Here is a 72,089-nt window from a genome sequence, read left to right on the forward strand (position 1 = left end):
TTCCATCAGCTGTAGATCGGGCTGCTTAGTAGCTTCTTTAAGGGTCACTAAAGGCTCAAAAATAATCTCTTCTTCAGTGGAGATTTCCATGAAGTGTCGTTGTGGTTTCAAATTGATATTTTTAGGAATTAATCGCTCATTGACAAGTTTGTTTAATTGTTCAACTTGAGTTTTGATATTTGCAATGAAGGCTTGTTGGTTTCTCAATGTGGCATCGGTATCATCATGCCTCTTCCCATTAGCTTCCTTGAACCTATTCAACATGGACTCAAAATTGAGCTTTTTTCTTGGGTGGTGGTTGCTCTTTTTTGTAATAGCCTCGACCGGTTTGCCTATACTTCTCTTCTTTTTCCTTCTTGTACTCATCATATGGAAACCATTCATTCTTAGGCTTCCTCCAATATTCATCAGACTTATCACCACTCGAGTAAAAAAACTTTGATTCCCTTTTTCTTTAAGTCACAGTCCTTTGTCAAGTGCGGTCCACAACAATTGTCACAACCCACTTGTATGGCATGTATACCCATTTTAGTAATCCTCCTATCCGTATTATCAGGTTTCTCCATCACCACTGCTAAATTCTAGTTTCCTCCATCTACACCTACCTTGCCTCTTGTAATATCTTCACGAGGTTTGTGGTATTCTTGCGAATTCGTGGCAAATTCTTCTATTAACGCCCTGATTGTAGTTGGATCCTTCTTCATCATGGGCCCTTGAGAATCAAGGAGCTGTCTAGTGGTCATGTTTATCCCATCATATAAAATCGACACTTCTTGTTTCAAATTAAGGTTGTGTTATGGGAAATTCCTTAGCATTCCTTTGTATCTCTCCTAATGTTGGAAGTTCACTATTTTTTTCTTGAGTTTGGCTATCTTCGAAGGAGGGTTGAATTGTTCAATGAATGCATTACAAAGATTGGTCCAGGATGTGATCGTTCCAGGTGCAAGTAACTTTAACCAAATTTTAGCATCCCTTGTAAGCGTCACTGGAAGCATCCGTAGTAGCACCGCATCTCTTGTAACATTTGGAACTTTGAAGTAGTTTGTAATGTCCAACATCTTATCAATGTGTCTAAAGGCATCTTCATGGTCCTTCCCGAAAATGGAATATCCTTGAGCATCAAGAGGATATGTCCTTTGAGCTCAAAACTTGTCACAACGGGAATTGTTGGTGGAGCAAAACCGGTACTGTTGTCATTACACATCCTCCTTTTATACTCCTCCATAGTCATTGTTGTAATGTCTGCCATCTCATCTATCTCGGTTTTGATTTTGTCTTCTAAATCACTCTCTGTTTCTAGTTCGTACCTGATTCCTTTCTTGTCATGAGTCTTCTCAAAGCTTTCAAATTTTTCCGATTGAAAGGTGCTACTCGACTCGTCTATCTTTTTATCTTTCTTTTTGTGGAATGCAGATTCGGGATCTTCAAGTGGCGGTATGATCGGAAAATTGGATCCTCTGGTCATATATAATTGAAACAAAACAAAACAAAACCGTAAAAACAAACTAAAAACTAATTACATGAAAATCTAAAAAATTGACGTTCTCACGTCGTGACAGAGAGTTTGTCTCGCCGTGAAAACTTCGAAAGCAAAAAACTAAATTAATGCAGAAAATTAAATGTTTGTGGTTTTTACCCTACAAAAAGGATCGATTAGCTTAAAGCAATTAGTTTAAAAACTGAAATAATCTGCTCCCCAGCAACAACACCAAAAACTTGATGTGTACAGATATACCTACCAATTTTAAATGTATAACCTAACAAAACTTAACTACTAATGCACTTATAGGCAGTCTACCTAGTCAGATTATAATATAGAAAAGTAAGTTGGGTGTCGAACATAGGGAATGGTATTTAGTTAATAAAATAACTATTAAAAATTAATTTGAGTAAAACAACTGAAGGGGGAGTTTTTATCTGACTTTGCAAGTTTAAATTAACTTAATTTCATCAAACAACTAAAAGCTAAAGCAACCAAATAACTAAGATGATTGTATTCAAGATAATAAAGACACTTTCATTTAGCTTTAAATCCCTTTTTTCCTATGGTTAGTTTCAAGACAAGAATTAATTTTAGTTGGTTACCAATATAAATTATTAGAAGTCTTGGTCCGATCTCCTAACGTTTTCACCAATTTTAAGAACTACTATGCAATGGTCTTACACAAGTGGACACTAAACTGATTATTAAGATTATTGGGTTATGTAAGATATATCTAAGATTAATTATCTATAATCTAGACAAATAACCACGCACAATTATGATCCAAGTATGTTCTCTAGAACAGTTAAAGTTACTACCTTTATTACCTATTTTAGGATTTGGTCAATCACTAGCTTTAGCAATTTAACATTCATAAACAACTAGGTAAACAAGTTCATGCAATTAAAGTGATCATTCAACTACACAAAACTTGAAGATGCAAGCAACAAAGATTAAAACTATTAACATGCTAGGCTTTGATATATCAAACACAAGCTAAACCAACTTCATTGATCCATGAAAAGTAGAAACAAACACATAGTATTAGGGTTCATCATTACTAAACGAAATTCTAATGATTTAACTCATAATTGCTGTGACATCCCCAATTTCACGGCCAGAAAAGACCGATTTGTTTATGCTTTGTTTTTAAAATCAGAGTAATCGTTTAAAGAAAACTGTTACGGAATTTGTTCCCAAAAACAAAAATATGATAACCATTTATCCAAACATTTCTCAAAGAGAATGTATTTTCATTAAATAATAAAACCTTGGGATGTCATGTTCGATACAGACCAAAAGCATAAACAATATAAAATAGACCTTACAATAGTTATTTAACTACTGATCTATAATCCAAAATCTCTCGTCAACTCCACCAACTTATACCCTTGTGCCATTACCTGTAATGAAAAGAAAACTGAGTGGGTCAGGCTTGGGAGCCTGGTGAGCATATAGGGTTTTCAACCCACGATAATATAATTATTATATTTAATCAGCAAACAATCAACCCAATTACCCATCCCCATTATCTTCTTAAGGTTTTACCCTAAGAACCAACTATCCTTCATTCATTTATTCCTAAGGAATTGGCACGAAATCCATTGCTGCCAAAGTTTATTTATCAAGTACTAAATCCATAGTTATCAGGCACTAACTCCATAGTCACCAAGGTTCACTTAGCAAGCGCTAACTCCATAGTCGCCAAGGTTCACTTAACAAGCGCTAACTCCATAGTCACCAAGGTTCATCAAATAGGCACGAAGTCACATCGTCGCCAAGGTTTATACAATAGGTGCTAACTCCATAGTCACCAACTATCCCATCTACCCAAGTTCTACTCAACATTTTCATAGATATAAATACTTACACAGTTTAAATCATTTAACACTTGTATAAAACATCAATTCCACGTCCATCTCAGATAGACAAATACTATATAAACACGTAGCACATATTTCATAGCAAATACTTCATATTTATGTGTTAGAAGAAAGTAACTACACACTCACACATATAAACAACAATATACTGAATACACTCAAACCATACTTGTATTATTATCGTGTTTATGAAAGGTATTATACACTCACTTGATCAGAAGATGATCGGACAGCACTAGGACTTGCAAAAGTAGTAATCCTGAGCAGATCTGGAAGATCTCTACAAAAATCGAACTTCTCGCGGGCAGAGCTTCGGCTCGGGAATCGCACTTCTTGGGATCTCGGGACTTGCTTCGGGGCTCGAGAATATTACCGGGGCTTCAGGGTACTTTTGGCATGCAAAACGATGCAAAACGGGAAAGAGAAGAGAGAAAAAGAGCAATTGAGTCGGCTGCCCTCGCATTCTATTTATAGGAGGCGGGAGCCTCGGAGTACGCGGGGCGTACGGGTCCGAAATCGTCATTGTGTTCATCATCCGAAGAACTCGAGTGCGAAGGTCGTCATGCTTCGCTGTACGCGGGGCGTACAGCAGTACGCTGGGCGTACTTCGGATATGCCCGGTGACTCCCCCTTCGGATAATACCGGGTTTTATAATTAAATTTAAATATTAATTATTTAGTAAACTTCGAAAATTCATATCTTGTTCATACGAACTCCGTTTTCGACGTTCATTATATCCACGCGTAGGTGAGACTATGCTCTACAACTTTCGTTTAGACTTCGTCGGCTAATTTTGACTTTATTTTTATTATTTATTTTTAGTAGGCCCGGACAGGAAAACTTCGTTATAAAATCATAACTTCTTCGTTTGACATCCGTTCTCGCCTAACTTTTCATCGCTTCGATACCAACAACGAGATCTTCAATTCTCGTTTAGATTGTTTTGGCTAAAAACCGCTCAATCTCAAATCGAGTATTTCAGGCTGCATACCGCTAAGCCAAAAATTCGATAAATCATAACTTCCTCATACGAAGTCAGATTTGGGCGTTCTTTATATGTACGGAATCCTTGTAACATATACTACAACTTAGTTAAGATTATTCATTCTAAATAATATTCTATCAAAAAGTCATTTTTGACACTTATCGTCTCTAAATTGACTAGCCCTGATCTACGGGCATTACAATTGCAGAAAAGAAACACATAATCACAAGAAAAACTAAGTTATCCATGATTAGATCTATGCAAATCAAATGATTGATGTGAATTCATTGCTCCAATATTTTAATCTCTTGATCTCCAGTCATCTCCTTCCTTCCAAGAGGTCTTAGAAGGTTAATTTTCGCATGTTTTTTTGTCCGTAATTCTTCTTTTATTTCCTAATTCTCCTCCAAGTCGATATAATGATCGATATTTAAAGTTTCCATAAAATCGGCCTTCACGTCGTGACCATAAGAGTGTCGCAACATGAACTTAGTGTATATCCATATGCACCAAGGAAACCATACTTCCCCGAATAGGAATCATCTAGGACACGTTGTCACGACGTGAAAGACATTACGTCATGTCATGAGCTTCATCTTCATGTACGAAATCGGGAACCTTCTGAATGACAAGTTGTGAGCTTCATAAGTCCACATCGTATGAAATGTGTTGAACTCGATTTCCTCTTCCTTAATCTCCTAGTTTCAACTCCAGTGCTCCAAGTATCCAGCTTTTGTCGATTTCAGTCATTTTTCTTCAAGAGTGTCCTTTTTATTGTAAAACAAAATTCAATTTAATAAGTACCGAATATCTTTGCATTTTACCAAAATATAGCTTAAATATATTAAAATAATGCCTAAATAAATGTATAAATATGGCAATATTAATAAGTCCATAACTTACCACTCTGGTACTCATCAACAGAAGCAAACTGACCACCTAAACCGAGAAGCAATATATAATGGAAAGAAAATCACCCTTACAAATCCTTATGCAGCATCCCAAGAAACACAGAAAAAGGAAATACTATTATATTGAATGGTACAATCCTTAAATCTTATGGATAAAAGCACCACCTGGATAAAGAAGCAAGAACATTGGCCATCCTACCTATGTATACGAACTTCGATACACACTGGTAAAGACAGAATTCTCTCATCTGTAAAAAATTTACTACACTTCTACCTGACATCTAACATAGGCATTAGAGAGCAATACTAGGGTCCATGGCTTGGTATCGCTTTCTAACCTAGTGTGTGTCTATCTTTTCAACATGTCATCCAGATTATTCATTAGTCGAGGGTCTACCCGATTTGCTAACAAGCATCCGGAAGGCTACATAACAACATTATACAAAAATTTAGTAATGGGATTAAACTATTTAAACTAAGAAATGAAGAGATAACCAATATTCGTAAACCTCTAAATTGATTGAAAAAAAACCTTTATTAATTTTGATTTAACTGTTAAATCGCAATATTTTGAGTCTATGCATAATAGTGACCAATACACACTCAATTCATAAATTTTTTGAAAAAAATTGATTTTTTTAACAGTGAAAACACATTGTGTTCTACGAATAAGTTTATAGGTTTTCGACAATAGATGTATCGTGTACAAAGAGGTGACATACCTTAAGAGATGTAGGAGTTTTCCACTTAACTTTAGGAGTTGTTGGACAAGGAGTTTATTCGGACAAACTGTTCTCCTTGGGGAGTATCAATTTTGTTCATCAAGAAGAAGTATACGTCTCATAGGAATCTTACGATGTAGAATCGTTATCCATTGCTGACGATCGACAACTATTTTGACCATTACAGGGAGAATCGTGGTTCTACAAGATTGATGTTCATTCGATTTATCATCAGATGATGGCGAGAGAAGAGGATATATCGAAGACAACCTTCAAGGTGGGGATATGACAATTATAAGTTCATAATGATGTCGTTTGGGGTCACTAATGCACCGATCATGTTCATAGATCTAATTAACCATGTTTCTAGGCCCATTCTTGATCGGTTGGTTATTGTGTTTATTTATGATATTTGGTATTCTTGAAGACTAAGTATGTAACACTCTAAATTTTCAAATAAAATTTTCATTTTTAAAACCACATAAAACCCAATATCATATTTCTCAAAAACCCAAATGTACAAATTGTTCAAAACACAATACCAAAAAATGTTTGATAATATCCCAGAATCCTGGAAAACATAATCTCAAACTGGTGTATACAATCAAGTCGGCGCCTTCCCGTGATCCTGAGAGGTACCTGAAACACATTTCACACAACACTGTAAGCATGAAGTTAGTGAGTTCCCCAAAATACCACATACACAAATAATAAGCCTCACATGGCTATAGCTCGGAATGGACCCTCCGGTCATGCGTCTCGGTGAGGACCCTTCGGTCTCACGACTCGGTATGGAGCTTCTGGTCATGTGTCTCACTGAAGACCCTCTGGTCTCACAGCTCGGGTTGGACCCTCCAGTCATGTATCTCAGTGAAGACCCTCCGGTCTCACAACTCAGTTTGGACCCTCCGGTCCTAACTCAGTAAGGCACAGAATAATATATAACATAAATTATAAAGACAAAATGCATAATATCACATTACTCAGTATAAGCACATAAGACCCTCCGGTCACATAGTATTACCACTCAGGTAAGTACAGTGAGAAGACTCGCCTTGTAAGTAAGCAAATAGATCTCGTACTCAACGATCAGTCTAATCTCCGCGTACATGCCATAATCATCTCTAATTAACACTTTATAACAACAACTCTAAAGATGTTAAAATAACCCCTTTTCGAACTCTCGGAAAGGGTGAAAGACCATTTTACCCCTCCATGGTCTCCATAATCCATAACCTGACCAAATCCTAAAAGGCAACGAAAGTCAACAGTCCATGTTGACCCAACTCGTCGAGTGCATCTATGTGACTCGTCGAGTTCCTTCATTTCTCTGAAAAGTCAGGGAAGATCCAACTCAACTCGCCGAGTTGTCTCATCAACTCGCCGAGTTCGTAACGCGTCCCGGCTATTGGGGAAGACCCTAACCAAATCGCCGAGTTTGCTCATCAACTCGTCGAGTCCCTTTAGTCCATTCTCTCATTTAGATGTTTTTAAGCAAAACTAAGGCCTCATACTCTAGATCTACCCTTCCAAGTCTGAAGTATCACGTAAAGATGCAAGCTTTACATCCATGCATGGCATTTAGGGCTCAAAATGCCAAAACAAGCTCTATAGAGGGTTTACCGCATGGAAGTTGTCCAATAACTTGATAAAGCTCGAATCTTTAGTCCCAAGGGACTTCATACTATCCAGATCTGAAGTCTCAACTCTGTGGCAAGCTCAAACAACTTAAGGACCCAAAGAAAAGATGTAAATGACCATAAACTCCCTATTGAAGTGATCTAACCAAACAATGATCAAGGTGATATCTTTTTACCTCCAAATAGCAGCTAGCACTAAAAGAACATTGGATCCAAGGGATGTTTTCTTGTTTCAAGGCTTTAGCTCCTCAACCTTCCAAAAATGCACTAGAACATACAATATTAGCCCCTCTCTCTCACACACACAGATGAATGTTGCTCGATTAGGGTTTCTCTCAGTGTCAAGGTGATAAGGGAGGCGGAAATGAAAGCTTAAGGTCCTTTAAATAGGGTACAAACCCTGAAAATTAGGGTTTTCATACTCAGCTCCTACTCGTCGAGTTGGGGTCCTCCAACTTGTAGAGTATGACTCTAAAAATCACACTGACACGGCCATTTAAACTCTCTACTCGATGAGTTGAGGCCTGCAACTCATCGAGTTGCTCTGACAACATGAATATAAATTAATTAAATATTATACCTGGGAGTCAGGATGTTACAAAGTAGTAGCATGAAGATCATTTTAGGGAGGTGCTAAAAGTTTTGAGGATGGAGAGGATTTATTTCAAGTTCTGTAAGTATGATTTTGGTTGAGAGAGGTTTAGTTCTTGAGACATCTAGTTAATACTAATGGTATTATGGTGATCCGGCCAAGGTCAAGGCGATGATGTAGTTAGGGGTTCTAAAGACTCCCTATGAGATTCAGAGTTTTCATGGTTTAGTTAGGTATTATCGAAGATTCATCCAAGATTTCTCTAATAGTGTAGTACCTTTGACTCGGTTGACCAAGAAGAATGCTACTTTCAGATAGGGCGATGACCAGCAGTTGATGTTTGAGACTTTGAGAAAATCTTTATCTGAGGCTCTATTTTTGATATTGCCAAAGGGGATTGAGGATATGGTTTGTTTAATATGATTCATCTATTTTGGGCTTATTTGTAGTGTTGATGCAGCAAGGTCAGGTGATTATGTATGCCTCAAGACAATTGAAGCCTCATGAGGCTAATTACCCAACATATGATTTCATGGGGATTCGGTCACTTATTTACATTTTAGCATGATGTATCATCCTTAAATCGATGGCCATAACGAGAGGACAATTCAGACTTTGGTGGAGCTTCAAATTCATAACTTCCTTTGGCCAAGTTCTCCTAGAACAATAGTTATAACTCAAGTATTGGTTTGCCTCCTTTTGAGATGTTATATGGGAGAAATTATAGGAATTTGATTTATTGAGGATAGGTGGGTCAACATGCTTTAGGGAACATTGATATTATGCTCAAGACTACCAAGCTTATTAAGAGGGCCAGAGAGAGATTGTTGACTCCTCAAAGCCGGTAGAAGATTTATACATATCTGGGGGAAGTATGATTTGGAGTTCTAGGTTAGGTATTATGTTCTTCTGAATGTGTCTCCTTGGAAAGGGGTCATCGATTCCAAAAGAGGGGCAAGTTAAGCCCAAGGTATATTGGACCCTATCGGTTATTCGTGTGTTTTTGGAGAGTCACTTATCATCTTGAGTTGATAGAGGAGATCAATCAGATCCATAACACTTTCCATGTTTCTCAGTTACAAAAGTGTTTAGAAGATGACATGGAAATAGTACCATCAAAGGATATTTAGGTGGATGAGCATTTGAACTATTTTAACTGGCTAGTTCCAATTTTTGATAGGAACACGAAGACCTTACGCAACAAGTAATTAGGTTAGTGAAGGTGCAATGGCAGCAATGAATGGATTCTGAGTGGACTTAGGAGCCCAAACAGGAGATACGCAAGTACTATATGGAGTTATTTGCGAATGTGAATTTTAGGGAGTACATCTTTATAAATAGGGGATATTTATAATGCTTATTCTTGGGTATGTCTTTAATTTCATTTTATTAAGTTTTAAGGAAAATATAATTTAGTTTTACGCGACACATGAAGTCTTTATAGACGGAACTTTGGTACCATGTGGACGGCTAGACGTGACGCATGCCTAGATGACATACATTACGCATGGCACTGAAAACACCTCAAAATCCAAGGTCTGGGGGCTTGAGCACTATTTAAGGGCTTTAACATCTAGGGTTTACATCTCACCAGCCTTCATCCTTTCCAAAAACCCTAGAGTGGCCTCGTTCCTCCTTTGTTGAGCTTTTGGTGTTTTTGAATGGGTTTTGAAGATGAAGAAAAATTAGTTTTGAGTGCAAGGAAGCCAGATCCGTTGAAGTTTCATCTTTCTCATCGTTCTCTAGACCTTTTTAAGTGATCATGTTCTAAGCTTTATCGTTATATATTCCAAGATCTAAGTTTTTAGCATTATTTGGTCCCTTTTGGTCTTGTTTCTTTGAAGTTTGGAAAACTCTGGCTAAATGTTGATTAGTCTTGTTTTTTGGACCTTTGGTGGTAATATAAATGTCTGTTTGTGTCCCTTTATACCATGGAAGAAGTTTTTACTTTTTTGAACTCATTTTGGATCTAGGTTTGGAATGATAAAGGCTTGTTAGCTGATAAAGTTGGAAACTTTATCTATTAAGATCATATTTAGAAGGGTTCTGGAAAGAATAAGCCTCTGTCTTAAAGGATTAAGCACTTAATAAAAGGTTGAGATGAAAAGTGATACATGGTGTATGCAACCTCCTTGCACACGATGTGTAGAATGATAAAATCACGACTATTTTTCCGGCTAGTGTATGCGGCACGTCCAGGAGATGGCATACAATGCATAGGGTCGTTGACCGTTAACTTTGAATTTAACCATTGACCATTAACTTTTTGACTAGTTTGACTTTTGTTCAATCTTTGTTGGATTAGCTTTTTGTTCTAAGGATTGACCTCTAATTAGGTTTGGTCACTAAGTTTCACTTAATGATGATTTAGGTGGTTCGTGTAGCTGATTCCTTCGAGGACTCGATGATATTTAGCTCTTTGTATCAAGTGAGTGCTCTTACTATATTATGTGTGACATTGCTTGTCCAGAGTGGATGGTTATATGCATACTATTTGATGTGTTTTGAGAATAACAAAAAATCATATGTGTGCATGTAACCCTAAATAAGATCTATGTTTTCTCTAATTGAACAACTAAGTATAAACCCTAGATCTCTAGTACATAATAAAAATACACACTTAGGGTTATGAAACATACCTTTGATTGTTATGTAGGAATAAAAATATTAATCCAAGCTTGAAAACCTTTGGTAGTCAAGCGCCACAAGTGTCGCGCCTCTAATGGCTCACACCCAAACCCTAGAAACCAAGGAAAAACTATAGAGAGTGAGAGAGAGAAAGAGAGATGAGAGGAGAATTTCGTCCCTATGCCTCTTGGAAGAGTAATTCACGAAATTCTAAACCCTAATGGGTTTATATAGGAGTCTAGGAAGGTGTTCGATAAGGCAGGTATCTCCAAGATAACCCTAATCCCTTAGCTTCCTCCCTAAGGCATCCAAGGCACCCTTAGAGCCCAAGGAAACCCTAGAAAGCATCTAGAATTCGTCCACCCCTTATGGGAGGTTCTAGAATTGCTCAATTCTCAATTATTAAACATTGTCACCTTTGGTCCTCCTACTTTTAATTAATCAAATTAATCCCAAAATAAATCCAACTAATTTCTGATTATTTATTAATTAAATATTATATTATTAACAAATCAGATATTTTGATTTCTAATTAATTTATTAACCAAATAATAAATTAATAAATCAATCTTCTCTCTCTAAAAGTCATCCTATTCAATTGATAGGCTTGAGGGCAACCCCAAAGGACTGTGTTACCATCAATTCAAGTTCATACCAATTATAGTTAATGGCTTAAGCACCTAATTCAACAGTCTCCCACTTGAATAAGTCTAATAACTATAACCGCCAGTATAACTAGCGAATTGACTAGAAAATTGTAGCTACCAAAAGTCGATGTCGAACTCTAACCCAGTCAGTTACGTGTCCTAAGATAAGTGATCAAATATTCCTCCGTTCTACAAGATATCATATGGACATGAGACATGGATTATAATCAAAATCTCTGTCCAAAATTTGTTTCCTGACTTCTGATTTATGACGACTGAAATCAGAATACTAACTGAAAGCATCAATTCATTCCAGGCTTGGCCAAGCACTTCATATGTCAACATCAAATCATCGAGCAGCGTACGGATATCGCTTTTCCCGTTAGGGAAAAAGGAACGGATAAACTTCGACTTATATGCTTGTACTATTCACTCATCAAATCACACACAACAACACGTTTTATAACATCAAGTTACTAATGCGTTTACGTATTATCAATGCACACCTGACTCGTAAATAACAACTCATATATTTGCGTTTCAAGAATATAAGATATTATCGTCTCAAAATTACTCGTGATAAAATCCATGAAGTAATTCTCTGAGCGTGGGTTTATCCAATACTCAAAATCCCCATTTTCCAAGTACTCATGAAAATTGCAACAAAACTATTGTTATGTCTAAACCCTTAGACAATCCACAAATTAATTCATGACGGTCTTAATTCACCACTTACTTCCAAAAGTATGAGTGGATGTGTATGTTTTGAATAGTCCAAATATTCAGGAAGTAAAACATGCATAGTGAAACACAATAATAACCTAATTAACTATGGTCTCAAAACTATTGAATATAAATAAAACTCTTATTATTAATCGCCATATTAATTATACTTTATTCATTGTATAATGTTTCGATTAATCAACTAAACACTTGAATTAAACATCAATCATGCCATGTTATAAACATGCATAATATGTCTCTCCATGGTCCTTTCTTTGTGAATAGATCGATTGGACATCATTCCAATGATGCTCATTTTACAATTCCAAATTTTTGTCACTACTAGAATGTGTCATACTTAAACCTTACATGCAATGATCTTTAGTAATGTTGAGGATCCAAAGTCACAAAGACTTATCCAACGATATTACAAAATGTTCCATTGAAACTTTGTTACTTAAAACAATTTCATGGTAATGAAGTCTCAAATTCAAGATACATTCCTTAAACATCATCCTTGCATTAAAGTTCCTAGCTCACATGTAGATTCTAATCATCAAATCCTATTATGGAAACATTTCCACATTCCACATGACTATCAATTATGAACAAGAGTCATCTCCACTCAAAATTATATCAATATGGTCCGTCCAAATACAAAACTATACTTCCAACTGTCCTCAAGCAACTAATCTTCAGTAAACCTCAGAGTGTCCTTGACAGTTGTTTAACAACTTTAGTCACACCATGTGCTAGTCCTTTTTCCCTCTCAATATGCAAGGCATTTGGAAAAATCAGAACATGTGAATATTATAACATATGTAAACGATCCTATATCCGAAGCATATAGGACACGACTATAACACCCATAAAATACAGTCCAAAAATTTCATTTTTAATTATTAAATAAAACCATAGTTATCAAAATCATCTCATCAAAACATAAGTCATAGTATCTCCAAATTCCTATGCTAAAACTGTTGGATTAGTGTCTAAGTCCATAACTATAATTGGTATGTACTTGACCCGATTGGCATGGTCCATTTGGGTTGCATGGCATCGGAACAATTTGGATAGAATTTTGTGAGAAAAGGATAATTATGATTTGTTAATATATTATAAGTTCTAATATATTAATATGAAATCATATTATTTAATTAGTATTGATCAAGAATTAATTTGGAATTAATTATGTGATCAAAAGGAGACTAATTAAATATATGGGGATTGATTGTGTAAATCATTCATTCTTATATATGTGGGCTTATGATCCATAGTTCTTCATGTTAGGCTAAACCCATGGAGTAACCCATGGATACTCCATGGAGGTTTTAACCTATGGAGCATGAAGAATATGGAAAGACATGAGTTACATGGTGTAACCCTAATAGCCACCATATATAAGGACCCCATGGCTCAAAAAATTAGCACTAGTGTGTGTACACATGAGGGCTAGCCAATTTTAGCATAGGAACCTTTTCTCTCAAGTTATTCCAAGATGTTGGTGATGTTGTGTGAACCATTTGAGGTGTCACACTTGAGGCACTAGGCTCTTAAGCTCCATGGAATCAAGCTACAACAAAGAGGTATGTAATTCTACTAGAATTTATATTATATGCTCTTCATCTTATGCTAGTTAGAACAATACCTTGGAAAAATTGATATTTGCATGTATAATAGAGAAAACATATATCTAATGTATTTAGGGTTGTATGTGCACCATATGATGTTGTATTATACCAAAAACCCAACAAAAACATCATGGTGTGTGCAATGCAGTCATCCCGAGCTCTTCCCTTTGCTACGAGAAGAACCTGAAACCAAAACTGAAAATTGTAAGCATGAAGCTTAGTGAGCTTCCCCAAACAACTACATACCATACATATAATCACAAAATCACATATAAACGTATCGTGGGCCCCTCCCCTTCATTGGGCCCCGCCCGACATTGGACAATGTCCGGCATCGGGCCCCACCCGGTATCGAGCTGAGCTCATCATGCATATAAGCATATCAACAATACACATAAACATAACATAAACATATAAACATTCCTCGGACCCCGCCCGACATCGGACCGTAATCCGGAAAGCATACAAACATTCCTCGGGCACCGCCCGACATCCGACTATAATCCGAAAAACATACAAATATAGACACATGCAAGAATCACGAAGACATCAAGCATACAAACATTCCTCGGGCATTGCCCAACATCGAACCGTAGTCCATAAAGCATATCATCATTCCTCGGGCACCACCTAACATCGGATCGAAATCCAGAACATATAAACATCCATACATGCCGACATTGATGCCTTCGACCAGTTCCTACAGGAGGAAAACTCACCTCAAATGTCGGATGCAAGCTGAAACGTCTCTGCTCCAGAATCAGCTCTACTCACTCCCTGAATCAAAACAACCCCTTAGATACCATTTCATAACCATAATCCCTTAGGGTCAACTATGGTCAAAGTCAATTCTAGGTCAAAGTCAAAGTCAACGCTCCCAGTTGACTCAACTCGTCAAGTTTTCCCTTCAACTCGCCGAGTTCCCATGAATCACAGAATTGTGATTTTTCGATCCAACTCGTCGAGTTCTTCCATGAACTCGTCGAGTTTCTTTATGAACTTTACGAGTTCTTTAGTTTGTTAACCCCTTTTTAACTCATTAAGTCATTAATCTTTAGATCTAGACCCTATACTTCAGATCTTGACTGGAAATGCCTTTGGAAGGGTAAGGTTTCCAACTTTACCCATTAATACCTTCCCTAAATGGATTAAGCTCAAACCCTAATCCAAAAAGACCAAAGTCTTAATCCAAACATCACCAAAATTACAAGATACACTGTGACAACCCAAAATTTACATTCTGTACAACATACCAAGTCAATAGAAGTTAGAATAGTTACTGTTAATTTTCAGACTATTTGGGATAAGTTTGAGTATTCTGTGATTAACACTTTAGGAGATGCCAGGAGAGGGGGTGTCCTAGGGTTTATTGTGCAACAATAAACTTTCATACTCCAAGAAATTGGAATTTACGACCCAAACATGGAGTTTACGGTCGAAAACCCCAGGGGGTATATATATGGTCCTTAGCCATATTTATTCATTTGTTCCATTTCCAACTAGAGAAAAACCCGATTCTCTCTCAAGGATCTTCAGCCTTTCATCCCAAATCATAAGTGATTCTATCTTAGAGTATAATAGGGCTTGTTATATGTCTAAACATCAAGAAATCACAAGGAAACAACAAGATCAAAGAGTTTATGGCCCAAGAACACCTTGGACCGTAAACCCTTCTTTAAGGTCCAAAAGTGTGCCCTAGTCCCTTCCTTTCCTTGTGAAACTAGCCTGGACTCATACCTTAATGTGTATAGGACTTGAAAGCACAAAAATACCATGTCCATGAGAGATTACGGCCGCAAACCCTAAGGGAATTGGTCTTAGGGACGTGAACTCCTCAAAGGAGGTAAAGGGTGCCCTAATCTCTTCCAAGGACTAAACCATCAAGTAGAAATACTTCTAAGGGACATGTAAGGCTTCAAACCATCAAATGATCAAAATATTAGGAGATTACGGCTGTAAACTCAAGGGTTTACGACTATAAACTCATTGTGTTATGGTCCTTGGGGAGTAAACTTAAGAAAGGGGTTCTTTGGAACCCTAAACCCAATAGCTTTGTCCTACAACAACTTAGATGAAATCCTTAGGACTTATAACACTTATATAAGGTGTTTAGCATGTTCTAGGATGTCTTAACATTGTCAATTAGTTGTTTAAAGACTAATTGGATACATATATGTGTGATTATATGTTAACTAGGATCTTTGAGTGTGTACAAGTCTTCACTTGACACTTAGCAATCCTACATCGTTCATTTCATCCAAACCACCATCTACAGGTGAGTTCATACCCCTTAATCAATGTTTTAAATGATTTTAAATGCTTTAATGGGGGGGAATACAAGTAGAAAACAGCATGCGATAGAATCCATCATATGTGATTCATAACTGTGTTTTTCATCCAACTGATTTCACATGCTTCAAAATGTGATACATGAAATGGTTTTCTGTCTTAAAATGTTTTGTTATCAAATGAATTACTTTTGAAATGTTTATAAAATGACATCAAGTCATTGTTATTTATTGTTCAAAACTCTTAAATGTTTTACAAAACCTCTTTCATGTCCTTGGTCAAATCTATATCTATACACTTATGTTCATAATATATATGTATTGATATGACAGCTTTCATTCTTCATTTAGTTCCCACACTCTTGAGTAGAAAGGGTGTATAAACCTTCTTGGACCACAAATACATTCTAGTAAACTATTATATGGATAGTTTAGGGGATACAAAACATCATTCCTATTACAAGGAATCACACCAGAGTCAGTTCATTCATGAATCTATACTAAATGTTATATGAAGAGATACACTTACATGGATCCTCTTACATGGATACACTTACATGGATACTTGTACCTAGAAACTATATGATGAGTTACTATTACATACTATACGTGTAGATTAGTTCTGTCTATCCTAGTACACAAGGATACTATACGGGACTAACCATTCCGGCACCCACCTATTAGCAACAGAGGGAATGAACATCTACGGATGCCTACGGTTAATACTTATACTGGTGGTACCTTTACCGGACTAACCATTCCTTCGACTTGCTGTTAGCTACAGAGGAAAATGAACATCTACGGAGATTAAAGGTTAATACTTTTCGACAGTCGCGATGTCGTGTTTATCCTAATACAAAAGGATAATACTTATATATGGCTATATTTTCCCTATTACTTTTATTTTGTGATACGTTCACATAAACGATGAGGTAGACTATATATGGTTAAAAGTAGTCATACAGGGGAAAACCCATCTTTGTTACAGCAAAACATTCAATTCTTGGTAGAAGACTACTTTCAAAACATTCAAGTCTTGGTACAAGACTACTTTCAAAACATTCGGGTCTTGGTAGAAGACTACTTTTATACTAGTAGGAAATATGGGATTTTCTAGGGTTTTCACACTTATATCAAATGTTTCAATCAAAACTTTACATGGCATTCATAACAGCTTTCCAAAACAGAGTAATGACACTTAAATACTTATGAATTCACCAGCTTTATGCTGATTTACTCTTTCAAAATAACTTGTATTCTCAGGTCACCAGTAGACAGGTACGATGACCAAGTTTTGAGAAGACGGAGCACAGACAAGACTCGTCTTATATTTTGATTACATATTTTGGTGTCTTATTATAATGAAAGAACACACATGTATTAAGACTTTACTTTTAATGCAATGGATGATGTTGTTGCTTGTTTACTACTTTACACTGTTATGATACTTCACATGACGTCCTCCACCCCCTGAACGTTTCCGCCGTTCTTGGTTTTGGGGTGTGACATACACCATGAGGTCATAGATCTGAACTCTGGGGACTAAAGCATCACGTAAAGTTCTAGATTTCTCTTCATGCATGGCCATAATAAGCTCCAAAAGGCCAAAATGATGGTCTAAAGGTTGCATGGGACTTCCATGGCCATAAATTTGGCACCTTTATGCCATGAAAACCTTTCAAGACCCTAGATCTGCAGTATTCTCTATTTGGGATGTCTAAATCCCAAGAACCATGTCATTTGGACCAAGAACAAGCAAAATGACCCTAAAAGAAGATTTAATCAACTACAAGGCAAGGTTCAAGCTTTATACCAGAAAAATGACGTGGATGAGGCAAGGATTCTGGATCTATATGCTCCTTCATGTGTCTCTAAGCTCTTCCTTCTTCCAATAGCATCAAGTACACACCAAAACATTCAAAAATAGGTCACAAACACTCAAATGGCTTTAGGGTTTTCAAGATTTAAGGGTTGGGACTTGGAGGCTGGAAATGAGACCAACATGAAAGGTTTAGGACGTTTAAATAGGGTGCAAACCCCGAAAATTAGGGTTTCATATCTGCCAGCCTACTCGTCGAGTAGGTTTCTCAGCCCACAGTCCTAATAATCTCTACTCAACGAGTTTGGGGCTTCCAACTCGTCGAGTTGCTCTGTAAACATGAATAAATTATAAGTTTAAAAGCATACCAGGAACCAGGCATTACAATTCCCCCCCCCCCTTGTCTCAGACTTCATCCTCTAAGTCTTTTGTCTCAAATAACTCTGGATAATGTTCTCTCATCTCTTCCTCGGGCTCCCAAGTCCACTCTGACCCCTTGCGGTTCATCCACTACACCTTCACTAACCGTACAGCCTTGTTCCTCAAGGTTTTCATCTTCCAATCCAGAATCGTTGCTGGCCTCTCAATGTAGTTGAGGCGGTTATCCACCTGAATATCCTCCAAAGGCACAACTGCGGAATCATCCACTAAGCACTTATGCAGCTGGGAGACATGGAATATTTTGTGGATCTAACTAAGCTCGGCTAGAAGATCAATACGATAAGCTATGTGTCCCACCCGAGCCAAAACCCTGAATGTTCAAACTAATTCTTTCCATTTCTCACAATTCGAACTATGAAAAGGGATGTCGTAATCATGTTGCGAATTTCAGAACGCAATTAACACAACCACTAACCAAAATGATATTTATCAAATCTTTAAAATCGGATAGTGAAAGTGTTTCCTCATAATCATTTTCATGAATTAGAGCGAAAACTTTTGCCACCTACATTTTATGGTGTATGTGTTCCCGTTCATGTGAATCTTATCATTTCCAACTGAAAATCATAAGATAAGGTTGAGGACAAAACCAAAATCAAATTTAGTTTTCCTTTCATGGACTGAACTTTGCTCATTCTTAATTTCTTACCTTCTGGTAGCACACGAGCCTACCAATGCTTCCAAGTTGCTAAGCAGTTCACCCATACTGATCAATGTACTTTCACTGACCAGCGTGGTTTGCTTTTTGCAGTCAAATGAGAACCATAGAACTCATAAGCATTCCCAACTCAACTGGAAGGTGCATAGAAATAAGAATTTGTCAACTTAACGCAATAGGTAATCAACCTTAAGTCGTGTGCTAGTGATAACTAAAAGGTTTATTCTTGATTGACTCCTGAAACTCTTCAAGATCAATTAGACTCCCACTGAATTCTTGACATATAAGTTTCTCTCTCAAGGAGCATTCCTTGACGAGCAAAAACAAATATTCAAAAGTTAGTGTGGATTCCCGACAAGAAAACACTTCATACAATTGGTCTACGTTTATCCTTTGTTTTAACCAAAACATCACAACTTCCAAATCCAAATGTGCTAGAGTAAGAAAACATTATTATTCCAAATTTCATGAGGTGTTCCAAACCTACTTAGAATAAGTTTCAAGATACGATTTGTAGTCACTTGGGTGTGACTCTAAAACTTGATTTGAAACGAAGTATGACTCATCTCTCGATTGAACCATTTCAACAATATTTGATTCCTCTTTTTAGTCAAACAATTGCACTAAGACGTTCTTCAAGGATCAATTGTGATTTCAGAATCATTAAGATGATCATAAAACATGATACTAAAGTAATCTCCTTTCCTTTCAGATTGGAGAAACTTTTATCTTTCTGCCTAACAGATTCTTCTTATTCGTTCAACTACTCTTTGAGAACTTTTCAAAGTGTTAGAACTATGCTTAATCTTATAAAGAAAACCATATTTACCAAAAGCATTAGTAAATTATGACGAATAAAGTTATCATCCTTTGTGGCGGATATGAATAATCCACATCAATGTGTACTAGATCCTTTAGCCCTTCACTTGACTCACATAAACATGTGATCAACGAATTAATCATATTCTTCCAACGATCAAGATTCTCATACATCACACTTACTCAAATTCTATGACTCCAAGTTTCTATCCAATTGGAACTTGGGTGATGAGAATTCCTTTTCACTTGGTCAATTATGACCTTTCCACAAATGATATAACTAAGAATCAAATTAACACTGCTAATAATAGAAATATAACCACCAATTTTCATAAATGTCATTTCAAGAAAATATAAAGTAAATAAATCAAAAATTCACTTTTATTGATAATATGTGGAAAATTTTGTCCTTACAAAGCAAATATATGAAACTATGTTTCTAGATATTTCCTAAGCAATCTATTAATTTATCGTCACTCCTAAGAGTAGCTTCTAAAATCTGATCATCGAACCATGCAACTGAAATCCATCTCTCACGATAAGATGCAACTCACTCTTCTTAAGCTTCTTTCTTTCTCTTAGATCCTGCAAAACATCAAAATGTGATCATCACATCATGTATTAAGAATCTATGAATAGGAACTTAATAAAATAATGGAGTTAGATAATGGATGTACCTGAAGTAGAGTCATATGACTTGACTTTACCATCTCTAAGATCTTTCAGGTAGTCTGGGCAGCTTCGCAACCAATTCCTTTCCAATTGGAAGTAAAAACATATGGACCTTTTAGGATTGTCACATGGAACTATCTCAGAACTAGCCTTTCTCTTTACCATATGGTCAAACGGTTTGACCTTGGCCGATCCCTTTCCATTTGGAAGAGAAACCTTTTCTGAACTACCATTGTCAATGTCCATGGAAATTTAGGAGGCAGATCCTTCAAACACTTTTGCTTGACTTGTTCTCTTAAGCATTTCTGCTTCAGCAGCAATCAACATGTGTGTTAGATCAATTAGGGACACGTTGTGGTCAGTCATATAGTAGTATTTAATGAACTGACTATATGACTCAGGAATAAAAAGTAGAACCAAGTCATTGGCTAGCTCCCTTGGGAAAACGACACCCAACATTCCTAATCTATTAATGTACAATTTCATTTTCAGAACATGCGCACACATAGACTTTCCACCTTGATGTTTGCATGCCAACAGAGCTTGAGTAACTTCGTATTTTTCAGCTTGAAGGAAACATGACTCGGGGAGAGTCACTAAAGGAGGCGGAGGAAGAGTTGGAGAAGCATGATTTCCAGTTCCACCATTGCTTGAAGAAGGGAACATTCTTTCACCTTCATAAACATAAGGAAGATCATTTTCAGATAGAGAAGGAAAAACATTTCCAGAAGGACGAAAAAGACCACTATTGTCTGAAATTGATATTTATAATAGGAGAAAAGAGAATTCAAGTTAGTTGATTTTAATCCTTAATTATTAACCCAAAAATTTTAAATTAAGGCTAGGATCCATATTTTTAATTCGAACTTTAAAGATGGATGACGTAATCAAATTTGAATATATTTTAGGTGGTAAAGCATTTACCAATTTCAATCTTATGAAACTCCTAGATCTTTTGAGATTCATTAAACTATTCAATGGCATGTATAATCTTGATTATGCTCTCACTTTGTGACTGGGATGCCGAGGATCACAAACAATATGTGAATAACCATGCAAATTAGTTTGGTACTCTCGATGTCATTTATCATCTAATCAATGTGCCGATTAGCCACATGCGCTCCATTAATCAACGATAGTTTACGAGTCACCCATTTCCACCCTTTATTAGTCCATATTAGTGTGTCGGTTAACCACACACGCTCCACTAACGATTTATATAAAGTGCAATGTGCAATTTCATGGATTAGCATCAAATTCACATTTTTTCTAAAGTAACTAAGATTGACATTTTAGAAAATAGTTTAGCTACTTTATATAATTATACTTTTAATGATATTATGTCCTATCAAACTTGTTCAGCTAACGGTCCTCCATTATACAAGAGAGCGATGGGTAAGAATGGATACCCAATGACATTCATTTTATAGGTTGCTTTCTTAATCTCCCTTTATAGTATGGCTTCGTGAATGAGGCGTACTAGTGGTTCGACTGGCTTCTCTTATATATATGACAAAACTTCAAAAATGGTCCCTGTGGTTTTCGAAAATATCAAGTTTAATCCTTAAGTTCAAAAAACCTCACGGTTCGTCCCTGTGGTTTCAAAACTTTTAACATTTGGTCCTTCCGCCTAACTCCGTCAGCTTTCTACCATTAAGTGAGGGGTATTTTCGTCATTTCAACACCCAAGGACCATTTATGAAGTTTTCTATTTTTTTTTGGAAAAAAAAAGAAAAAAAATTAAATTTAAAGGGGTCCCACCCATCTCTCTCTCTCTCTCTCTCTCTCTCTCTCTCTCTCCAACAACCCCACCCTTATTCCCTCTTCCCCACTCCACTCCACCCCTTTCTCTTTTTTTTCTCTCTTACATTCACAGGAAGAGCACCTGCAACCCAAAATAAAAAGGGAAAATTCAATCCTTGTTATCATATAACTTCACCTCCACCACATTCGTCCGTAATTTATGATCATCATTTTTGCATCATCGTAACCATATTTGTTTGAAGTTTGTTTCTCTGTAATGATTCCACGATACAGTCGCTCCGACTATCACTGCATCATATAACACCCATCAAACCCGACGATGAAACTACCTCTTTGTTAAACAATTTGGTGTTTATTAACTTTTATGGAAAATGGTTTTTAGATGTTTTACTTATACTTTAAAAAGAAAATTTTGGTTGAAAATTCGATACATTACACATTAATAGTAATATTACCAAATTGTTGTAACTTTGGGCATACTTCCAACACATAACACATCTTTTTTTATTATAAACAAAGGAAATATAGTTGTTGCTAATTTCTAAGAATGGAAAGTGGAGTAAGTTCTCCTTTATTGCTTGTTGACTACTTCAAAATCTACGTTCCTCGTATGCATCGTTGTGGGTGTTCATCTGATGGTGGTGTTCCTCTTATGTTCTTTAACTTAACTACCACCCAACCTCTATAATTTAAATGGTAACAATCATCAGCTAACACACAACTATCGAGAATGAAAAGCGAACCTTAAATGACAATTTAAATGGAAATGAATGAAGAGTGATTATCTATTTAAACTATCATTCAAATTTCCTTTTTCACTCTCGATGGCTTTTATCAAATAAGCTATAGAGGTTGGGTGATTGTTAGGTTAAAAACATAAGAGGAACATCAACATCAAAGGAACACCCATATAGTGCATCTTACCATGATATCCATAACGACGCATAGAAGGAACATAGAGAGTTTGAAGTGGTCAACAAGCAATAAGGGAGTACTTAGTCCATTTGTCTCATTCTTAGAAATTAGCAATAATTGTATTTCCATTGTTTATAATAAAAATGATGTGTAAGGTTTATAAATGATTTGTTAATAATTATATACACTAATTCAAGAATAATCTTTAGAAAAGTCTTAATAATTTGGTTATTGGTTAAAAATTAGGTAATTTCTTAAAAGTTACAACATTTAGACCAAATTAATGAAAAAAGACAGGATACCGGTTAAATCTGCGAACCGACCAACATGGATTTTTCCTAGGTTTTAATCGGTATTCTGCACTTTGTTATAGATAAAATTTAGTTTGAGACCTTTCTATAAACTATACTAAAATTTTAGGGTTCTCGATTATTAGATAAAATAGTGATCGTTCAAAACATAATATAAATGGTAGGTATTATTGAAAGGGATGTAGTTATTTTGTTAGTTTTGTTTATTTGTGGTATTTTGTGGCTATACAATGATATATTGTTTCTATTTAATGTTTAACAAACACATGGTGTGTGATGAGATAAAAGTGAAAGATAAACACATGTTATGCGATGAGATATGTAAATATAAACAAATGAACAACTTGGTATCGTCATCAAATGTACTACAAATTTAAACAAAATATATACTATAAGTTTCTAATTTTTTTTTTATGTTTGTGTTGTAATATTTCATTATTTTCACTTTATTATCAAAGTAATGTTGTTTTAAAATCGAAGCATCTTTAAAAAACGATAAATTATATTTACAAAATATTTAAGATAGGTAAATGTTAGATATATATACACACACACACATATATATATATATATATATATATATATATATATATATATTAGGTGTAAAATTCATGTATTACATTGGTTTAATTAATAGAAAATTTAAATATGAAACTCTAAACATTTAAAAGTTTGAATTTATAAGAAAATTAAAAATATTGAATTATTAAAATTAATATTTTTTTTTCTTTTTAAAATTTAAACAAATAATTTAGATAAATAAACAAAGAAACTAATAGGGTTTTAATTTACAAATTTTGAAATTAAAAAGAAAGTAAATTAATGAAATTGGTATGCATTTATTATTATACTTATTATAATTATAATATTTAAATATTATGTGAAATTTGATAAAATGAAGAAAAAAAATTCACAAAATGTCATGTGGAAAAACTTTAATTGAAAAATAACCACAAAATGACATGTGGCCAAATCAATAAGAGTGTGACATGTGGCAAAAAGATTTTCATTTATTAGATTAGATGTGTGTGTGTGTGTGTATATATATATATATATATATATATATATATATATATATATATATATATATAGGGTTAGGTTATTTTGTTTTCACTATTTATTGTGTGCCCGTATGATTGATTCTGGACCAATCATTTTAGTTATTTTAAGAAAGTAATTAATGCATATTACATGTTGAAGATATAATAGGCATTAATTACATCTTCAGCATTTAATATGCATTAATTACTTTCTTAAAATAACTAAAATGATTGGTCCAGAATCAATCATACGGGCACACAATAGATAGTGAAAACATTTGAACCTAACTCTCTCTCTCTCTCTCTCTCTATATATATATATATATATATATATATATATATATATATATATATATATATATATATATACTAGGTGTAAGACCCGTATATTATACGGGTTGATTTAAAAAATGATTAAACTTAAAGTATAAAAATGAAATATTTTTTAATGTACAAATTTAAAATAAGAAAGAAAGAAACGTATTTATTACAATTTAATATATATATATATATATATATATATATATATATATATATATATATATATGATATTTAATACTTTACATTTATAAGTATATGACTTTAATTAAAAATTAAAACAAACCAAAAATTGACAAGTGGATAATATTTATTTCAAAATTACCATAAAATGACAAGTGTCAAAACTCATAAGAGATTGACAAGTGGCAAAAAAACCTTCATTTATTAAGGAGGATATATATATATATATATATATATATATATATATATATATATATATATATATATATATAAACTATTTATGACAAAATATTTTTGTTAGAGAAAATTAAATTAAAAAATCATAACAAAAATAATAAGTTTTAAAAAAGGTTAATCACATAATTTCTCAAACTAAAAAATTTAATTTTAGTGATTATTTTTTCTGTTTCATACTTTAAATAATGATAAAATTATATCTTAGACACAAAGCTGGAATAGCTCAGTTGGTTAGAGCGTGTGGCTGTTAACCACAAGGTCGGAGGTTCGACCCCTCCTTCTAGCGTTTACATTCTTTTTATTTTTCCTGTCAAATCCACTAACACTAAACATACATGATATATCACTTCTCAAATATGATGTTTTTTTATGTTTTTTTTTTAAAACAACAGACAACCCAAAATCAAACTTGTCGAATCAACTACATTTCATATTATTATATACATATATTAAAACCCAACACATCTTAAAACAGTAAGCTTCCAATGTTTCAGACTTTCACCACATCAATTTGGACAGAATTACTGTTTCATCCTTCTACGTTTACATCTTAATATCATAATCCACAAAAACATCGACATCAGTTTGTAACCATCCACATCACTTTGTAAATTTCTCCACAACTTTCTTCTTCATTCGTCTCACAATATCTTCCTTTCTTCTTGAATCGTCTCCGACTGTTACTTTGATTCTACCGACGACTTCATCCAAGAATATACGAATTCAATTGCTCTCACCAAAAACCTTATGCGCTCTATTGTCGCCATTTCATACTAAATGATCAAAATATCATATCACATGTATTTTGAACAAAACGAAATATGTTTATCTACAATTTATTTAAAGAATTATCTTTTTTTTAATTAAAGATTCAATGAATTATCCATATACAAATACTTTTTCTGATTATGGTCCTGTTTCATCCTAATTAACACCCGTTACAAACCACACCTAAAAAACAGGTAAACTCAAAGTATATTGTCATCTGTCATCCACGTCATCAATATTGGTACGAAACAAGTAATCTTCATCCTCCAATTCATCTTGATAAAGGTTAAGACAATGTGCATCAACCTTCTTCACATCTTCATTCACGTCCAACAATCTACATCCCTTGAAAACAAAAAAATAATAATAATAAATAAATAATACAAAAATTGAAAGTTGAGGTACTAAAATGGAACAAGTATGAAACTTAACCTTCCTCAAGATGTAAAAGAAATAATGAAACCCATCGCCAAACGTAGTGTACTCAATTGACCACGTAAATTCATGAGCATTAAACATTGGTCGTCTAAAATGTGGCTACAAGACATTAAAATCATCAGTTAATTTTCAAAAGCCTTATAATCATGAAACATATTGTTATATCTGATGATATTAATATCTCGTACCCTAAGCTATCAATTGCGCGCTATAGCGGTGCTATAGCGGCGCTACAGCGTTTTGCGGAGGTCGGGAATCGCTATTTTCAACTTAGCGTTTTCATTTCGCGGTACCGCTATTAGCGGCGCTATTCACCGCTATTTACCGCTATTTCAATAACCGCTATAGCGGCGCTACGGGCGCTATTCCATTTTCGTTCACATTTTGGGTCATTTGGTTACTTTGTCAATGAAAAACTAGTTTTAATGATCTCACTACACTTTCATTTTAAAATGCCCAAACAACTAACATAACTAAAAGCATTCAAAGCAACTACGTCTACCGACAACTCTCTTTCTCATCTCTTTTTGTACTCACGACAACTTGAACTGCTATGGTTGGACTCCATTAATGCTTTTTGTAAATCAAACCACACCTATGAGGCTACGACTTGGGACTAAACTCTTTATATCAACCATGACCTACTAATACGATATTGAACACGAACAATACAATTAAGCTCTATTTGACACTTTGACACTACCTAGTTTCCATATTACCATAATAGAATATTATGTTATGTTTTTATATGATTTTTTAGGTTTATGATATTAATTCTAAATAGACTTATAGTATTAATACTCAAATATATATATATATATATATATATATATATATATATATATATATATATATATATATATATATATATAACTTTTATATAAATATAATATAAAATTATAAATTATACGTAATATTAAAAAACCGCTATATCACCGCTATACCACCGCGATAACCGTGATCTCAAATAGCGGCATGTGACCGCTATTGAAATTTTGACCGCGATAACTGCATAGCTCGTACCTGACCAAAAGCGATTGAAATAAAAATCCCATCCGGTTTCAAAACCCTGTGAACACCTCTAAGCATTGCCATTGCTTTTTTTACAACTTCAGGCTTTGGGTTCCATGGGTCGCCACTGTCCACGAACAAAACATCCTTCAAGTTTTGTATAAAATTGATTTGTCAATACGTAATGGATGAAAATAAAAATTTTACCGATTTTATAGCAAGTGAAATTATGCATTTAGTTTTTTTTGTGAATTTTTTAGCTTTTTACCATTGTTCCTTTCTCTATAACAACATCAAATGCCTCATCATCAAATGAAAGGTTCAACATGTCGCCTTCCAAGACCTTGATATCTGCAAACAGAAAGCTATTATAACCAAACTATATATACTTTCATAATTCTATCAAATTAAGGATTCATGCAAAAAAAAGGGGATACATTTTCATACAAACTTGAAATTAATACAATAAACAAACCATTGTAGCCTTTGGACAACAACTGTTTCTTCTTCTTCTCAACTGCAACTGAAGATAGATCGATGCAGGTTAGCTTAGTGATTCCTTCTTTGTATAATTCGTCAGATAGTTGTGAGTTTCCACACCCCAGTTCCAATACCTGTAGCATTATTGATTATACACAATTTAATTGAAATTTTTTGTTAAGCATATGAATACACATGTTCAATCATTATTGTATGACTTGTTTTCACTAATAAAGAGAGGGAAACGTACAGAAGAAGAAGGTTTGATATGCTGCTGAATGAGATGACGAAAATGAGAGTAATCTTTGAGCCATTCGTAATGGTCTTCAGAAGTAAACCTCTCATTCCTAATGATAATCAATCCAGTATTACTAAAAGCATCAGAAGAGTATATAATAAATCCAGTTTCTAGTTTTGCAATCAGAATTCGATTAAAGGGATACGTATTCGAAGAAAAACGAGGGGATTATACTCGATAATGTAACTGTTCTACTGATTCAAACGAATACGAGTTGTAATTTAACAAGGAGATTGATGGAAACAAGTTCGTAAATGACAAACCAGTAGTTGGGGTCCAGGTATTCCAACACGGACGGCGGCCCGACGGTGGTTCTCTTGGCTTCCGACAGGTTCTCCGTTTCATCCATGAAGGAAAAACCTAAAACCCTAAAGGTTCTTTCGAGTTTCCAATTGACTGCGATTAAACCTTTACGCCCTAGGTCCTAGCTTTCCATTACGATATAGTTACAATTCGACCCCTGTCCTCTAGAGGAAAGTCAATTTGTCGCCCCACGTTAAGTTTGTTAATCAAGAATTTCATTTTTTTTTCTTTCTTGATTTCACTCTTTTATGTAATATGATGATGATGATATCATAGCTTCTTTTATTTCTTGTTGAGAGCAATCACTGAAATAAGATTCAAATCGAATTTGAATTATCATTCTTGATTCTGATTGAGATTCACAATTTCTGTACGAATATGAAAATTTTAACATTCTTTGATTCAAATGTGAAACTTGATGTGAATCTGACTACTCAGCTAGAGTATGCGAGTTTGAGTTTCACAAGATGCATGATGCATCGGAAGGCAACATCTATTGATTCATGAAGAAACAATCAAAGAAATAACTTATAGTCCTAATTTGAAGATGGAAGCAACCTCTTTTTTGATACCATGTAAATACCAAGGGAGAAGATAAATGAAATTCTCGATTAACTTGATAGAACACTATTGCATTCTATTTATGCACAAGAAATGAACTAACACGCATAACTAACTGAACTCATGAGAAATAAGGATTTCTTATCCTTTTTCAATGCAAAGAGACATAATCATAGTTTGTTACTACTAATAGTGCATGATAGAGGAAGTGAGGGCCAAAACATTCAAGACATAAAAAGGGGTTAAGAAGTCGTTGACTATATGATTACTTTGAGTGACCAGATTGCTAACCAATTACTTTTATCTAACTCATTCAGCAACTATCAAACGACTCTTAATTGTAACAAACTTAACTCTCATAAGGTAATTAACGAGTTTGTCATTTGTACTCCTATCAATTTTATCTTTAACTTTGTGATGAAATTACACACAAATTATAACTTAGTGAATGTAACAATTGTATAGTTTCAGACTTTGATCATATTGGAACCGATTTCAATATTACAATTTAAAAAAGAATGGGGTGAAATTCGATGGTTTGCCTAGACATGCCTCAAAGCTCTTTTACATTCCGGATCTACTATACATATATATACTTTTACTGAGGGGTGGAAGGAATTGGAGAAGTTGGAGGCTTTAAGCTTTCATACCTACAAAAAGAAAAAATTGTCCCAAACCATTATTATTATTTTTTTACATAGAGGAAAAACATAAAAATAATAAAAAAATTAAGGAAAAAACATACATAGCATAAGGCGAAAGTGGCCTTGGCTTCACCATTGTGACATCAGAGGTGTTTTCTGGAGACGAAGCAACCGGAGACCCGTTGTCTGTGGCGGCAGCTGGTGGTGGAGATACCGCAGTTGTTGGTGGAGACACCAATGGGGGGCTTGAAGATGGTGACGGTGATGTAGGGGGTTTCAGATTGTCATATCTATATACAATATTACAATATACCCCCTCAAATTATTACTGTAAATTGAAGATGCGTAATGTAATAAAATATAAATTGTTTTTTTTTTTAACTATAAAACTTACACAAGGTAAGGTGAATTTCCAGAAGTCAAAGTTTGAGGAGGATCCTCTTTGACTTCAATGTTTTCAAAGGTGAAAACGACAGTGGATTCTGCTGCAACTTCTGGTGGTGGAGAGGAAGAAGAAGGTGTTTGTTTGGATCCGCTTGGTGTTGGGGTTGGAGAGGTTGGTGGCTTCAAATTCTCGTAACTGTCAACGAGTAAAAACTTTTATTACTTTTTAAATTATAAAAAACATACATATGTATAATTAAAGGGTAATACACTTTTCAATTTGTTCACATTTCGTCACTGAGTTTTTTTATCGTCCACATTTGCCCCTTCAACTTGTTTAACTTTACACATTTAGGGTAATATATTTCTCACTTTGTACACATTTAGTCCTTAATATTTTTTGTACATTTAGTCATTTTAAGTCATTATCCCTAAAATAAATTCATTACAAAACAAGTGAGATATTTATTATTATTATTATTTTGATGATTATAAGAAATATAAAAATATATATATGAAAATATGACGATATTGACTTACGCAGCATAAGGAGAGAGAGGCCTGGTTTTTGGCACTTCTACAGCCACTTGTGTTGTAGGTTCGTCTGTAATAGCTATGGTTTCCACTTTTGTGGTGGTTTCAGTGTCAGTGGGAGGAGTAGTGGTTGTTACCGCTTCTACCACCACCTTACTGCCGCCAGGTGGCGTTGGAATTGGGGATACCGGGGGTTTCAAACCTTCATAACTGTGACAGTAATTAGTACTATCAACAATAAAGAGTCTACACATGGTTATATTTGATAGAATTTAATATAAATAATATTATGGAAGGTACAATAGTTTTATGTTAACCCCATAAAAGACCTTATATTTTATGTTTTTTTTTATTAAACCTCTTATTTTTTGTCTGAAAAAGACTTTTGTATTTTTTCATTTTTTCCGATGACTCATTTAGTCATTTTTGTCAAAAAGTAATTGGAAAATGTGAGGGGTTTTTCGAGAAAATCTAAAAAAGTTGAGGGTTTATTTGGAAGCATTTAGAAGGTTGATGAAAAAAAAATACAAAGTTGATGACTTTTTTAGAAAAACGAAAAGAATACAAGGTCTTTTTCAGTCAAAAAAATAAAGTTGAGGTTTAATCCAAAAAAAAAAAAAAAAAAAAAAAAAAAACACACACACACACACAAAATATAAGGTTTTTTATGAGATTAACCCATTCTTATAAGGATAAGGTAGTCTCAATCCTCCTTTTCATAGAATTTTACATTTTTTCTTCAAATTGTCCTATGTTTTTAACAAAGATACAATAGTTTTATATTCTTCCTAGTTTTTTCCACAAAATAAGAGCAATCTCACCAAAAAAATTACAAAATGAAATGTTTTTTCTCTAGTGGGGACTATTCATAAACCAATTTCACAAATTAAATTAAATTTGCAAACTTAAATTTTGGTCATTTTACTAATAATGTTACTAATAATATTAAATTATTAATGAACATGGCTTACGCTGTATATGGGGAGAGTGGCCTTGGTGGAGCTGTTTTTGACTCAACAGCAACACTTGAACTCTCAGAACTAGTGCTCTTAACAGGTTCAGACACTTTAACAGCTTCTGGCTCCTGATAATGTTATAAAAGATAAGTAAACAAATTTGACCAAAGAAAAAAACAACAATTTAATTTTTAACTTGAAGTAAATGTATTATGTAATGTATGTACCTTTGGTTTGTAAGGTATAGCACGTTGAGGTGGTATTTTTGTAAGGAGGTCAGCCATGGGAGTCAATGGTGCAGTTGTTTCTGCAACCACTTCCACTACTTTACAATATGAGAGACTTGGGTTTCTTGCCATAAATGCAAGGAGTTCAGCCACCTAAGAACACAAATCTTGGTTTTATATTAAAAAATGTAAAGATTCAAAAACATATATAAAAAATTCAATGGGGCTTTTAAAAAGAACCTGAAGATTTGATACTAATCCACCGAATAAAGTATCTTCAAGAGAGAGTGTAAGATTATGTGTTTCCTTGAAGGAATCTGTAGGGCGTTCCATTCCACCAGGTCTCACTATCTGAAATTTTATTAAAAAAAAAAAATAGTTTTTGTATGTGTTTAGGTAGTGATGTGAGATGTAATTTGTAATTTGATGTAACTCACAGTGTAAGGAATCCCACTAGCAAGAAGTGCTTCTTCAGCCTTTCTTTTCCAGCATAAAACTCCCCAGAATAAACTTTAAACATAAATAGAATTATCATCATTGTAAGCATAATTTCAGAATTTTCAGATAATTCAGATAGTAAAATAGTCAAGAAAATTGAAGTTTGAACTCACTTCAATATAGCAGCTGGAAATCCAAACTTGTTTGTTCCCAAAGAAGTAACCAAAATAAAGTGTTTTGCTTTTGCAGCAGTAGCTACACAATTGAAAGAAGTAAGTAACCAATTCTTCAACTTAATAACATTTATTGTATGTGAAAGATTAGTTCAGATATAATATACCTGCATCAATAAGGTTTTTTGTGGCTTGAAAGTCGATTCTGTAAGGTCCAGTAACATCAAATACCTCCTTTTCACTAGCACCAATGCAGCATATAACTGTTGAAGCTTTTCCCAATGCAGACTTTATCTGTTCTGGTTTCTCCAAATCACACTCCACAAGTTGAAGCTTTTCTATAGCTGGGCTACAGAGTACATACCAGAATTATGTTATTAAAAACATTAGGGTTCATATTCATACTTCATATCAGTTATTAAAGTCAGGGATACTTCTCTTACGCTGAGTTCCATCAGATAATGCTTCATCAAGCTTCATCTGCTTCACGCTCTACAGGTAAAGAAAAAAAAGAGTGTTTTCGTTTATTAATTATTTGAGAAACTGATTGGTGTGATGATTAGTTAGATGCATACTTTGACCAAAGATTCTGCTCTTTGAATGCTTCGTACACCAGCTCGGACATTAAATCCTAGTTTCAGAAGCTCCCTGGATGAAGCTTATGTTATTTAATGGTTTTGATTTTTGAAATCAAGTGAAAGAAAAGTTTGATGATTTGTATCTTGACCTTACTGTTCGTGAACCAACTTTACCAGTTGCTCCTGCAACAAAGATGAGATTTCCGTCTTCTTCACCATCTTTTGTTTTTGTTTCAGTTGGTTGCAAACCAGTTGTTGTTGCACCTTGCAGAAACAGTAGAAGATTATTCAGGTAGATGAAGAACTACAAAGCAAAACACAGTCTATGTTGTGAATTCCTTCTATTCCTAATTATGAGTAACTCAAATTTGATCACTGTTCCTGAAAACTGACAGAAGCTTTAGAGTTATTTATTAATTTAAGGAAATGCCAAGCAAATCTACAGATGATTTCCCCCTTAATCGTGTTATCCTGACAAACGCAATGGATGATCGATTACTATACAATATGCATTATTCATAAAGATATATTCATTCCTTTTCAGTTTTGAGGATATTAACCAATGATTCGATATCAAGAAGACAAGAATATGAACAATGTAGGACCAATATCAACCCTAGAAGAGAACATTTACACGCCGAATTACATAATTTAACTCCCTAAAATAAAATCACTTCCATATAATTGGAATTGCTAACGAAATTCTCACTGATCTTCAATGAAACCTAAAAACATATTACTTTAAAGTCAAAGCATACATAAATCACAAATTAAACGTACGCTTTATCAGAAATAACGATTCACATTGCAAAATTTGGAGAAAACAAACAGCATTGATGTAATACCTGCGGCTTGAACCTTGAATCGAACAGGTTTGAGCTTGATAGCATTTGACTGAACACTTCTCTTCGTTCCGAACGATTTGATAAGTTGGCGGTAGCATATGAATTGCTGCGATTCTGTAAAGCCTTTTGCAGGTATGCTACTAACGACCGTCGACTGAACTGACCGAAGCTCCATTAAAGCTTCTGATCAAAATTGAATTTCAGATTTTGTGTGTGTGAGAGAGAAAGCGCGCTAACGTGTGATATCTAAGAGTTTATGGTTACTTTATTCAGCATTGCAGTTGTGGCATCTCCTGCTCTGCATCTAGATATCGTGGACCCCAACAGCAAAACACCGTTGGAAAACCGTAGTGGGCTTAAATGGGCCAGAGACTTAGATCACATGATTTGTGCCTCACATGATCCTAAAACCCATTTCTACTACATGGGCCAGATAGCGATTTGGGCCTCTCATATGTAATACTTATAAAAATAAAAAGTTTTAAAACATTAAATAAAATTAATATAGTTCAATACATAAAATAAAAATAATTAGTAGTAAATCTATAGTAAAAAAATAAGAAAATTTTGAAGGTTAAATATAATTAGAGAAGTAAAATAAACCTTATTACATAAAACAGGTAATTGTAAAAAACATACAACTAAACAATATTTAATATAATCAAAATAGTTGACATAGTTGACTTAAAACTTACCACTTATGGGCTGAGTTGCCAGTTAATCTCTTTAGAATATAAACAATGTTGGTTTTAGTTTCATGTTATTTATATAGCAATAATTTTAAATATCTATAAATCCATTTTTCCATATCTAAATGCTAACTAGAAAGGGACACATGCTACGCGTGGGTCAAGAGTGTATCGGGTTTCATAATTACGTATCCCTTGCATTGATGATAAACCATATTTGACCCTCTCATTCTCACCACGTTCAGAGAACCTTTCTGTTGGGTGTTTGAGATTTCATTTTGATCCTCAAAATGACTTTTAGACAAAAAGGATTTACTGACTTATGGTTGTAGGAAAATGAGTTTTTAAAAACAAATGTTTGGATTAGATTTTGTGGTGGGAAAAAGTCAATAAGTTGTTTTTTTAAAATTGATTGTCTTAGCTTATGTAGCAACCCAAAACGTCAGATAAAATTTTTCATTTAATAATTACAAATCTCATTCATATTTGTTTTCCAAAATTCCATTACATAAACACATTGATCAAAAGATCAAAGTATCCAAAACAACTAGTGCAGAAATATTGGAGAGTGCACGATGCGTCATCAAGTCGAGCCCTTGCCCTTATAACCAGAAGTACCTGAAACACCCAACAAAACTATAAGCACACGCTTAGTGAGTTTCCCAAAATACATAAAACACATAACCATATAATGTCGTCCACATATACACACAAATCTGCCATGAACTCCCTCCATGGTCTTCAATTGAGATGTCATGGGCTACCCTCATGGTCTTATACCCAAGGGCCATGGGCTACCCCCATGGTCTTATACCCAAGGGACAAGGGCTCCCTCTCATGGTCTTACCAGGTGTCAAGTAATGGGTCGGCGTTGGTGCCTTCGACCCATTGGTATAGTGAGAAGACTCAGCTTAGTCTGCTGAACACAAAAGCTGCTCGACTACTAACCCAAAATCTCACACTCCAGAAGTTCTTCAAGATGAACTATATGTGGGATCTAGAAGCTCAATAACATCCAAAGCTTGGTCACCACCTTCTTCTTCTTGAACACCCTCTAGAAAAGTCACCAAACACACCTTTAAGCTCAAATCTCACAAGTTCTTGTGTAACGACGTAAATTTCAAAACAATTTTTCACATTTTAAAAACACACTTTCATTCATAATTGTTATAAAAATTTCATTGTATCACATAACAATCCATAACATCACACCCAAGATCATTATATATATATATATATATATATATATATATATAACTCCTCATGTGTGTACTGATCAAGCCGGCGCTTTCCCGCGATCCTCACTGGTACCTGAAACACATAACACAACACTGTAAGCATAAATGCTTAGTGAGTTCCTCAAAATACCACATACAACACATACGCCTTTCCAGGCCATAACTTTGTGGAACCTTCCGGTCCAAGTGTCTCAGGGGACTTCCGTCCCGAATCCTGGTAGACCTTCCGGTCCTACCCGCATCGACCTTCCGGTCCGTAACCTCCTGACCTTCCGGTCCATGTCATCTTGACCTTCCGGTCCATATCATACATAGCATACATAACACATACATATCACATATCAGCATGTAGCACATATATCTAATATCATATAAGACCTTCCGGTCACACATAGGTGCCCTTCCAGGTACAATATAGTGAGAAGACTCACCTCGGTATCTCGAATAGTCTCGCAGTCGAACGCACTGGTCTAGCCCCCGCCTAAACACATAATGTAACATCCCGAGTTCAGGAGTGCAAGTTTAGGGTTCAAAGTGAAAATGTGAATAGGCAACTCGGCGAGTCCATGGGTGGACTCGGCGAGTAGGGTCGCGATTCTGGTCGCGTGTTAAGTGGCAACCTCGGAGAGTCGGCGGCTGGACTCAGCGAGTTGGTGCTGTGTGGAGAAAACCCTAATTTCGGGGGATGAGCCCTATATAAAGGACATTATACCCTCTCCCCAACCTCTTTACCCTCTCTTGAAGTCCAGAAAACCCTAGAGTGTTATATGCTTAGATCTCTTTGGATTCACGTAAAGTTTGCCACTTTACGTGATGGATGGGTTGTAGAAGGGTACATCTATGGTTTGGATCATCTGCATGGCCTATAAAGCTTCTATATGGATTAAGAGCTAGGGGTACTCGGCGAGTCACAAGGGTGTACTCGGCGAGTCACAAGGGTGTACTCGGCGAGTTGCTTGAAGATGGTCAGGAACTCGACGAGTTGGAAGAACAACTCGGCGAGTTGGTTGAAGATAGCCTTAGACTCGGCGAGTTTGTTCTTGGACTCGGTGAATCTGGTCGTGAGGTCCTAACCTTCTTCTGGTTGAGCCGTGAATCAGTGAGTCAAGGAAGGACTCGGTGAATTGAGTACGAGGGGACTCAGAGTTGTGGGACTCGACGAGTCTTAGGGTGACTCGGCGAGTTGAGTCGCGGATTGGGAAGTTCTGAGCATGGGGACTCGATGAGTCAGCGGGTTGACTCCGCGAGTAGAGTCAGTCAGGAGGTTGAATTTAACTTTGACTTGGACCAAGGGTTGACCAGTTGACTTTCAGGGGCATTTTGGTAATTATTGGCAATTGTTTTTGAGTTCAGTGTTTTGGTGTTGGCTAGTGGTGGAGATTATGTCAGTGGTCGGAGCAGCTTGGTCTTATCTCTTCAGTCAACAGTTGCAGGTGAGTTAACCTCACTATATCGACAGGGTCTACGACACCAAGGTCGGCCCTTTATTGGATTGTGATCCGGGTATCGTTGTTATGTTATTGCTTTGCTATGTTGCATCCTGGTAGTTAGGATGGTTTATGCTAGTGACCGGTTAGGTCGGTATCCTGGTTAGGATGATGTTATGCTATGTGATCTGCTAGATCGATTTGATTGGATGTGAATTGTTATATGATTGAATGTTTATGTGCACATGGTTGTTGGACTAGGGTTGGGTTGAGGCAGGTCCTGCTTTGTGTTGTAGGCCAACATACCCAGGGCGGACCGGTTATCCCGAAGGCCCAGCGAGCGGTCCGGATAGGCTGTAGGCCCCAAGAGGGCGGACCAGATGTGCCGAGGCTCGGAGAGTGGACCAGGCCGACTGAAGGCCCAGTGCGGGCGGACCAGTCATACTGTAGACTCAGAGAGTGGACTAGGTGGATTGAAGGCCCGGTGCGGGCGGACCAATCACACTATAGACTCGATGTATATGGCTAGACTCGGAGGGTGGACCAGGTGGACTGAAGGCCGGTGCGGCGGACCAGTCACACAGTAGACCCGAAGTGCATGGTTGTTCTGTGTTCTGTTATGATATGGCATGTTGTGCATGCATGATATATGTGGTTGGTATTTTGGGGGTATCTCACTAAGCTTTCGGGCTTACAGTTGTGGTTTAATGTTTTTCAGGTTCTTCAGGAGACTGTGGCAAGGCAAAGGCGTGATCGTACCGCTCCTCATGATTATGTTTTATGTTGTGGTTCTGGGAAGACTCTGATAATAATTGTATTGAAAACCTTTTTGTAATAACTTAATGAAATTGGGTTGTTTTTGAAAAGTTTAAATTGGTTGAAATTTTTAGAGCGTTACAAGTTGGTATCAGAGCCTTGGTTTGAGTGAATTGGAGGAACATTCGCGTGAATCCAGTCTCAAATCAAGGAGAGTTTTCAAAAGAGAATTTAAAATGGTTTTCAAAATGAGTAAAGGAGGACGTGGAGGTACGATCAGCCGGAGCCAGTAAGTAACCCCAAAATACCATACATGATATTTGTTTTTGAGCTATGATAGAACAACATGCTAGTACTAGGCTAGGGATCTTTAGGATTTCATGTTAATGTTGCCTGATTTATGATGCCTGCTAGCCTAGGGTCTCTTCCGTGTGAGATTTCCAGTGTTCCTCTAGGAGTGAGGGTTGAGTGTTTGCTATGTATGTTCTTCACTAGGGTGTTGTGGTGATAATTGATATAAATATGGGTAGGTGTGAAAGGTAGTATGGGCCCGTACTACTGAAAGCGCAGGACTCATACGCATATCAAAGAAGCCACAACCTCTAGGGTTGGGTTGGGGGTTGGTTCCCGGGTTAGTGGGAAGTATTTGGGATCTTGTGATGTTTTTCAGTATGGTGGTTACGAGGCATGCTGGGAGTGGATCCAGGTCAGGATCGGGAGCAGGAGAGGGCAGTCAGGGTGGGTCAGTACCGCCCAAGGTTATTGGTCAGATGAGCACAGACGAGTTGTATGCTAGGATTCGTGAGATCCTGCATGATGAGGTTGTTGCGTTGTTCCGGGCCGAGTTGCCGGAACTGTTTGGGTCGATCAAGACCGCCATGGTTGAGTATTTTGATGAGCGCTATGCGGCTCTCACAGAGACGGCTACCGCGGCAGCTACAACGGTTGTAGCAGCGGCAGGAGGAGGAGCCGATCGTGGTTTTCAGTATCAGGACTTCGATAATACGAATACCCCTACCTTCGATGGGGTTCAGAATCCGATTGTTGCTATGAGATGGTTGTCGGACATGGAGGGGTGTTTCTTCACATGTTCATGCCCTACTGATCAGAGGGTGAGGTGTGATCTGAACCTGTTGAGGCTCGGGGCGAAGGATTGGTGGAGATTGACCACGGGGTCATTTTCGGATACGTAGAGGGTTGCGGTTTCTTGGGATCAGTTTCGAGAGATGTTTAGCACTCGTTATGTTTCGTGGGTTGAGAGGGAGAGATTGGCTCAGGAGTTCCTGGAGCTGAAGCAAGACTCGGAGTCGGTGACGGAGATCACCAGGATGTTCACTGAGAGGGCGATGTTTTGCCCTGAGTTTGCTTCGGAGCAGGCTCAGATGTCTCAATATCTAAGTATGCTCAAGAGGGATATCAGGCAGTTTGTGTCTACGCAGAGGTGCGAGACCTTGTTAGAGTTGCAGGAGGCCGCCAGGCGGCATGAGTTGGAGATTGAGTTGCAGTTGAGAGAGCAGAGGCAGGCCCCGACACAGTCGCAGTCGGCACCGAAACGGTCCAAGACCGTTGATTCTAGATTGGGAGATCAGAGCAGCCGCACTTGTGGGAAGTGTGGGAAGGGTCACACCGGAGTTTGTAGGTCCGGTGGTGCATGCCGCAAGTGTGGGAGAGAGGGGCACTATGTGCGGGATTGTGGGCAGACAGCCCTGTTCAGGATTTGAGGATTTGTTATCACTGCCATCAGGTTGGACACTTGAGGGTCAACTGTCCACAACTTGTTGCAGGACCGGTGCAGGCTCCAGCACCGACCACTTTGAGGATTACAGGTGGAGGTCAGGGTGGAGCGGAGCCCCCAAGGGCTCAGGGTCGTGCTTTTCAGCTTACAGCAGAGGAGGTCAGGGAAGTGCCGGATGCAGCTGCAGGTATGTTTCTTTCTTGATATCTTGTTATCTTGCGATTTTTATGGAGTATTGTTTATTCTGCTAGTCTCGTTGTGTGATTTTTGGTATGGTTAAGGGTTTTTGGTATTGGGAATTTCGTTGGTTATCATTCATGAGGATTATTAGTGGGAAATCCGTCTTTTTGTCTGAATGTCGGGTAACATCTGCAGTCTGAGGAGTGGTTTACTAAATGTCGGGTTTCTTTCGATGTCCGAGACGATCTATGTTGATATGTAATTTTGTGAAGGTTGCTTGTTCTAGTGGGAATCAGTTCACGTGTAAGGGATTGTGTTGTGTAGGGCTATTGAGGGAGGTCGGTGATGGCGACCGGTGGTTGATAGTCAGTGCTCTAAATTGGAAATTCTCTGGAAGATCGATAAGCATGAGAGGTTGTTAGCTGTCGGGTTTCAGCAGTGGTTCTGTCAGCCAAGAGCGTAGGCTGGTATGAGTAAGTGACAGGCAGACGGGGCGAGATACAGACCAAGGGTTTTGTGAGAAAGGGGTGATTGATTGTGGAAGGCCTGGAATCGGGTCGGGATTGAGTATGCAGGATGGAGATAGAGTTCGGAACCCCCAGAGGGCTAGAATAGTATGCATGGTAGAGTATTCCTGGATGGATAACTCGTAATGATGAATGTTAGTTGAGCGGTTCGGATAGAATGAAGGCCGGTGGGCATACCAGTCAGGCCGAAGGCTCGGGGTACGGTCCAAACAGGCTGAAGGCCCTGGAGGCCGGTCCAAACCTGCTGAAGGTTCTAAGAGTGGTCCAGATTGGCTGAAGGCCTGACAAGGCGATACAGGCATGCTGAAGACTTTGCATGTGTTGATAGGTCTGTATGAGGATTTGGAATGAGTATGTCGTGATGTGATAGCATCAGAAGGTCTGGCCCCGGGTATTGATCGTGATTAGTGGAAGGTAGTGCATGGACTCGAGAGTCCTTGCAAGTGGATTCAGAGCATGTGTGGTGCATGAGATAGCGGTTATGCTATAAGGGAATGGTGTAGTATTGGGTGAGCACCGTGGCACTTGGGGTAGTGTTAAGGCAGCCAAGTGGATTTCCTTGGTAAGGAAAAGGAAAGGAATGTAGCTCCGAGAGGGAGTGTAAGTTCTCGGAAGTGAAAGCAGTGGTGCGGAGGTATGATTGGAGTGTTCCAATTATGGTTATTGAGCAGTGTGTTGCGGCGGTGGTATGGAATCACATCCGGGTTGGATGTCTGCTGAGGTCACGAAAGGAATTCCGAGGGTGTAGAGCCAAGAGGCTCGGAAGGGATGCAGGGATGGAGTCTTGGATTCCCAGTTTGATTTGGCCAAGGAATTATGTATGTGGTGGAAGTTCATCCTAGGGGATGTTTGGAGGTGTCGTCAGTGTATCGGGTTTTCCCAACCCAAGGATGCTAGAACCAGTTCAGCATGCGTATGAGATTGCGGAGGAGAAATCATGGGAGTTGCTTTGAGGCTGAAGGATGTGTCATCCTGTCAGCATGGAGTGGATGAAGTTGGACTCAGATCGGGATCCCAGTGGTTCAGGGTTATTTCTAGCTCGTATGAGTCAAGTGATTGTTGTGATTTGGAGCGAGTGAAGTATCATGGAGTGGTACTCGGTTGATAAGTGTGGTTATCAGAGGATGAGGCCGGTGGCCAGCTTGAAGCGGTGGTCAGGACACCGCAAGGGGAAAGTTGGGTTATGGGTTTTGGTGGTTGTGTTTTGAGGAACCTGGTCTGGTTAATGACAGGTGCTGCATTGCGAGAGTAGTTCTGGAGTTGTGTTGTCGTAGGCTTCGAGGACGAAGCCTAATTTAAGTGGGGGAGAATTGTAACATCCCGAGTTTAGGAGTGCAAGTCCAGGGTTCAAAGTGAAAATGTGAATGGGCAACTCGGCGAGTCCATGGGTGGACTCGGCGAGTAGGGTCGCGATTATGGTCGCGTGTTAAGTGGCCAACTCGGCAGCTGGACTCGACGAGTTGGTGTTGTGTGGAGAAAACCCTAATTTCGGGGGATGAGCCCTATATAAAGGACATTATACCCTCTCCCCAACCTCTTTACCCTCTCTTGAAGTCCAGAAAACCGTAGAGTGTTATATGCTTAGATCTCTTTGGAGTCACATAAAGTTTGCCACTTTACGTGATGGATGGGTTGTAGAAGGGTAGATCTATGGTTTGGATCATCTGCATGGCCTGTAAAGCTTCTGTATGGATTAAGATCTAGGGGTACTCGGCGAGTCACAAGGGTGTACTCGGCGAGTTGCTTGAAGATGGTCAGGAACTCGACGAGTTGGAAGAACAACTCGGCGAGTTGGTTGAAGATAGCCTTGGACTCGACGAGTCTGTTCTTGGACTCGGCGAGTCTGGTCGTGAGGTCCTAACCTTCTTCTGGTTGAGCCGTGAATCGGTGAGTCAAGGGAGGACTCGGTGAGTTGAGTGCGAAGGGACTCAGAGTTGTGGGACTCGGCGAGTCTCGGCGAGTTGAGTCGCGGATTGGGAAATTTTGAGCATAGGGACTCGATGAGTCAGCGGGTTGACTCGGCGAGTAGAGTCAGTCAGGAGGTTGAATTTGACTTTGACTTGGACCAAGGGTTGACCAGTTGACTTTCAGGGGCATTTTGGTAATTATTGGCAATTGTTTTTGAGTTCAGTGTTTTGGTGTTGGCTAGTGGTGGAGATTGTGTCAGTGGTCGGAGCAGCTTGGTCTTATCTCTTCAGTCAACAGTTGCAGGTGAGTTATCCTCACTATATCGACAGGGTCTACGGCACCAAGGCCGGCCCTTTATCGGATTGTGATCCTGGTATCGTTGTTATGTTATTGCTTTGCTATGTTGCATCCTGGTAGTTAGGATGGTTTATGCTAGTGACCGGTTAGGTCGGTATCCTGGTTAGGATGATGTTATGCTATGTGATCTGCTAGATCAGTTTGATTGGATGTGAATTGTTATATGATTGAATGTTTATGTGCACATGGTTGTTGGACTGGGGTTGGGTTGAGGCGGGTCTTGCTTTGTGTTGTAGGCCAATATACCCAGGGCGGACCGGTTATCCCGAAGGCCCAGCGAGCGGTCTGGATAGGCTGTAGGCCCCAAGAGGGCAGACCAGACGTGCCGAGGCTCGGAGAGTGGACCAGGCCGACTGAAGGCCCAGTGCGGGCGGACCAGTCATGCTGTAGACTCAGAGAGTGGACCAGGTGGATTGAAGGCCCGATGCGGGCGGACCAATCACACTATAGACTCAGAGAGTTTCATCCATTCCATGGATTTTGGTCTTAAACGGTTAAGACACTCCTTCAACTTCCAGATATGGCTCTCCTTAGGCCTCTTATCCCATAAAGTCGGAACCTTTAAGCCTTGGCATGGCTATAAAGGTCCCTACATCCTCTAACACCTTTCCTTTTTCCTCCAAAGGTCTAGATCTCATGCATGGCTCAATATTTACGTCCAAGATTGCATTTTTATGAACATACAACTCTTATAGTCCTGAAATATGATAGATCTAAGGCAATGGAGACCATTTTCTCATAAAGTCTCCATCTTGGGACCAAAAACCCTAGAAATTGGTCCAAGAAGCACACAACACAAATGACAAGGCAAGTTTTGAGCTTTTTACCTCATGAAGAAGCTCCAACCTCTGAAAAGAGCGGATCTACTCTTTCCTACAAACTTCTAGCCTCCAAAATGACCTCTTCTTCTCTTCCACCACCTTGAAATGACACTTAGAAGCTTAGAACACCAGCACACTAGCTAGAAACGAAAGAGGACTCTCTATTAGGGTTTTACTCTCTGGAATGGAGGTTGAGGTCAAGGCCATAACATTCCTTTTATAGTGCACAAGCCCCAAATTAGGGTTTACACCTGGGTTCGCTACGCCCAGCGTACCTAGGCGAGTCCACGTCCAATATAAGCGTGTGAGTACGCGCAGCGTACTCCTCTGTACGCCCAGCGTACTCACTAGCCTAACTCTTATACTTGTTGGGTTTTGAGCATTCTAACACTCCTAAGTGTACATGCAACCCAAAATACCTTGGATCTATGTTTTCTCTATTATACATGCAAATTTGAACTTTCCAAGGTATTCATCCTAACTAACATAATAACATTGATTCAAATGAATATATCAAGTTAGAATTACATACCTCTTTTTGATGTAGATTGTCTTCATGAAGCTTGAGTGCCTAGTGCCCCAAGGGTGACACCTCAAATGGTTCACACAACACCAAATACACATGGAATGACTTGAGAGAAAAATGGAACACTTCATAAAATCGCTAGCCCTTTCTATTACTCATGGTGGCTGATTTTCTCCAAGAATAAGATCATTATATAGTTAGGGTTACACCATGTAAACCCTAATTGTCATGGCCTTTCATTTCCATGATCCATGGGTACAAATACACCATGGAGCATCCATGGAGCATCTTATGGGTTTTAGCCCAACTTGACAATCCATGGAGCATTAGCCCACTATATAAGTATGGATGATTTACACAATCAACCTATATATTTAATTAGTCTTCTTTTGATCACTTAATTAATTCTAGATTAATTCTTGATCAATACTAATTAAATAATCTTATTAATATATTAGAACTTATAATATATTAACAAACCTTAAGTGTTATTTCTCTCATTATAGTCTATCCAAATGCATGATGCCATGCAACCCAAATGGACCATGTTGGGTCGGGTCAAGTCTTACCAATTATAGTTATGGACTTAGACATTAATCCAACAGTCTCCCACTTAGATAAGTCTAAAACTATTGTTGCGTATGACTTCAAGAACCGACCGGCAATCGTAGCTCTCAAAAGCTTATGTCGAACTCTGACCTTTGTCAATGACTTGTCCATTAGATAAGGGATCATATATTCCTCCATTCTTGATATCATATGGACTGAGACATGGATTATAATCATTCTCTCTGTCCATTTGTTGTTTCCTGATTTCCGATTTATGACGACTGACTAATTGAACAAATCAAATCAGTCCTGGCCCGGCCGAGCACTTACATTTGTCATCACCAAATCATCGAGGGGCCCACAGATATCGCTTTTATCCCGAAGGTAAAAGGAATGGATAAACTTCGACTCATATGGATTGTTCTACTACTTGTTGAATCATACACAAATGCACGTTTTATAACATCGAGTTACCGAATGCGTTTTCGTGCAATCAATGTACAACCAACTCATAGTAACAAATCATATCTCTATGTTTGAAGAATATAAGATATTATCGTCTCATGATCACTCGTGATAAAATCCATGAAGTGATTCTAATGAGCGCGGGTTGAATCCAATACTTAGAACTTATGAGCACTCATGAGTGTTGTAGCCCTTTGTCCAACATCTTAGACCTCTACAAGCCAACCCATGACAGTCTTAATTCATATCTACTTCCAACATATGACCGATTGTGGATGGTTTGAATAACTTAGTCATCTAGAACAATGACCTAGTTATTCTAGAAGTTAAAACATGCAAAGTGAAACACAATAATAATTGAATCCAATATGGTATCAAAACCTATGAACATAAATAAAACACCTTTTATTTATCACCATATGATTACACATTATTCATTGCACACTGTTTCAGCTATCAACTTTATTCTTGAATTTAAAACAATAGTTGTCCCATGCTCCAAGCATGTACACTATGTTTTCTAAACACTAGTCGTGCCATACACCAAGTATGCATACTATGTTTGTCTATGATCTTTACTTTGTGAAATAGATCAATTGAACATAACTCCAATGATCCTCTTTTTCACAGTGCCAAACCCTTACTACAAATGCAAGAATTCCAAATTCATGTCATTTACTGAAATCTGTTAGATTCTAAACTTATATGCATTGATCCTCTTGTAATGATAGTCTATCAGGGAGACAGACCGTCTCGAACTTCAGATTTCAGATGGAGCAGATGTGATCAGGTTGTAAGGGATTCGTTCATCTTCGGGTTCTAGATCCCTACAAGGGTTGGTTTCGGTTTCCTTGAAAAGACTATGGGATGCTCGGGGCTATGTCCATGAGGCTCAAGTTATTTGGCGTAAGGAATGGCAAGGAATGAAAAACTACAGGGCTGATTTAGCAGGTGCGCGACCGGTTGCGGGTCGCGCAAAGCCATCAGAAAAGCTATGCTGACCGACGACGATGAGATCTTGAGTTTCGGGTGGGGGACTTCGTGTTGCTGACGGTGTCGACTTGGAAAGGGATTATCAGGTTCAAAAAGAGAGGGGATGCGAGAGCACTACCCGGATTTGTTTGGGTCAGTAGACTTTGAGGACGAAGTCTAGTTCAAGTGGGGGAGACTTGTAACACCTATTCCAAGTATTATTGGGTTCATTTGATTTTAGGGTCTTAGCCATTAACTTGGCGAGTTGGAGGATCAACTTGTCAAGTAGAAGTATCAATTTCAGACGCAGGATCGGGACCTACTCAACGAGTCGGAAGGCCCGTACTCGGCGAGTAGGAGCTGTAAAAAGAAACCCTAATTTTCAAGGTATGTAACCTATATAAAGATCATTAACTCCTGGGGCTGGCCTCCTTACTAGCCACCCTTGCCCAGAAGAAACCCTAGATAGTTTTCTCCATTTGTTCATGGAGTTTTGAGAGCTTGAGAGTGATTCTTGAAGGAAGTCTTGAAGAAAGAAGTACCAAACTTGGAGGGGTGACCTTGGATCCAAAAAGACTTCATCAAATGCTGCGTATTGGAGGTATAAAGTTGCAACCTTGACTTGTCGATTAGTAGATCTCATTTCTTGTAGTGTTAGCCTAGTTTGGGACTATTTTGGGTTTGAGCAAGTTATGAACTTATGGTTTCACATCTGGACATATCAGGGTCTTTGGGGACTTAAAGTTGCCAATTTTATCAAGTCCTTTACCCCCTTCATGCTCCAAGTCCTTTGACAAGCGTTGATTAAGAGTTTTTAGCCTTGGATGCCTTACATGCATGTAAAGTTTGCAACTTTACGTGGTATCTTCACTCGGGAAGGCTAGATCTGAAGTTTGGGACTCTATATCCCACTGGAAAAGGCCAAAAACGAGAAAGACTAATGGAACTCGCCGAGTTCTTTAATCAACTCGACGAGTCGGTAAAGGAGTTTACGGCCAAGGAGTTTACGACCAAGGGGGTTTTCGACTGGATGAGTTTTCAGTCAGGATTTTGTGGTTAAGATTTTGCGGCCGCAAACATTAGGGAACTAGACGAGTCACTCAAGTGACTCGGCGAGTTGACGAGTTATGGATAGAACTCGACGAGTTGAGGTCAACATGGACTGCTGACCTTGACAGTGGACCTTGACTTTGTCCAGGGTTGACCTGGGGGTATTTATGGGATTGTGTCAAGTTAATCACCTAATGATTATGGGCAGTTGAGAAGGAGCAGTGTGTGGGATATATCTGATTTTTGCTTACCAGTTCAGCATTTGAGAGGTGAGTCTTCTCACCATACCAATGGGTCTAAGGCACCAAGGCCGGCCAATGTTATGTTATGTGGTACACTAGCTGAAGTTGTATTATGTAGCATGATAGTTGGTTAGGTGCTAGGAGGTATGTTAGTGGTATTTATGGTATGCTTGCATGAAAGACCATGGGAGAGCCCATGACACCTGGATGTAAGACCATATGGAGAGCCCATGGCTTTCCTATTAAAGACCATGGGAGAGCCCATGGCACTTAGGTGTAAGACCATGTGGGGAGCCCATGGCATCCTGGTGTAAGACCCTGGGGACGAGCCCACGACATCCTTATATGTTTATATGCATGGCTTATGTGATAGATATGGCATATGTGGTAGAGATAGCTTTTATAGCTGATATGATATGTGTTATGTGGATTATGGGTGGGGTATGCTCTGAGGAACTCACTAAGCTTTGTGCTTATAATTTACAGTTTTGGTTTCAGGTATCATCGATTTGGAAAAGAAGAGCTCGGATTAATCGCAGTGCACACACCTATGATTTCCGCAATGAATGATTTTGGGATAAAGTCTAATAAATGTTTTGCTTAATGATGATCGAAATATTTGAAATATATGGTATCAATGTTTTAGTTATATTAAAAATGAAAAAATTTTACCCTTGATTTTTGGGTCGTTACATGACAGGCTCCACTGTGCGGCTTGCCTCAGTTGGCACATCGGTCACGGCCCTGCTGACCCTTGTTAGGAGGATCGGAGGTCTTAGGCTTCTTGGTCGGACCCACTGTTGCTTGGACCTACTCCGACTTCCGCTTCATTCAGAGCTCCAACTCAATTTCCCGTTCCCGGCCTTCTCCACCATGTTATTCTGGGTTTTGCACCCTGAAAACCTCACAAACTCACGGATATCATCCCTCAGCATGGAATGATACCTCGTCTTCTTCATATCCTCTTCCGCAGCATACTACGGAACCAATAGTTCCCTCTCCCAAAATTTGGCGGTGATCTCCCCCACAGTCTCTATAGCCTGCTGGAGATCCTGGAACTCTCTCACCAAACGCTGCACCTCAATGGCCGGTGCAAACTCTTAATCAAACCTTCTCACAAACTCCTCCCAAGTCATCTCAGCCACACCCGCTGATCCCACTGTGTGGGTAACCTCCTCCCACCAGTCTCGTGCCCGGTCCCTCAGTATACAAGATGCGAACCCTACCTTTGCTACCTCAGGGCAAAAGCTCGTGCACTGGTAATTCTCCATGTTTGTCACCCAGCGTCGACTAGTAATGGGGTCCCTGACCTCAAAGAACTCAGGAATGCAACACGCCTTGAACTCCCGGAACGAAGGAGCTCAGGCCCCAATCTGACCTGTAGCAATCTCGGCTCGAAAAGACCTAAGCCTCTCCTCCATGATCTCCATGATTCCCTCCTTGACGGTACAAAAGATCACCGGAGTAGCGTCAAGGATGCCACGAGTAACCTAGTCGCGATGAGGTCGCGTAGCCTCTTATCAATGGGCTCTGCACCACAGCCTAAACCTGATCCTGATCTTGATCCTAAATCTGAACCTCGTGTGATCATCACCATCCTCAACTGAAAAATACCACATAATATAATTGATAAGGAAGTTCGAAGGGGATTCCTCCTTACCGGACTCCTTAGAGCTTCCCGATTTGTCCTTGTTTTGGGTGCATGTCATGTGCTTTTCAGTAGAACGTGCCCAATACTACCTTCCACACCTACCTGTACCTTCCCCAAGGTCATACTTGATGCCTCTAATTCACCAAAAAAAACATGACCCACAGAATAAAACATAAACTCAAATCCTAGACTATTCTAGGATTTCTCAATCCTTACCGAACCAGAAACTTAATTCAATCATAGCAGGTTGCCCTATACACAAATAAAATCACATAGACTGTCAATAAAGCTTCTACCCTAAACCACAACCAAACAAGGAACATGTATAAGGCAGAATCCATCATTCTAGGACTATGCAATCCTAGTATACAACTTTGAAAGCATACACTTAGCAAATAATCAATTCAACATCCATTTCCAAACATAACTATAACATGCTAATACATTGGGAACACTTACTTGAGCTCGGCCGATTGCACACATTGCACTCTCCCCTTTTTACTTACAAAAACTATTTTCAAGAAAATTTTAACTTTTGGTTTCTTTTGAAAAAGGGTTTACCATTTCCTTGGTTTGAGTTTTGACACACCCGAGAGTGTGCCCGAATCCCTCAAATCAAGGCTCTGATACCAACTTGTAACAGCCCAAAAATCCAGATAAAAAATTTCATTTAATAATTAGAAATCTCATTCATACTTGTTTTCCAAAATTCCATTATATAAACAGATTGATCAAAATATCAGAGTATCCAAAACAGCTAGTGCGGAAATACTGGAGAGTACACGTTGTGCCATCAAGCCGGGCCCTTGCCCTTAGAACCAAAAGTACCTGAAACACCCAACGAAAATGTAAGCACACTCTTAGTGAGTTTCCCAAAATACACAAAACACATAACCATATAATGTCATGCTCATATACACATAAATCTACCATGGACTCCCTCCATGGTCTTCAACCGGGATGTCATGGGCTACCCGCATGGTCTTATACTCAAGCGCCATGGGCTCCCCCTCATGGTCTTACCAGGTGACATGGGCTCCACCATGGTCTTCACGTAAATCAATACATACCAAATAACAAACCATTGCATATTCATATGAGATCTTAAAAGTAATCATAAGAATATTCATATCTTTTTTAAGTTTGAAGCTCTATTGCAAAAGTCATTTAAGCCCCATTTTTCAAGCAGGATAAAACATGGTGTATAAACCATATTTAAGACATTCATTCTATATTACTATCGGTCATTAATGCACATTGAGTTACTAAAGTCACAAAGAAAGAAAGAGTAGATTCATTTTCTTCACATTTTAGTCAAATAATGAAAGTATTCACATTTCAAGATTCTGATAAAAATTTAACCAAAAGCTTTTTCCTTTTTCAGACTATTAAAAATCAGTAGGTAAATTTCAAAAAGACCCCTACACATATCTTGGGATGCAAGTGCAACGACAACAACTTCATAACCATATTTCATATTTCTAAATTTTACCCTTTAAAAAAACATCACCATACAATACAATGTATGTGTTTGTGCAACGCTTGCAATTCCAAAATAATTTCCTATTTTTCCAAATTGTCCTTTCAAAAACATCAATAGTGTGTGCATTGCTGCAATGATAGAAATTTCATGATAATTTCCCGTATTTCCATAATTATCCTTTTCAAAAAATAAACATCAACAACATATTTACTACAATGACAACAACTTCATAACAATGTTCTATATTTCCATAATTACCCTTTTTCAAAAATATCAACAACATATAATTCTTCTCGATCGGTAAGTAAGAAAGAGAGGAGAAAATGTATCACTTAAAACCGATGACTCATATCATTTTAGCCATAAGCCGATGAACATTTACCCTTTTTCAAAAATATCAACAACATATAATTCTTCTCGATCGGTAAGGAAGAAAGAGAGGAGAAAATGTATCACTTAAAACCGATGACTCATATCATTTTAGCCATAAGCCGATGAACATTACTCAGCTTGGTTCAGGTACTCTTCATAAGCCACCCCTTGTTTAATATATATATATATATATATATATATATATATATATGTGTGGAAATTGTTCCAAATATTAATTGATCACCCTGATCCGATATTTATTAAGGGTGACAATTCTTTACCCAACCCGATACGAAAATAAACGAGTTTGGGTTGAGATTTCTGACCCGCCAACCCATTTATTTAATGGGTTGGGTTAGGTTACATGTTTGGGTTAACGAGTTAACCCGCCAACTCGACTATATATATTATATTAAAAAAAATATGAATTAATGACTTAATAGAATATATAGTGTGTCATAACACTCCTAACCCTAAATCCAATTATCAATCCATTCCAGATGTGAGAGGCCGAGTAGCTAGAGAGACTCCATTGCACCCAGACATCTCATCGCACACCACCAAGGCACCAACCCACAGGCTACAACTGCGCTCCACCTTCACCTTCGTTGATCGTTTGTCGCTCCACCTTTGGTTATCTCTCTTGTTCCATATAATTAAACGAGTTATATGGGTGAGTTGGATTGATGTTCCCAATCCACTAACCCGTCAACACATATATTATATGGGTTGGGTTGAGTCATTGTATTCTGACTCGCAAACTCGAATTCAACCCAATTGTCAAGCCTAATATATACCGTATATAAAGTTTACAAGCTATTTAATTTCCTTAATATAACTTTATTACAAATTTAGTTTTTTGTTATCCATTTTCTAACTTCTTTTTACAAATTTGCCTAAATTTTTTATTACTTTTTTTTTTCTAGAATTAGTTTCTTTTACAAATGCCTTTTATTAATTTATTGTTTTTAAAAAGTTTATTTCACAAATTCATATCGACTCGTGATTCCAATATTCCCAGCCGATGGGATTTGTCCGGTGTGCCGCAAGGTATGTTTGAACTCTTTCGGTGAGCATGCAGTTCATTGCAAAGAACTCCCGGAGTTCAAATACAGGTACAATATGATTAGGGATGTTTTGGTCGACATATGTAAGCGTGTCGAGAGTTCCGCAAAGAAAGAGGCTCATGTGAATTTCCTGACTGACCTGACAGAATGAAGGTCAACCCTTAGACCGGTTGACGTTTTGATTTTTGGATGGGTTGGAGGGAAACACGCATGTGGACCTTACAGGGGTATCCCCTCTCGTAAGCTTGAGGGTCGAGGTTTTCACGGAAGGTCATGCTGCATTAAAAACTACTACATGCAACGTCACCAAATGTAAGAAACCATGCATAGAAAATAAACACACGTTCATACCATTTGCATTTGATACGTTTGACTTTCTTGCGTCGGATGCGGTGGAGCTTCTTAGTAGAATACAACGGATCATGCATAACAATGTTATATCCCCTAGATCTATGAATGTAGTCTTCAAAAGAACTGAATTTACCAAACAAAAGGGCTTAGCGGCACAACTTGTTGCGTGTTTGTCTTTTCATTCGCTGTAAGATAATAACTAAAATGTTGTGTTTATTTTAAAAATAAAACAATACTTTTTTTTCATATTTTACAAACTTTTTTTTTTCAAAACAAAAAATCAAACAAAATTGTAAAAACATATAAAAATCGTAAAACTTGTAATAACAAATTCTCCTACTTCTCTCAATGCATGGGTGTATGTTCAACATTCTCGCTGCTTTAATTTGTAAAATATGACTTTTTGTATGGATTTTCCGTTTCCAAGATCCTCGTCATTAACATATCTTTGTGATATAGACATATTAATATTTTATGTTGGCACAGTTTTTCTTTTTCCTCTTTTCCTACCAAAACATTCCACCATGGTTGGCTCTGCTAAATATGAATACAAACCTCATCACACAAACCTCCTTGATTCCTTCCAATGGCATCTCTTCGATTTAGCCCTTTCTCCACTGGCACCGGACTATCTCCGCCGAACGTCAGAATCACCCGGTGTCCAAAGCCTCTGTTTGTCCGCTGCTCTAACGGAGATGCTTCTTCGCCGTCGATGGCCGATAGCTCTGACTTCGATGCCAAAGTTTTTCGTCATAATTTGACTAGAAGCGACAACTACAACCGGAAAGGGTTCGGGCGTAAAGAGGAGACTCTTGACGTCATGAATCAAGAGTACACCAGTAAGAATTATGCTATTAGTTTCATTTTTTTGTTCAATTTTTTCCTGAATCGTACAATGAGCGTTTGTTAGATATGATCGATTCATGTGAATTTAATCAATTTACATCGAGTTTGAGATTCATTCAAATTATCAACTGACTTCTCTGCGATCGAGTCCAAATTGAACGATGAGAGCTTGTTAGAACTTAGATATGACCGAATCATGTGAATTTAATCAAATTATAACAATATTGAAATTTATTAATTTATTAATCGACTTAGTTATCTGCTACAAAAGGAATTTACGTTGAGAATATTTGCATTATAAAGTGTAGCGATCTTATCACCTGCTTAAATTACAATATAGAAACTATGATGGATACGCAGATGCAGTTTATTATAACATTGCATAAGATGAACTGAATCGCTGATGTTTAATCTACTGTAAGGTGATATCATAAAGACATTGAAGAAGAACAATTTTGTATACACATGGGGAAATGTTACTGTGAAGCTTGCAGAAGCTTATGGCTTTTGCTGGGGTGTTGAACATGCCATTCGACTTGCTTATGAAGCAAGGAAACAGTATCATGATGAGAAGATTTGGATCACAAACGAAATTATTCACAATCCTACTGTTAATAAGGTATTATTATGATTGATTTTACCATGATCTGTTACATCTGTATCTTAATCTACAGTGTCAAATTTTCTCAAAACTTGATTTCTGTAATGCTAGAGGCTAGAGGAGATGGAGATTAAAGGCATCCCCATTAAAGATGGAGAGAAACAGTTTGATGTGATTGATAAAGGAGATGTTGTGGTTTTGCCTGCTTTTGGGGCTGCAGTCAATGAGATGTTGACTTTGAAGAATAAACAAGTTCAAATAGTAGATACAACATGTCCTTGGGTATCTAAGGTAGTTCTTTTAATTCTCTTCTGTGTTTCTTTAATCTTTACTTCACCTTATGTGATATTTTTTTTTCTTTTTTGGGGTTAAAAGGTATGGAATAGTGTTGAAAAGCACAAGAAAGGGGACTATACTTCTATAATTCATGGGAAATATTCCCATGAAGAGACCATAGCAACAGCATCTTTTGCAGGAAAGTATGTCATTGTGAAGAATATGGATGAGGTATGTTTAATAATTTTGTTTTTCTTTTTTTATTTAAGGAAACCATCTTTGAATTAAGATGTATTAAACATTAATGATTAATGATTAATCCATTGTTTTAGGCAAAATATGTGTGTGATTATATTCTTGATGGTGAACTTAATGGATCTAGCTCAACAAAAGAAGCTTTTCTTGAGGTATAATAAACAAATGAATGAACTTACATTGCTATTTCTTGCGATTAATCCTATTATTATATAATTTCAGAAATTCAAATATGCAACTTCTAAGGATTTTAATCCAGATAAGGATCTTGTGAAAGCTGGTGTAGCAAACCAAACTACAATGCTCAAAGGAGAAACAGAGGAGATTGGGAAACTACTAGACACGACTATGATGCGTAAATATGGAGTAGAAAATATCAAAAATCACTTCATAAGTTTCAACACCATTTGTGAAGCTACTCAAGTTATTGCTTCTCTCTTATCTAGTAACATTTTTCATGTTTCTTCAACATATAAAGAAAAGATAAAGTATTTTTTTTAACAAAAAAATAAATCTCTTGAGATTATTGATAAATATATGATTGTTTGATAGTTGCTGATTGAGTCAGACTTGGTTGAATCAAGTCAGAGTAAGACTTAGCCCTGAATAAGCAGTGGAGCCATGACCGAGTCAGAGAGGCTTCTAAGTCTAGTATCAAACAATCTGAATCTGACCGAGTCACCAAACCTTTTACCATGACTGAGTCAGAGCGGCCTTCTAAGTATGGTATCAAATAGTCTGAATCTGACTGAGTCACCAAACCTTTTACCATGACTTAGAGAGTCAGAGAGGCCTTCTAAGTCTGGTATCAAACAGTCTAAACAGTCTAAATCTGATTGAGTCACCAAACCTTTTACCATGACCGAGTCAGAGAGGCCTTCTAAGTCTGGTATCAAACAGTCTGAATCTGAATCAGACCCAATAAGAGGCATATCAGACAGCAATCCACATTCCCACCCTTTGAAACTTGCTCACTCCTCTCCAAATTTATAGCTCGTTTTTGAATTTTTTTATAAATAAAATCCACATTTTAGGTGCGACAAGATGCAATGTATAAGTTAGTGGATGAAAAGTTGGATGTTATGTTGGTAGTTGGTGGATGGAATTCAAGCAACACTTCACACCTACAAGAAATCGCAGAGGATCGTGGCATTCCATCTTATTGGGTCGATAGTGAACAAAGAGTGGGTCCCGGAAATCACATAACTTATAAATTAATGGTAACAAATAATAATATCTTATAATTTTCATAATTCATTTTTTATTTAATCTCGTCTCGTTTTAAATAAAACCGTGTTATTTTTAATAGCATGGTGAATGTGTTGAGAAGAAAAATTGGCTACCGAAAGGACATGTAACAATTGGTGTCACATCCGGTGCTTCCACTCCTGATAAGGTAACTCTTATGTTTCATATTTTTATCAATTTGTCTTAAAATTAAAATATAGGAAATTTTACATAAATTGCTATATTTTAATTCGTTTGAATTGGATATACTTAGGTTGTTGGAGATGTTCTGATGAGGGTATTTGAGATCAAACGTGAAGAAATAAATTAAGATTTTTTTTTCTTGTAACAAGAGGTTGAATGGTAAAGCGGGTACATTTTGTCATCTTTTGTAACATTAATATTGTTGTCTTATTTTCATAGCAACTCACTTGGTTATACTTTATGATACAAATACTTGAATATTGTATTTTAAAAACTAGATACAAATGTGTGGAATGTAAGTTATAAGGAATAAGAAATATAATAGAAGAGAATAAATAATAAACAACCATACGATAACACAAAGTATTTAGTGTGGTTCACATATAATATGATAAGTACAATTTAAGCTGGAAATCACTTCCGAATATGATCCATTAATGAAAAGATGAACCTTTTAAGGGTGTAGGAATACAAGATTTTTTTGTACTCGTTTCATGCTTTAATTACTATTGTAAGTGGAGATTGTGAATATAAATCTCACTACAGTCAAACACTTACAAATTACAATAACAAACGTGGATAATAGTCAACCAACAAAAGGATTTTCTTTCAACGAACTTTTACAAGATTTCGTCTAAAACAGTATGTGTTTTGAGAGAAAGTGGTGAGGGATGAAAGAGTATCAATTTGTAAACCCAAAACACCCAAAAAGTGCCCTTTTATAATTCAGATATTAAGAAAAGCTCTATTGATCCAATATTGGAAAAGAAATTGGCATATTATGCTCATTGGATAAGAGATGTCGCATTTTATATTTTATAAAAAGTTTTAACCTTATATAAAGTCTTTATAATATGTCATTTTAATTTGATCCACTTTTAACCAATCAAGAAATATAATTGAGGAGAATAGCAATTAAAATTTTAAGAAGTCCAGTTTGGAATGTGACTTACTTGTGTTTCTCCATTTTTTTTTGTTGTTCTTCCCCTACCTGCAAACAAACCTAATTTGGAAACATCTTTATTAACAGAAACCTTTTGTTTCAATCATTTTTAGACAACAAAGAATCATTCACATCATTCACATTGATTTTTGTTCTACCATGGTATCTTGGTGGTGAACATAACATAATGAAAGTTTGATCTTCATCTTCACATAGTTGCTTCTAATACATCGATATTGATGAGCCTCGATCTTACAAAGAGGTTGTAGTGAGTAAAGAAGTAACAAACTATTTGATGACAATGAATGAATAAATGCAATCATTGGAGAAGAATGAAACATAGGTTCTTGTCCCATTATCGAAAGGAGCAAAATCAATGGGATGTAAGTAGATCTTTAAGGGAAAGGATTGAATTATGGGGGTTGAACCGTAGGTTCAAAGCTAGGTCAGTGGCAAAATGGTTCTCCAAGAAATAAGGAATCGAGAAGATTCATGTACTTTTGGCTATGGTTGGTGCACTTGATCTTTGAACAACTTAATGGAAAACTATATTTCTCCATGGTAGTGTAGATAAGGAGATTTACATGTCCTATCAAGAAGGGTTACCGGATTCCATGAAAGATCATACATGTTATTGGAGAAATATCTTTGTGGTCTAAAGTAGTCTCCACACAGTGGTACAAGAGATTTGATTCTTTTATTATTTTTAGGGGTGGAATACCGTTTCTTTTTTTCCTAAACCATGTACCGTACCAACTATAGTTGGTATAAAAATTTACTACCAGTACCGTACCAATTTTGTACCGTTGGCTACCAACAAGTTTAGTCGGTACAAATTGGAAATGATATATACCAACTTCTTTTAATTTTCTTTTGTAAACTAAAGAATTTTATTGAAGTAAAGTTAAAGTAACATTTTAATTTTGTGCTTTAACGTGGTAATAACTATTGACTACTACAACCAAATCCTCCTACCTAATAAAAGAATCCTTTATGCCATGTGTTATCTCTTTAGTCTCAAATTTTCAAAAGTAAAATACCAATTTTACCCTTCTTATATAACCGTATTCAAACTATTCAAATTTGAAATTATCGTATTCAATTTTAAATCCCCAAATATTTCGCTCATTTTTTTATTGGATTCAATTTGAATCCCGATCTCCTCATCTCTCAATTCTCTCCCCTTATATGGCATCTTCCTTTTGAACTTTTCTATTTCTCTTCTTCATTCCTTTGATCTAAAGTCCCAATGTATGTGATCATCAAAACGAAGGTTGGAACAGACCCGGACATGGAGGCTAGATTCTTATAACGACCTTTTTAATTTTATATTTTTTAATCTAATTTATTCTTATACAATAATTTCACCATTGCTTTTCTTTTTCCAGATTGCTAAAGAAGTGAAATTTAGTGATAATTGAATAACCACTAAAGGAATCATGTTTTCATGTTATTCTACTGTCAAACATTTATCTATTGTTTTTTTAAAGTATTAAGCTACACTATTAACATACGTCACTAACATATATACATATTTCAAACTTATGCTATATTTGACTTTTGGTGTGGCTACTTACATATTTCAGTGCTAATTTATTTACTTTTGATATTTCAGAGTACAATGCTTAAATGAAATAAACAGAAGTAGGTTGTTATAATACATAAATTAATAAAAGTATGTTATTATTTCTTGATATAGCATTTTCTTTAATTTCTTACAGATAAATGGAAGTATGATGTTTTTATACACATTTCAAAGCAAGTGGATGGTAAATATTTTTGGAATTATGTTGATGTTTTTTACAAACTCCAAATTTCTTTCTTATTTATTCAAATCATTCTCACTTTGTTTATGATGTAGCTTAGATATATTGAAGAAATTTTTACATTGTGTTACAGGGTCAATTAACTACGTTTTTGTTTTATTGAAACAAAACAAAGGAACTGATTATAGAAAAGAAAAAAGGTTGACACATTGCACTTTTATATATATATATATATATATATATATATATATATATATATATATATATATATATATTCATTTTTTTATTAGGACCTTAAAAGCAAGATGTTATAATACCCAAATATTTTGCATTTGAATTTTTTTTTCTAAAAAATAAAAGAAAATAATTGCAATAAGTAACAACATACTTCCATTGATTTGCTATTATAGCATCCTAATTCTATTTCTTTCTCTTACAGTTTAGTACTTAGAAAGTTCAATGCTATAAATACACAAATATATAAAAATCTAAACAAAACTTATGTCTTATTATTTTAATAAAATTTTATAGATCTTTTACCCGTGGTTTCCACGGGTTGTAACCTAGTGACTTATATAATATTCTCAAAACTATAAACACTAAACACAATTGACAATTGAAATATACAATTGCGTGTGTGTATATATATATATATATATATATATATATATATATATATATATATAAATGAATTGATTGATACGATATTATCATGGTATTCAAATTTTTGTACCATTACCGTACCAAGATTATTCAATTGGTACACTACCAACCAAACATTTTGGCTACCAAATATATTGACTATCAATTTTTGTGGTTCGGTTGGTAACATGTTGATTGGTTTTCTGTGGTACAATTTTGACAATCCTAATATATTTACTCAAAGGATTTGTCTCATGTTCACACACACACACAGACACACACACACACACACACACACACACATATATATATATATATATATATATATATGTTGCTGCACTTGGGTGATATACTAATTGCAACCAAGAATATGGTTGGGATTGATTACTTAAAGATGCTTATGAAGAATGAGTTTGAGATAAAAGATTTAGGAGTTGCAAAGAAGATATTGGAGATGGAGTTTTGAAGGGATAAAAAGGCAGGGCAGTCATATATTTCTCTAACAAAAATATATTGAGAAAATTTTGCACTCATTATACTTTGATAAGTGCAAATAAGTTGGAACTTCTTTGATTGCACAATTTAAACTTGATCGAAGTACTAACTGTTGACGAGGAAAGAAATTACATGAACATGGTTCCATATTCGAGTGTTATTAGAATTTAGAAGTATCATGAATACCATTACCAAACTTGATTTTGTTTATGTAGTTAATGTAGTAAATAGGTTTATGAGTAATCCCAAAAAAGCTTATTGGGAAATTGTCAAGTGGATCTTGTGATACTTAAAGGGAACACATGATGTTTGTCTAGTGTATGATGCTAACACACATAATGAATTGGTTGGATATGCAGACTCAGACCATGGGGTGATATATTGAAAAGAGTATCCCTTATGTGTTATATCTTCATTTTATTTGGATGTGCTATTAGTTGGAAGTCAACATTACAAAATATTGTTGCATTATCTACATCGGAAACTGGATACATGTCAATGATCGAAGGTATAAAGGAGTGTATCTCACATCGACACACCAGGGTCCTTTATATCTCCATATACGTTGCAGTTTCCACTCTCTCCATAAAAACTCTTTTGAAAAGTAAATCAAAGACTCTACAAATATCTTACACCAATTTTTATCTTCTCTCATAGCTGTCCTTTCTCTCTTTCTCCCTTGCCATTTTTTTTCCAGTTGGAGATGGTGCAAATTAAAGTATTATATATGGTGCATTTGACACTTGTATATTTCTCTTTGAAAAATAAAAGATAGGTATAACATTAATTTGATAGATTAAATGAAAAATAAAATAAAAAGTAGCGTACAACATAATGAAAAATGAACGGCACATTTCGACTTGCTTTAGTCGCTTGCCAAAAAAAGTATAACAACTAACACACAACCTTATAAACAAGATTATTTATTTATTTATTTTTCTTTTACAGATTAAAGGTTTGTTTATAATAAAAAATAAAAATTACTATTGTTCAAATGTCATGTGTTAGAAATTTGGGTATAATAAGGCTTGGAATTCTGAGAATTGTGTAAAACATTTTCAGATTAAAGCATTTGGGTGGTACTTCCAATATTCTTTAATCGGATAAGACTCAGAGAGACAAGAATTTAGAATGCTTTGATGATAGTTTCGTCTGTACCAGAAAAATGAGACCAAAACCGAATTTATGATCTTTGTCTGAAAACTGTCATATGACAGTTTCAAACTGTCATAAACTATAAAAACTGACAAAAACGGAAGTTTGGATAAGGGTCAAACAATGGTCAATTCTCTGAAAATACGATTTTCTTATGCATTTTTTTATATAGCAACATACCCTATATAAAAAAAATTTCGCGCTGACCTGGCAGCTCGACCTCAGCCAGGGGCTCTGCCCCTTGGACCCCGCCAGGGGCTGCAGCCCATTGGACCCCGCTCCCAAGGGCGCTGCCCCCAGACCCCCGTTCGTTTAGGGGCTTCGCCCCTAAATGACAATGTACTTTGAAAACTTGATCAAACTTAAACAAATGTGTACTCCACACCTTCCTTACTTGTTTAATATTTATCAAGATCACCTTTGGTCAGCAAAGTAATCCAATTACACTTAAATAATATTGATGACAACAAATCACCAACATCATGTGCTCTTTTTCTTGGGTCATTATCTTGACCAAAATAAATATGACAATTTGCATATTTTTGACTTTTCTAAATTCCAAGATCCTAGCAATTATTAGTCCATGATTCGTTGTTAATTTGAGACAAATTTCGACCAAACAATATATTCATTCAATTTTGCTTAGCTAAGTAGACCCCTCTCTATCATTCTCAAGGACATGAAAATAGAAATTGCTTTGATCCAAAAGAAAGAAGAAAGTCCCAGTTTAACTTCATAACATGTTGAATTCATAATATTATATAGCATTCGTTTAATAATCATTTGAAATTAGTATGTTACATTTCAAGAAAACTTATTTACCAATTAATTAAAAAAATCGGCATTTACATACTTACACATGAAAAAATATATGAGTACGATTACTTTGAACGATCTTTAATTGTTATTGGCTAACGACTTCATAACGAAACCTTTCAAACATTGCATCTGAATCAATATGTTTGATAAGTATAAGAACGAACGTGTAAAAAACTAATTTTTTAAAATTATTAAGATATTAAAATAATTCAGCAATCATGGTTCAGTTTTATCTTATTTAATTTTATACCTAATAGCTATACATTTTTTACAAAACCTATAAATTAATTATCTATTAAAATTTATATTTGTGCAATTATGGAAACTAAAGGGGAATAAATATGAAATTATTCCACCGTAAATCCGACAAAGAAATGAACATATAACTAAAATTTTAAAAAGGGGAAAACAAAAACAAAACAGAATTATACAGTGGATCACATAGACTTCCTTCCAAATTCCAAATTGCCAATGGCATCTCTTGGATTTAGCCCTTTCTCAACTTGTACAGAACTATCTCTGCCGAACATCAGATTCTTCCGGTGCCGGAAGCCCCTGTTTGTCAAATGCTCTACCGGAGATACCTCTTCGCCGTCGTTAGCCGATGGCTCTGACTTCGATGCTAAAGTTTTCCGGCATAATTTGACTAGAAGCGACAACTACAACCGGAAAGGGTTCGGGCATAAAAAGGAGACTCTTAAGCTCATGAATCAAGAGTATACAAGTAAGAATTGTTGTATCTGTTCGAATTTTTTTGAATTTTTCCTGAATTATACATGAATTGAATTATGAGAGTTTGTTAGATATGACTGATTCATGTGAATTTAATCAATCAGTAACGTTGAAATTTATTTGTATGATCGTTTCACTTTTCTGCTATCGCTTACAACTTGAAATCAGTAAAACAAGGAATTTATGTTTAAAACATGCTCGTTACAAGGTGTAGAGATTTCATCACTTGAGTTAATTGCGATTTTAGTCGTTATGTAGTTCAAATTATAATAGATATGATGTTTAATCTACTGCAAGGTGACATCATAAAGACGCTGAAGGAGAACAATTTTGTATACACATGGGGAAATGTTACTGTGAAGCTTGCAGAATCTTATGGCTTTTGCTGGGGTGTTGAGCGTGCAGTTCAGATAGCTTATGAAGCAAGAAAACAGTTCCCTGATGAGAAGATTTGGATCACAAACGAAATTATCCACAATCCTACTGTTAATAAGGTACTCTTATGATTCATTTTTGCTTAGTTTTCTAGTAATCAATTGTATCTTATCACTGTTTTAATGTATGTTGTGTTATGCTTTCAGTTGATCTATGCATAATGGATTTGATAAACCTGTATTTTGATCTAATGTGTCAAATTGAGTATAAAATTGACTTCTGTTTCTGTCATGTTAGAGGCTAGAGGAGATGGAGGTTAAAGACATTCCTGTTAAAGATGGAGAGAAACAGTTTGATGTGATTAATAAGGGAGATGTTGTGGTTTTGCCTGCTTTTGGGGCTGCAGTCAATGAGATGTTGACTTTGAGTAATAAGCAAGTTCAAATAGTAGATACAACATGTCCATGGGTATCTAAGGTATTTCTTTTCTTTTCTCTTTATTATTTGTTTACTTCACCTTATGTGATATTTTTCAAATTTTCTTTTTTGGGGTTACAAGGTATGGAATAGTGTTGAAAAGCACAAGAAAGGGGATTATACTTCTATAATTCATGGGAAATATTCTCATGAAGAGACTGTAGCAACAGCATCTTTTGCAGGAAAGTATGTCATTGTGAAGAATATGGATGAGGTATGTTTAATAATTTCCTTTTTTTATTTAAGAAAACCATCTTTGAATTAATATGTATTAAACATTAATGATTAATGATTAATGATTAATCCATTGTTTTAGGCAAAATATGTGTGTGATTACATTCTTGGTGGTGAACTTAATGGATCTAGCTCAACCAAAGAAGCGTTTCTTGAGGTATAATAAACAAATGAATGAAATTACATTCCTATTTCTTGCAATTAACCCTATTATTATATAATTTCAGAAATTCAAATATGCAATTTCTAAGGATTTTAATCCAGACACAGATCTTGTGAAAGCCGGTGTAGCTAACCAAACTACAATGCTCAAAGGAGAAACCGAGGAAATTGGGAAATTAGTAGAGACTACAATGATGCGTAAATTTGGAGTAGAAAATGTCAACAAACACTTCATAAGTTTTAACACTATTTGTGATGCTACTCAAGTAAGTTCTTATGTTTCCGCAAAAAAAAAAAAAAAAAAAAAAAAATCCTTCCGCCAACCTCTGACCTGTCCCACACTGTCCTACCCCAAAATAACCATGTCATATTTGAATCAGTACACAATACACACTATATATAGCACACAATACACAGTCTATAGTAAATAGTACACAGTCTATAATAGTCAGTATACAGTACACAGTACACACAGTCTATCGTAAATAGTACACATTACACAGCACACAGTACACATAATATATAGTACATAGTACACAAGTTATTGTAAATAGTAAATAGTACACAAGTTATTGTAAATAGTAAATAGTACACAATACACAGCACACACAGTATACAATATACAATACACACAATATACAGTACATAGTACACAGTATTTAAAATGCTATCTACTTTTGTAGGAGAGACAAGATGCAATGTATAAATTAGTGGATGAAAAGTTGGATGTTATGTTAGTGGTTGGAGGGTGGAATTCAAGCAACACTTCACACCTACAAGAGATTGCAGAGGATCGTGGCATTCCATCTTATTGGGTCGATAGTGAACAAAGAGTGGGTCCCGGAAACCACATAACTTATAAATTAATGGTAAAGACTTATAATAACTTTTATAAGTTAAGAGTAAATTACAATTTACAGTTTTAGTCCCTGAGTTTACCATATTTTTATGGTATTGGTCCCTAAAAGAATCTGTTTGCAATTTTTGTCCTCGTTTTGATGTTTCATAGTGATTTTTGTCCGTGGATCATTAAATCTAACTACCTAGTTTTTAATTTTCTAATATGACCATTTTGCCCTTGGAAACATCCATTAACAAAATATTTAAATTACTATGTGGTATCAGTTTTAACTAAGGGCAAAATGGTCATTTTGAAAAAAATTAACGATCCAGGGACCGAAATCGTTATGAAACATAAAAAATAACGACCAAAATTGCATATAGATTTCTTTAGGGACCAAAATGGAAAAAATTTGCGAAACTCAGGGACCAAAATTGTAATTTAATTTATGGTGTTAGATATTTATATATGTATTTGGTTCAATTACATTTTTAACACAGCATGGTGAGTTGGTTGAGAAGGAGAATTGGCTACCAAAAGGGCATGTAACAATTGGTGTCACATCTGGTGCATCCACTCCTGATAAGGTAACTCTTAAGTTTTATATTTTTTTTTTGTCAATTTGTATTAAAATATAGGAAATTTTACATAAATTGCTATATTTTAATTCGATTAAACTGGATATATACTTAGGTTGTTGAAGATGTTCTAATGAGGATCTTTGAGATAAAACGTGAAGAATCACTACAAGTGGCATAGATTAGGATCTGTTGTTTTTAACAAGAGAAAGAATTGAAGAGTTAAATATTAACATTCGACTCATTTATTGTATCAATGTGTACCTCTATACAATTACATCACGTCTTATTTGTATCATAATATCCTGTTGTAGTAACTACTAAAATCATGTTAAACAAAAGAGCCGATGATATTTAAACAAATGGAAAAAAGATATATACAACCAAACAAAACACACAAACATTGAGATCTGATGTATGTCCATAAAAGAAGAGGAACATATCTTTATTCGAAAAGGGATACCAAACAGCTATTACATATGTCGATAAACTACAGTGTTCAAAACCAGATTTTTTTTGAAGGGATGCATTAAAAAAAACACTAGAAAACAAATGAGCTTGATTGGCAACAATAACTTCATCCAAATTTTCAGCCATCGATAACCTTAGTGAGCGCACAGAAAAAATCCTCAACATGTCTCCTTTCCATAGCCAAGTATTTGAAGCTTTGGAGAGATTAAGGTTAGCGACAGCCTAGGATAAACCTTCCAGCTCAACAATTTCTATACCCTTTCTCGGAATTATCTTCCATTGCCCCTAAAAACAACCACATGATTATTGTTTACCATTTCGAAAACCTTACAATTTTTACTTCTAGCATGTACAATTTAGGAAGGACTGCTTTAAAGGAAGAAAGCCACACCACTTGTCTTTCCAAAAATGAGTATGATTTCCATCTCCCATTTTTCTTAAAAAAAATCATCAAGAGGCAAATCCCATTCATCAAGATCCTTCCTTATTTGATAAATATGGAGCCAAGTACCCAGGATGCTACATTTTAGAGAAAGGCTTTCCATTAATACAATTTGTTTTGTGCAAGTCTTTAATACAAGAACACCAAAATGAATTCACCTCAACCTTTAATTTCCACCACCATTTAGCAAGAAGGGCGATGTTTAAAGATTGAAGAAAACCCACACCAAGACCACCTTTTGCTTTGGTTTTACCATATCCCATGTTACCTATTGAATCTTTCTTTTATTATCAGTACCTACCCAAATGAACTTTCTCTTAATATTGTTAGGAAATAAGACGACACTTGTCAAGACCCACAACAAATCTGATGTCATTTGCTAAGTTCTGTTGACCTCTGTTAAGAAGTAGTGTGGATAACAAGCAAAACCAAAAGCACAAAAAGACGCAATATTTATGTGGTTCGGTCAAGGTGATTTATGTCCACTGGTAGGAGGTGAGTATTCTTTATTCACAAAGTTCACAGACAGAGATTTCAAGTACAACCAATAGAGATTCGACTTACTTACTAAGGATACAAAAGACACACAAAACCCTAATGGGTGAAGCCTATTGCCCTATAGTCAAGGTTGTAGAACTCGCTACTCGGTACCTGCCCGGCCGACTAGGGAGTAGCGAGTACTCGGGAGTACTCGGATTCGGTAATTCATGTAGAAATACTTTTTGGAAAATTATATATGTCAAAATCATAAGTTAAAATCAAAATTGGTTGAAATATATAACCAAAATTAGATACATGTGAATAAATAAAAACTGAAATACACATAATTGTCTCACAACATGGATAATTACTGAAATTTAAGATATATATGGAGTAATAATCACATGTTTGTGTTAAATAATAAATCATTAAGTGCATTATACATATTAATCTTGAAATTCTTGATTTTTTTCTCTTTTTATGACAATTTTGACCATTTGACCGAGTTTGACCGAGTTGGCCGAGTTTGACCGAGTAGGCCTGAGTTTGTCCGATTTTTGACCGAGTTTGACCGATTTTTGGCCGATTTTGACTAAATCCGAGTTTTTTGGCCGAGTTGACATTAGTCACCTCGGTGGAGGGCCGATTCCGAGTAATCGGCCGAGTAGGCCGAGTTTTGCAACACTGCCTATAGTCCCATGAATGGGGCCAACCAATCACAATCTACCATGCAGTAGCTTCTAGAACATTCATCCTTGATATGCATTGCAAGAGCATCATCAACACACATATGGAGCATCATGATCCAAAGTGACACATTATGATGCAAGAGTGGCGCATCAAGATCACCATGACACATCAACCATCATGGTGGCACATCATGCAATAATCCTTGAGCATAACTTTTGAGCATCATAGTGAACAACACAATATAAGTGGCACATCAAGGGATACCATGTCACATCAAGGAACATTGTGGCTCACCTTGCACCAAGATGACACATCTTATGCAAGGAATGACATACATTTTCCAAAGGTGGCACATCTTCCTCCAAGATGGCGCACCTACCTCTATGTGGGCACTCCTTCATGAATGGGGCGCCTTGACAAAGAGTGGTGCATGTTGCTTCCTATTGGAACACCTCCTTCACAAATGACGTATCTAGTCTCCAAAAGTGACGATATCATTATCAATAGGATCATATCAGAAGATAACATTGTTGATCCTTTCACTAAGCCAATACCACCGACCAAGTCTATTAGTCAGACAAAGTCTTGAGACATTTGATCTGCAAATGAATTAGATTGACCACTTGTGTTTATTTGATTTAATTTAGAAATGTATAACATTATGAATTGTAACCATTTTGATGTTTATTTCACATAGACTTAATAAAGCATTTGTTGTTATCAAAATATGTTATTCATTACTGTGTTTCAGTTTTGCATGTTTTGAACCCACTTCCAAAATATTAAATTATGTTCAAAACTCTACATATGGTCGTACTCCCGAGAGTGAGTATTGGAATTTAAGAGTGTCATTAGTGTTTGTTGATTGGACTATACAATATTGAACATTGCAATAATATTGCATGAGTAAATGTAGATTTTAAGTATTGGAACAAAACCGCACTTAGAGATTTCTTCATGGATCTTGTCGGTTGTCATGAGTAATTCTAGGAAGATAACATCTTTTATTCTTCAAACCAAGATGCATATTGGGTTTTGCTTACCAAAATTGTTATGCATTTGTGTATTCCAACACTATTCGTAACTGATAGTCATAAATGAATGTCCATGGAATCGGAATCGTGTTTAAGAAAAAAAAAAATTCATAACACGTAGTCGTATCAATTTTTTTATTATTCATTAAAAAAAAATCTAAATCTATTAGCATATAAGTGTTCTAGATTAGCCTATGTATGACTAAAAGTCAAACACAATGTCTAAAAACAATATTAAATAAAGTATTCGAACAAAACGTAAAAAAATAAAATAAAATAATGTATTACAATATTAGATAATGTATTTAAACAAAACATTAAAAAAAATATTTTTTTAAAAATCCTCAATCATAAAAATAAAGATATAAAACAAATAAATATAATTTTATTAAATAATAAGATAAATTTTTAAATACTAGAACATTAAACAGTTATGTTTAAGTTATGAATTAATGTATCTTGTATGATTGTATCCATCAACATTACTATAATTGATATTAAGTTTATTAACATAGGATGTGAATGTGTATTATATTTTTCAGTCTCTTTCAAAAGAAAACATTGATATCAACATGTTTAACCTATCAATAACAATTAGTATTCTAAACATTCAGTCAATCATCTTAGGAGAGTAACCATAAACGAAGACAAATGTAAATGATGGTAATAATCATATGAATGAATATGTGTCCTGTAGAGAGTTAAATTCACATGTATTATCGATGGTGAATATTGAATTAATCCACAAAAATGTCATTTCATAGATCGATGTCGTTAAATGAATCTTGAAAATGAACCACGCCTATATATTCTTCGACTAGAGATATATGTTGGCTTTTGAGTAAGTGTAGCATTACGACCAAATCGAATGGTTACAATTGTGTCTCCCCTTACCCAAAGCAAAAGAATAATGATATGATGGAAAAATACTATAAAATTCATTCCTAAATCAAAAGAGTGTTTTTTTACCACAAACATTTCAACTTTCCATAAATCAAAAGTTGTGTTGGACGGATCTAAAAACAAATTAACGTACCACTACTTCCACAAAGTTGCGTTGTAAAAAAAAAAGTAACCTATTTGATATAACTTAAATTCAACAAAGTATTCAACTAAAGTAACATATTTGATTTTCTTTATAAAAAAAAAAAAAAGTAACATATTTGATATAACTTTAAACAAGGGAAGAATCATCAACAACCTTGACTAAATTAGTTAAAATGACAAAGACCTTGAACCCAATACTCAAGTAAAGTAACATATCAAATACTATCATTTTGTCCATTCAATACTTCCAATAGTCAAACATAGTACTCATTAAAACCATTATAAAGATAATAAAACAATAAAACATCAAGAAAAAGAAAAAGAAAATATAGCACATGCTACCATTAAGATACTTAATCAATTAAAAAAACAACAATCTTATAAAGTTTTATTTAATATACTCCATATCATATAGTATCAATACGAACAAATGAACATATGAATGAACAATCCTTAATTATAAAATAACCATATCAATTTTCAACCCTAACCCTTTTCTTTTCTTCCTAAAAACATCAAATTTCAACACAAATCTTTACCTTATTTTGCATTTTAAAGATGATCATCATACCAGAAAAGATTGACCCATCATCATGATCATGATCATCATCATCAATTATGCTGTGGGGGTTTAATGATCCTTTGAAGAACAACAGTTCTAGCTCGTCTAACATCCCTGCTACAATTATCAGCTTGCATCCCCAAATCATCAACATTTTTCATAAACGAATTCAACTTCAATTTAATCTCTTCAATTGCAATTTTCACCATTTCATCTCCTTCAATCACATGCCCAGCATTCTTCATCATCTCCTCTATATCCATTTGAAGCCTATCAACAAGAACACGAATCGTATCAAGATCCCTAATTGCCACAAAACCCCCAACTTGCATTGAACTGATAATCTCCTTTTGCCCTTTAATGGCGTTCTCGTAGTTTTTCAAAAGGGAGTTAATCCATTTCCCCATTGATCCAAGAGGGATGGCGGTGGCTGCTGCTAAAGCAGCCGCCACCGGTGGTGCTGCCATGGCTGCCGCCACCACAGAGCATATCAACACCGCTGCGAAAGTAGCCACGAAGATTACAGAAGATACTTTCCTCCATGTTTGAAGATACTTCACCTTTTTATCTAACTTTGTCTTCTTTGCTTGTAGCTTCTCGAGCATCACCATTTGTTGTCTGTAAACAGAATGGAATATTTTGAAGAATTCTTCAGTAAATGGATCACCAGCGTCTTTGAAATTCTTCAAATCTTCGAGAGTTTTTTCGTATCTGTTCTCTTCGACGCCTTCATCGTCATCAAAATGTTGCAAAGCGACGAGAATCAACAATTGGCTATCTCGAACTCTTTTCAAACATTTATCCAAAGCAGAACAGAAATCGAGGGTTTGAAGACTATTCTCGAAGTACTCTTCTACTAACTCGAACAATTCCTGATTCTTCCATATATCTTTCTTGCAATGTAAGATCACCTTCACGACTTCTTGATTCATTTCCAACAAACACTCTGTAACTTCTTTCAAAGTATCGAAAGATAAAGCTCGAACTTCAACCCCAACAGCCAAAGTATTGATCACGTTGTTTGCTCGAGCTTGTAGCATGGCGTCAAACGATTGCAGATCAGTATCAGATCTGCAAGCTGCTTCATATGCGTTAAGCTCTGTGATGATTTGTTGTGTGTTTTTCAAAGTGATTGAAGGTGAATCAGAAGAGGTAGTAGCTGCAGCAGATCTCTTGCTAACGTGCGCTCCCATTGTTTCAAATCAAATAGATCTAATAAAAACTTCTTCCAATGCGGTTCCAAAGTTTCAAATTAACCAACAAACTGTAGAAAAAGAAAAATCCCCAAAATTCAGCTAGACGATTGAACAAACAGATAATCTGCAACAGACGAACTTGTGAAACCAATCAAAACCTCAAAATAAAAAAGAAAAAAAAAATGATTAATTAAAGCGATTGTGAACAGAGGCAAGGGTTTAAGCTAACCAGATTGGGATTCAATGAGTGTTGAAAAAGATTGAAGAAATGGGGAGAAGAAGAAGATTGGCAAGAGATAAAGATGAAACGGTTAAGATGATGAAACAAATGGAAAGGGGGCTGTAGCTTGCACGCATGAATGAAAACTTTGATGGTAAACGCGGGAAGCAATGTTTTTAGTTTATCTGTTTGTTTCTCTCTCTAGAATCGCCATGGAAGCAGCTGAAGGTTTGGGAGATTTTGTAGCTGTGAAAACGCGCACCGAAGGTTAGAAAACCGAGAAACTTAAGCTGAAAGACAAGTGAAAAAAACGAGTGAAAATAAAAAAGGAGAGAGAATGTGTGTGTTTGTGTGTGTGTTTTAAAATTTAAACCAGAGTTTTGAGTGAAATTTAGGAAAATTACATAAAGTGACTTGGACTTTCTCTAAATGGCTAAAAATGCCCTTTATATATCGTAAGTGATAATATTTATAACATTTAAGGAATGGGTTTTGTTTTCTAAATTAGACGTGCATCTTTCTTAGTAAAATTTCAATATAAGTTGCTGACAAGTGACACCATTGATTATGATTTATCATACATTTTTTTTATAGAATATAAGAATAGTCTATAAGTATGAATATTTACGGATCATTCATACAAGAGATACGACACGATTAGATTGATATGATTGATATAATAACGTGGAAATATTATTGTTGATCAATCGTAAAGAATTCAATTTTGATAACTTTGTATCATATATAATATTCAACGTTAAAAACAAGATATATAAAATTATAATTTTTAGAATTATTTTATATTTAAATAGCACATTAAAAAATTCAAATTAAAAAATATATCATCGTATTTTCTATTATTATATTGTTTTATTAAAACATATTATTAATCATGAAATGATATATAATAATATTTTATGTTACGAAAACTTATTAAAATAAACGTGACAAAACTTAAATGTATATTAGAAATTGTAAATATCATATTCAATATTTGACTAGTT

The 72,089-nt window shown here is 36.0% G+C and overlaps 5 protein-coding genes and 1 non-coding gene across 8 annotated transcripts; 3 read left to right on the forward strand and 3 right to left on the reverse strand.

Annotated features, from left to right (window-relative positions):
• Positions 1 to 25,523: 25,523 nt before the first annotated feature.
• On the forward strand, positions 25,524 to 25,597 carry TRNAN-GUU (transfer RNA asparagine (anticodon GUU)). The gene has a single exon. It is a non-coding gene; the product is annotated as a tRNA-Asn (tRNA).
• A 549-nt stretch (positions 25,598 to 26,146) lies between these two features.
• LOC145063189 (S-adenosyl-L-methionine-dependent methyltransferases superfamily protein) lies at positions 26,147 to 28,726 on the reverse strand. 2 transcript variants are annotated; one of them, XM_079010774.1, is made up of 7 exons: positions 28,570 to 28,726; positions 28,259 to 28,355; positions 28,004 to 28,142; positions 27,797 to 27,879; positions 27,541 to 27,675; positions 26,512 to 26,616; positions 26,147 to 26,424 (listed from the first exon to the last, which is right to left on the reverse strand). In XM_079010774.1, exons 1-7 carry the CDS (start codon positions 28,653 to 28,655, stop codon positions 26,293 to 26,295), a joined length of 777 nt encoding a protein of 258 aa, XP_078866900.1. In that variant the 5' UTR covers positions 28,656 to 28,726; the 3' UTR covers positions 26,147 to 26,292. The 2 variants fall into 2 exon arrangements, with proteins under 2 accessions (XP_078866900.1, XP_078866901.1); XM_079010775.1 differs by having other exon boundaries at positions 26,257 to 26,416.
• Positions 28,727 to 29,627: 901 nt separating this feature from the next.
• Positions 29,628 to 34,215, reverse strand: TIC62 (NAD(P)-binding Rossmann-fold superfamily protein). The gene is made up of 14 exons (XM_079009042.1): positions 33,950 to 34,215; positions 33,254 to 33,368; positions 33,102 to 33,174; positions 32,970 to 33,018; positions 32,694 to 32,870; positions 32,527 to 32,608; positions 32,353 to 32,425; positions 32,156 to 32,266; positions 31,916 to 32,068; positions 31,704 to 31,816; positions 30,739 to 30,942; positions 30,209 to 30,394; positions 29,916 to 30,104; positions 29,628 to 29,820 (listed from the first exon to the last, which is right to left on the reverse strand). The coding sequence occupies exons 1-14, from the start codon at positions 34,122 to 34,124 to the stop codon at positions 29,769 to 29,771; spliced, it is 1,752 nt and encodes a 583-aa protein (XP_078865168.1). The 5' UTR covers positions 34,125 to 34,215; the 3' UTR covers positions 29,628 to 29,768.
• An 18,618-nt stretch (positions 34,216 to 52,833) lies between these two features.
• LOC145061377 (4-hydroxy-3-methylbut-2-enyl diphosphate reductase, chloroplastic-like) lies at positions 52,834 to 55,974 on the forward strand. The gene is made up of 9 exons (XM_079008823.1): positions 52,834 to 53,154; positions 53,584 to 53,780; positions 53,874 to 54,053; positions 54,138 to 54,269; positions 54,371 to 54,445; positions 54,516 to 54,716; positions 55,328 to 55,513; positions 55,603 to 55,689; positions 55,795 to 55,974. The coding sequence occupies exons 1-9, from the start codon at positions 52,902 to 52,904 to the stop codon at positions 55,849 to 55,851; spliced, it is 1,368 nt and encodes a 455-aa protein (XP_078864949.1). The 5' UTR covers positions 52,834 to 52,901; the 3' UTR covers positions 55,852 to 55,974.
• A 5,973-nt stretch (positions 55,975 to 61,947) lies between these two features.
• LOC145064957 (4-hydroxy-3-methylbut-2-enyl diphosphate reductase, chloroplastic-like) lies at positions 61,948 to 65,244 on the forward strand. The gene is made up of 9 exons (XM_079012316.1): positions 61,948 to 62,268; positions 62,574 to 62,770; positions 62,949 to 63,128; positions 63,211 to 63,342; positions 63,445 to 63,519; positions 63,590 to 63,790; positions 64,208 to 64,393; positions 64,866 to 64,952; positions 65,059 to 65,244. Exons 1-9 carry the CDS (start codon positions 62,016 to 62,018, stop codon positions 65,122 to 65,124), a joined length of 1,377 nt encoding a protein of 458 aa, XP_078868442.1. The 5' UTR covers positions 61,948 to 62,015; the 3' UTR covers positions 65,125 to 65,244.
• A 4,224-nt stretch (positions 65,245 to 69,468) lies between these two features.
• Positions 69,469 to 71,410, reverse strand: LOC145062000 (UPF0496 protein At4g34320-like). Of its 2 annotated transcripts, none has more exons than XM_079009612.1 (2): positions 71,095 to 71,410; positions 69,469 to 70,933 (listed from the first exon to the last, which is right to left on the reverse strand). In XM_079009612.1, exon 2 carries the CDS (start codon positions 70,860 to 70,862, stop codon positions 69,720 to 69,722), a length of 1,143 nt encoding a protein of 380 aa, XP_078865738.1. In that variant the 5' UTR covers positions 70,863 to 70,933; positions 71,095 to 71,410; the 3' UTR covers positions 69,469 to 69,719. The 2 variants fall into 2 exon arrangements, with proteins under 2 accessions (XP_078865738.1, XP_078865737.1); XM_079009611.1 differs by having other exon boundaries at positions 69,469 to 70,989.
• Positions 71,411 to 72,089: the final 679 nt, after the last annotated feature.

Source organism: Lactuca serriola, chromosome 7 (assembly GCF_051521515.1).
Source record: "Lactuca serriola cultivar US96UC23 chromosome 7, Lser_US96UC23_V15, whole genome shotgun sequence".
NCBI lineage: Eukaryota > Viridiplantae > Streptophyta > Magnoliopsida > Asterales > Asteraceae > Lactuca > Lactuca serriola.

Excerpts from the sequence above, each read along its gene's own strand:
- LOC145063189 (XM_079010774.1), bottom strand. The coding sequence starts at position 28,655 with ATGGATGAAACGGAGAACCTGTCGGAAGCCAAGAGAACCACCGTCGGG. Across the intron at positions 28,143-28,258 it reads ATATCAAACCTTCTTCTTCT|GTATTGGAACTGGGGTGTGG; the intron begins GTACGTTTCCCT and ends ATAATGCTACAG. Across the intron at positions 26,617-27,540 it reads TTTCAATCGCTTTTGGTCAG|CCACATTTTAGACGACCAAT; the intron begins GTACGAGCTATG and ends AATGTCTTGTAG.
- TIC62 (XM_079009042.1), bottom strand. The coding sequence starts at position 34,124 with ATGGAGCTTCGGTCAGTTCAGTCGACGGTCGTTAGTAGCATACCTGCA. Across the intron at positions 31,817-31,915 it reads CTATACCTTACAAACCAAAG|GAGCCAGAAGCTGTTAAAGT; the intron begins GTACATACATTA and ends TAACATTATCAG. Across the intron at positions 30,395-30,738 it reads CCTCTCTCTCCTTATGCTGC|TTACGAGAATTTGAAGCCAC; the intron begins GTAAGTCAATAT and ends ACTCGTTGACAG.
- LOC145061377 (XM_079008823.1), top strand. The coding sequence starts at position 52,902 with ATGGCATCTCTTCGATTTAGCCCTTTCTCCACTGGCACCGGACTATCT. Across the intron at positions 53,155-53,583 it reads CATGAATCAAGAGTACACCA|GTGATATCATAAAGACATTG; the intron begins GTAAGAATTATG and ends ATCTACTGTAAG. Across the intron at positions 55,690-55,794 it reads GTGCTTCCACTCCTGATAAG|GTTGTTGGAGATGTTCTGAT; the intron begins GTAACTCTTATG and ends GGATATACTTAG.
- LOC145064957 (XM_079012316.1), top strand. The coding sequence starts at position 62,016 with ATGGCATCTCTTGGATTTAGCCCTTTCTCAACTTGTACAGAACTATCT. Across the intron at positions 62,269-62,573 it reads CATGAATCAAGAGTATACAA|GTGACATCATAAAGACGCTG; the intron begins GTAAGAATTGTT and ends ATCTACTGCAAG. Across the intron at positions 62,771-62,948 it reads ACAATCCTACTGTTAATAAG|AGGCTAGAGGAGATGGAGGT; the intron begins GTACTCTTATGA and ends CTGTCATGTTAG.
- LOC145062000 (XM_079009612.1), bottom strand. The coding sequence starts at position 70,862 with ATGGGAGCGCACGTTAGCAAGAGATCTGCTGCAGCTACTACCTCTTCT.